Source organism: Aquarana catesbeiana, linkage group LG12 (assembly GCF_042186555.1).
Source record: "Aquarana catesbeiana isolate 2022-GZ linkage group LG12, ASM4218655v1, whole genome shotgun sequence".
Classification (NCBI taxonomy): domain Eukaryota; kingdom Metazoa; phylum Chordata; class Amphibia; order Anura; family Ranidae; genus Aquarana; species Aquarana catesbeiana.
In genome coordinates this window covers 177,020-247,296 of record NC_133335.1, presented here as the reverse complement: position 1 = coordinate 247,296, position 70,277 = coordinate 177,020, and the positions used below count along the sequence as shown (strand labels likewise).

The 70,277-nt window shown below is 53.8% G+C and overlaps 1 protein-coding gene across 1 annotated transcript; it reads left to right on the top strand.

Moving 5' to 3' along the window:
* Positions 1–39,969: 39,969 nt before the first annotated feature.
* Positions 39,970–64,956, top strand: LOC141113776 (actin-related protein 2/3 complex subunit 1A-B-like). The gene is made up of 10 exons (XM_073607058.1): positions 39,970–40,201; positions 42,449–42,525; positions 42,616–42,720; positions 47,230–47,452; positions 47,851–47,958; positions 50,761–50,967; positions 51,293–51,368; positions 51,526–51,719; positions 63,513–63,603; positions 63,673–64,956. Exons 2-10 carry the CDS (start codon positions 42,462–42,464, stop codon positions 63,676–63,678), a joined length of 1,074 nt encoding a protein of 357 aa, XP_073463159.1. The 5' UTR covers positions 39,970–40,201; positions 42,449–42,461; the 3' UTR covers positions 63,679–64,956.
* The last annotated feature ends 5,321 nt before the right edge of the window (positions 64,957–70,277 follow it).

Genomic DNA, 70,277 nt, shown 5'->3' with positions numbered 1-70,277 from the left:
CCTTCACATCACATCCCTCAGTCTTCTCCCCCTTCACATCACATCCCTCAGTCTCCTCCCCCCCTCACATCACATCCCTCAGACTCCTCCCCCTTCACATCACATCCCTGAGACTCCTCCCCCTTCACATCACATCCCTCAGTCTCCTCCCCTTCACATCACATCCCTCAGTCTCCTCCCCCTTCACATCCCTCAGTCTCCTCCCCCCTCACATCACATCCCTCAGTCTCCTCTCCCTTCACATCACATCCCTCAGTCTCCTCCCCCTTCACATCACATCCCTCAGTCTCCTCCCCCTTCACATCACATCCCTCAGTCTCCTCCCCCTTCACATCACATCCCTCAGTCTCCTCCCCCTTCACATCACATCCCTCAGTCTCCTCCCCTTCACATCCCTCAGTCTCCTCACCCTTCACATCACATTCCTCAGTCTCCTCCCCCTTCACATCATATCCCTCATTCTCCTCCCCCTTCACATCACATCCCTCAGTCTCCTCCCCCTTCACATCACATCCCTCAGACTCCTCCCCCTTCACATCACATCCCTCAGTCTCCTCCCCCTTCACATCACATCCCTCAGTCTCCTCCCCCTTCACATCACATCCCTCAGTCTCCTCCACTTCACATCACATCCCTCAGTCTCCTCCCCCTTCACATCATATCCCTCAGTCTCCTCCCCCTTCACATCACATCCCTCAGACTCCTCCCCCCTCACATCACATCCCTCAGTCTCCTCCCCCTTCACATCCCTCAGTCTCCTCCCCTTCACATCACATCCCTCAGTCTCCTCCCCCTTCACATCATATCCCTCAGACTCCTCCCCCTTCACATCACATCCCTCAGTCTCCTCCCCTTCACATCCCTCAGTCTCCTCCCCTTCACATCACATCCCTCAGTCTCCTCCCCCTTCACATCACATCCCTCAGTCTCCTCCCCCTTCACATCACATCCCTCAGTCTCCTCCCCCTTCACATCACATCCCTCAGTCTCCTCCCCCTTCACATCATATCCCTCAGTCTCCTCCCCCTTCACATCACATCCCTCAGTCTCCTCCCCCTTCACATCACATCCCTCAGTCTCCTCCCCCTTCACATCACATCCCTCAGACTCCTCCCCCTTCACATCACATCCCTCAGTCTCCTCCCCCTTCACATCACATTCCTCAGTCTCCTCCCACTTCACATCACATCCCTCAGTCTCCTTCCCCTTCACATCACATTCCTCATTCTCCTCCCCCTTCACATCACATCCCTCAGTCTCCTCCCCCTTCACATTCCTCAATCTCCTCCCCCTTCACATCACATCCCTCAGTCTCCTCCCCCTTCACATCACATCCCTCAGTCTCCTCCCCCCTCACATCACATCCCTCAGACTCCTCCCCCTTCACATCACATCCCTCAGACTCCTCCCCCTTCACATCACATCCCTCAGTCTCCTCCCCCTTCACATCACATCCCTCAGTCTCCTCCCCCCTCACATCACATCCCTCAGTCTCCTCCCCCCTCACATCACATCTCTCAGACTCCTCCCCCTTCACATCACATCCCTCAGACTCCTCCCCCTTCACATCACATCCCTCAGTCTCCTCCCCTTCACATCACATCCCTCAGTCTCCTCCCCCTTCACATCCCTCAGTCTCCTCCCCCCTCACATCACATCCCTCAGTCTCCTCCCCCTTCACATCACATCCCTCAGTCTCCTCCCCCTTCACATCACATCCCTCAGTCTCCTCCCCCTTCACATGACATCCCTCAGTCTCCTCCCCTTCACATCCCTCAGTCTCCTCCCCCTTCACATCACATTCCTCAGTCTCCTCCCCCTTCACATCACATCCCTCAGTCTCCTCCCCCTCACATCACATCCCTCAGTCTCCTCCCCTTCACATCCCTCAGTCTCCTCCCCCTCACATCACATCCCTCAGTCTCCTCCCCCTTCACATCCCTCAGTCTCCTCCCCCTTCACATCCCTCAGTCTCCTCCCCCTTCACATCACATCCCTCAGTCTCCTCCCCCTTCACATCACATTCCTCATTCTCCTCCCCCTTCACATCACATCCCTCATTCTCCTCCCCCTTCACATCACATCCCTCAGTCTCCTCCCCCTTCACATCACATCCCTCAGTCTCCTCCCCCTTCACATTCCTCAATCTCCTCCCCCTTCACATCACATCCCTCAGTCTCCTCCCCCTTCACATCACATCCCTCAGTCTCCTCCCCCTTCACATCACATCCCTCAATGTCCTCCCCCTCACATCACATCCCTCAGTCTCCTCCCCTTCACATCACATCCCTCAGTCTCCTCCCCCTTCACATCACATCCCTCAGTCTCCTCCCCCCTCACATCACATCCCTCAGTCTCCTCCCCCTTCACATCACATCCCGCAGACTCCTCCCCATTCACATCACATCCCTCAGACTCCTCCCCCTTCACATCACATCCCTCAGTCTCCTCCCCCTCACATCACATCCCTCAGTCTCCTCCCCTTCACATCCCTCAGTCTCCTCCCCCTCACATCACATCCCTCAGTCTCCTCCCCCTTCACATCCCTCAGTCTCCTCCCCCTTCACATCCCTCATTCTCCTCCCCCTTCACATCACATCCCTCAGTCTCCTCCCCCTCACATCACATCCCTCAGTCTCCTCCCCCTTCACATCACGTCCCTCAGTCTCCTCCCCCTCACATCACATCCCTCAGTCTCCTCCCCTTCACATCACATCCCTCAGTCTCCTCCCCCTTCACATCATATCCCTCAGTCTCCTCCCCCTTCACATCACATCCCTCAGTCTCCTCCCCCTCACATCACATCCCTCAGACTCCTCCCCCTTCACATCACATCCCTCAGTCTCCTCCCCCTTCACATCACATCCCTCAGTCTCCTCCCCCTTCACATCCCTCAGTCTCCTCCCCCTTCACATCCCTCAGTCTCCTCCCCCTTCACATCACATCCCTCAGTCTCCTCCCCCTTCACATCACATCCCTCAGTCTCCTCCCCCTTCACATCCCTCAGTCTCCTCCCCCTTCACATCACATCCCTCAGACTCCTCCCCCTTCACATCACATTCCTCAGTCTCCTCCCCCCTCACATCACATCCCTCAGTCTCCTCCCCCTTCACATCACATCCCTCAGTCTCCTCCCCCTTCACATCACATCCCTCAGTCTCCTCCCCTTCACATCACATCCCTCAGTCTCCTCCCCTTTCACATCCCTCAGTCTCCTCCCCCTTCACATCACATCCCTCAGACTCCTCCCCCTTCACGTCACATCCCTCAGTCTCCTCCCCCCTCACATCACATCCCTCAGTCTCCTCCCCCTTCACATCACATTCCTCAGTCTCCTCCCACTTCACATCACATCCCTCAGTCTCCTCCCCCTTCACATTCCTCAATCTCCTCCCCCTTCACATCACATCCCTCAGTCTTCTCCCCCTTCACATCACATCCCTCAGTCTCCTCCCCCCCTCACATCACATCCCTCAGACTCCTCCCCCTTCACATCACATCCCTGAGACTCCTCCCCCTTCACATCACATCCCTCAGTCTCCTCCCCTTCACATCACATCCCTCAGTCTCCTCCCCCTTCACATCCCTCAGTCTCCTCCCCCCTCACATCACATCCCTCAGTCTCCTCTCCCTTCACATCACATCCCTCAGTCTCCTCCCCCTTCACATCACATCCCTCAGTCTCCTCCCCCTTCACATCACATCCCTCAGTCTCCTCCCCCTTCACATCACATCCCTCAGTCTCCTCCCCCTTCACATCACATCCCTCAGTCTCCTCCCCTTCACATCCCTCAGTCTCCTCACCCTTCACATCACATTCCTCAGTCTCCTCCCCCTTCACATCATATCCCTCATTCTCCTCCCCCTTCACATCACATCCCTCAGTCTCCTCCCCCTTCACATCACATCCCTCAGACTCCTCCCCCTTCACATCACATCCCTCAGTCTCCTCCCCCTTCACATCACATCCCTCAGTCTCCTCCCCCTTCACATCACATCCCTCAGTCTCCTCCCCCTTCACATCACATCCCTCAGTCTCCTCCCCCTTCACATCATATCCCTCAGTCTCCTCCCCCTTCACATCACATCCCTCAGACTCCTCCCCCCTCACATCACATCCCTCAGTCTCCTCCCCCTTCACATCCCTCAGTCTCCTCCCCTTCACATCACATCCCTCAGTCTCCTCCCCCTTCACATCATATCCCTCAGACTCCTCCCCCTTCACATCATATCCCTCAGTCTCCTCCCCTTCACATCCCTCAGTCTCCTCCCCTTCACATCACATCCCTCAGTCTCCTCCCCCTTCACATCACATCCCTCAGTCTCCTCCCCCTTCACATCACATCCCTCAGTCTCCTCCCCCTTCACATCACATCCTTCAGTCTCCTCCCCCTTCACATCATATCCCTCAGTCTCCTCCCCCTTCACATCACATCCCTCAGTCTCCTCCCCCTTCACATCACATTCCTCATTCTCCTCCCCCTTCACATCACATCCCTCAGTCTCCTCCCCCTTCACATTCCTCAATCTCCTCCCCCTTCACATCACATCCCTCAGTCTCCTCCCCCTTCACATCACATCCCTCAGTCTCCTCCCCCCTCACATCACATCCCTCAGACTCCTCCCCCTTCACATCACATCCCTCAGACTCCTCCCCCTTCACATCACATCCCTCAGTCTCCTCCCCCTTCACATCACATCCCTCAGTCTCCTCCCCCCTCACATCACATCCCTCAGTCTCCTCCCCCTTCACATCATATCCCTCAGTCTCCTCCCCCTTCACATCACATCCCTCAGTCTCCTCCCCCTTCACATCACATCCCTCAGTCTCCTCCCCTTCACATCACATCCCTCAGTTTCCTCCCCCTTCACATCACATCCCTCAGTCTCCTCCCCCTTCACATCACATCCCTCAGTCTCCTCCCCCTTCACATCACATCCCTCAGTCTCCTCCCCCTTCACATCACATCCCTCAGTCTCCTCCCCTTCACATCCCTCAGTCTCCTCCCCCTTCACATCACATTCCTCAGTCTCCTCCCCCTTCACATCATATCCCTCATTCTCCTCCCCCTTCACATCACATCCCTCAGTCTCCTCCCCCTTCACATCACATCCCTCAGTCTCCTCCCCCTTCACATCACATCCCTCAGTCTCCTCCCCCTCACATCACATCCCTCAGTCTCCTCCCCCTTCACATCACATCCCTCAGTCTCCTCCCCCTTCACATCACATCCCTCAGTCTCCTCTCCCTTACATCACATCCCTCAGTCTCCTCCCCCTCACATCACATCCCTCAGTCTCCTCCCCCTTCACATCATATCCCTCAGTCTCCTCCCCCTTCACATCACATCCCTCAGACTCCTCCCCCCTCACATCACATCCCTCAGTCTCCTCCCCCTTCACATCCCTCAGTCTCCTCCCCTTCACATCACATCCCTCAGTCTCCTCCCCCTTCACATCATATCCCTCAGACTCCTCCCCCTTCACATCACATCCCTCAGTCTCCTCCCCTTCACATCCCTCAGTCTCCTCCCCCTTCACATCACATCCCTCAGTCTCCTCCCCCTTCACATCACATCCCTCAGTCTCCTCCCCCTTCACATCACATCCCTCAGTCTCCTCCCCCTCACATCACATCCCTCAGTCTCCTCCCCCTTCACATCACATCCCTCAGTCTCCTCCCCCTTCACATCACATCCCTCAGTCTCCTCTCCCTTACATCACATCCCTCAGTCTCCTCCCCCTCACATCACATCCCTCAGTCTCCTCCCCCTTCACATCATATCCCTCAGTCTCCTCCCCCTTCACATCACATCCCTCAGACTCCTCCCCCCTCACATCACATCCCTCAGTCTCCTCCCCCTTCACATCCCTCAGTCTCCTCCCCTTCACATCACATCCCTCAGTCTCCTCCCCCTTCACATCATATCCCTCAGACTCCTCCCCCTTCACATCACATCCCTCAGTCTCCTCCCCTTCACATCCCTCAGTCTCCTCCCCCTTCACATCACATCCCTCAGTCTCCTCCCACTTCACATCACATCCCTCAGTCTCCTCCCCCTTCACATCACATCCCTCAGTCTCCTCCCCCTTCACATCACATCCCTCAGTCTCCTCCCCTTCACATCATATCCCTCAGTCTCCTCCCCCTTCACATCACATCCCTCAGTCTCCTCCCCCTTCACATCACATCCCTCAGTCTCCTCCCCCTTCACATCACATCCCTCAGACTCCTCCCCCTTCACATCACATCCCTCAGTCTCCTCCCCCTTCACATCACATTCCTCAGTCTCCTCCCACTTCACATCACATCCCTCAGTCTCCTCCCCCTTCACATCACATTCCTCATTCTCCTCCCCCTTCACATCACATCCCTCAGTCTCCTCCCCCTTCACATTCCTCAATCTCCTCCCCCTTCACATCACATCCCTCAGTCTCCTCCCCCTTCACATCACATCCCTCAGTCTCCTCCCCCCTCACATCACATCCCTCAGACTCCTCCCCCTTCACATCACATCCCTCAGACTCCTCCCCCTTCACATCACATCCCTCAGTCTCCTCCCCCTTCACATCACATCCCTCAGTCTCCTCCCCTTCACATCACATCCCTCAGTTTCCTCCCCCTTCACATCACATCCCTCAGTCTCCTCCCCCTGCACATCACATCCCTCAGTCTCCTCCCCCTTCACATCACATCCCTCAGTCTCCTCCCCTTCACATCCCTCAGTCTCCTCCCCCTTCACATCACATTCCTCAGTCTCCTCCCCCTTCACATCATATCCCTCATTCTCCTCCCCCTTCACATCACATCCCTCAGTCTCCTCCCCCTTCACATCACATCCCTCAGTCTCCTCCCCCTTCACATCACATCCCTCAGTCTCCTCCCCCTCACATCACATCCCTCAGTCTCCTCCCCCTTCACATCACATCCCTCAATGTCCTCCCCCTCACATCACATCCCTCAGTCTCCTCCCCTTCACATCACATCCCTCAATGTCCTCCCCCTCACATCACATCCCTCAATGTCCTCCCCCTCACATCACATCCCTCAGTCTCCTCCCCCTTCACATCACATCCCTCAGTCTCCTCCCCCCTCACATCACATCCCTCAGTCTCCTCCCCCTTCACATCACATCCCTCAGACTCCTCCCCATTCACATCACATCCCTCAGACTCCTCCCCCTTCACATCACATCCCTCAGACTCCTCCCCCTCACATCACATCCCTCAGCCTCCTCCCCTTCACATCCCTCAGTCTCCTCCCCCTCACATCACATCCCTCAGTCTCCTCCCCCTTCACATCCCTCAGTCTCCTCCCCCTTCACAACCCTCAGTCTCCTCCCCCTTCACATCCCTCAGTCTCCTCCCCCTTCACATCACATCCCTCAGTCTCCTCCCCCTTCACATCACATCCCTCAGTCTCCTCCCCCTTCACATCACATCCCTCAGTCTCCTCCCCCTTCACATCATATCCCTCAGTCTCCTCCCCCTTCACATCACATCCCTCAGTCTCCTCCCCCTCACATCACATCCCTCAGTCTCCTCCCCTTCACATCACATCCCTCAGACTCCTCCCCCTTCACATCACATCCCTCAGTCTCCTCCCCCTTCACATCCCTCAGTCTCCTCCCCCTTCACATCACATCCCTCAGTCTCCTCCCCCTTCACATCACATCCCTCAGTCTCCTCCCCCTTCACATCACATCCCTCAGTCTCCTCCCCCTCACATCACATCCCTCAGTCTCCTCCCCCTTCACATCACATCCCTCAGTCTCCTCCCCCTTCACATCACATCCCTCAGTCTCCTCCCCCTTCACATCACATCCCTCAGTCTCCTCCCCCTTCACATCCCTCAGACTCCTCCCCCTTCACATCCCTCAGTCTCCTCCCCCTTCACATCATATCCCTCAGTCTCCTCCCCCTTCACATCACATCCCTCAGACTCCTCCCCCTTCACATCACATCCCTCAGTCTCCTCCCCCTTCACATCACATCCCTCAGTCTCCTCCCCCTTCACATCACATCCCTCAGTCTCCTCCCCCTTCACATCACACCCCTCAGTCTCCTCCCCCTTCACATCCCTCAGACTCCTCCCCCTTCACATCCCTCAGTCTCCTCCCCCTTCACATCATATCCCTCAGTCTCCTCCCCCTTCACATCACATCCCTCAGTCTCCTCCCCCTCACATCACATCCCTCAGACTCCTCCCCCTTCACATCCCTCAGTCTCCTCCCCCTCACATCACATCCCTCAGTCTCCTCCCCCTTCACATCACATCCCTCAGTCTCCTCCCCCTCACATCACATCCCTCAGACTCCTCCCCCTTCACATCACATCCCTCAGACTCCTCCCCCTTCATATCACATCCCTCAGTCTCCTCCCCATTTACATCACATCCCTCAGTCTCCTCCCCCTTCACATCATATCCCTCAGACTCCTCCCCCTTCACATCACATCCCTCAGTTTCCTCCCCTTCACATCCCTCAGTCTCCTCCCCCTTCACATCACATCCCTCAGACTCCTCCCCCTTCACATCACATCCCTCAGTCTCTTCCCCCTTCACATCCCTCAGTCTCCTCCCCCTTCACATCACATCCCTCAGACTCCACCCCCTTCACATCACATCCCTCAGTCTCCTCCCCCTTCACATCACATCCCTCAGTCTCCTCCCCATTCACATCACATCCCTCAGACTCCTCCCCCTTCACATCACATCCCTCAGACTCCTCCCCCTCACATCACATCCCTCAGCCTCCTCCCCTTCACATCCCTCAGTCTCCTCCCCCTCACATCACATCCCTCAGTCTCCTCCCCCTTCACATCCCTCAGTCTCCTCCCCCTTCACATCCCTCAGTCTCCTCCCCTTCACATCACATCCCTCAGTCTCCTCCCCCTTCACATCACATCCCTCAGTCTCCTCCCCCTTCACAACCCTCAGTCTCCTCCCCCTTCACATCCCTCAGTCTCCTCCCCCTTCACATCACATCCCTCAGTCTCCTCCCCCTTCACATCACATCCCTCAGTCTCCTCCCCCTTCACATCACATCCCTCAGTCTCCTCCCCCTTCACATCATATCCCTCAGTCTCCTCCCCCTTCACATCACATCCCTCAGTCCCCCTTCACATCACATCCCTCAGTCTCCTCCCCCTTCACATCCCTCAGTCTCCTCCCCCTTCACATCACATCCCTCAGTCTCCTCCCCCTTCACATCACATCCCTCAGTCTCCTCCCCCTTCACATCACATCCCTCAGTCTCCTCCCCCTCACATCACATCCCTCAGTCTCCTCCCCCTTCACATCACATCCCTCAGTCTCCTCCCCCTTCACATCACATCCCTCAGTCTCCTCCCCCTTCACATCACATCCCTCAGTCTCCTCCCCTTCACATCCCTCAGACTCCTCCCCCTTCACATCCCTCAGTCTCCTCCCCCTTCACATCATATCCCTCAGTCTCCTCCCCCTTCACATCACATCCCTCAGACTCCTCCCCCTTCACATCACATCCCTCAGTCTCCTCCCCCTTCACAACACATCCCTCAGTCTCCTCCCCCTTCACATCACATCCCTCAGTCTCCTCCCCCTTCACATCACATCCCTCAGTCTCCTCCCCCTTCACATCCCTCAGACTCCTCCCCCTTCACATCCCTCAGTCTCCTCCCCCTTCACATCATATCCCTCAGTCTCCTCCCCCTTCACATCACATCCCTCAGTCTCCTCCCCCTCACATCACATCCCTCAGACTCCTCCCCCTTCACATCCCTCAGTCTCCTCCCCCTCACATCACATCCCTCAGTCTCCTCCCCCTTCACATCACATCCCTCAGTCTCCTCCCCCTCACATCACATCCCTCAGACTCCTCCCCCTTCACATCACATCCCTCAGACTCCTCCCCCTTCACATCACATCCCTCAGTCTCCTCCCCATTTACATCACATCCCTCAGTCTCCTCCCCCTTCACATCATATCCCTCAGACTCCTCCCCCTTCACATCACATCCCTCAGTTTCCTCCCCTTCACATCCCTCAGTCTCCTCCCCCTTCACATCACATCCCTCAGACTCCTCCCCCTTCACATCACATCCCTCAGTCTCCTCCCCCTTCACATCCCTCAGTCTCCTCCCCCTTCACATCACATCCCTCAGACTCCTCCCCTTCACATCACATCCCTCAGTCTCCTCCCCCTTCACATCACATCCCTCAGTCTCCTCCCACTTCACATCACATCCCTCAGTCTCCTCCCCCTTCACATCACATCCCTCAGTCTCCTTCCCCTTCACATCCCTCAGTCTCCTCCCCCTTCACATCACATCCCTCAGTCTCCTCCCCCTTCACATCACATCCCTCAGTCTCCTCCCCCTTCACATCACATCCCTCAGTCTCCTCCCCCTTCACATCCCTCAGACTCCTCCCCCTTCACATCCCTCAGTCTCCTCCCCCTTCACATCATATCCCTCAGTCTCCTCCCCCTTCACATCACATCCCTCAGACTCCTCCCCCTTCACATCACATCCCTCAGTCTCCTCCCCCTTCACATCACATCCCTCAGACTCCTCCCCCTTCACATCACATCCCTCAGTCTCCTCCCCCTTCACATCACATCCCTCAGTCTCCTCCCCCCTCACATCACATCCCTCAGTCTCCTCCCCCTTCACATCACATCCCTCAGTCTCCTCCCCCTTCACATCACATCCCTCAGACTCCTCCCCCTTCACATCACATCCCTCAGACTCCTCCCCCTTCACATCACATCCCTCAGTCTCCTCCCCCCTCACATCACATCCCTCAGTCTCCTCCCCCTTCACATCACATCCCTCAGTCTCCTCCCCCTTCACATCACATCCCTCAGTCTCCTCCCCCTTCACATCACATCCCTCAGACTCCTCCCCCTTCACATCACATCCCTCAGTCTCCTGCCCCTTCACATCACATCCCTCAGACTCCTGCCCCCTCACATCACATCCCTCAGTCTCCTCCCCCTTCACATCACATCCCTCAGTCTCCTTCCCCTTCACATCACATCCCTCAGTCTCCTCCCCCTTCACATCCCTCAGTCTCCTCCCCCTCACATCACATCCCTCAGACTCCTCCCCCTTCACATCACATCCCTCAGTCTCCTCCCCCTTCACATCACATCCCTCAGACTCCTCCCCCTTCACATCACATCCCTCAGTCTCCTCCCCCTTCACATCACATCCCTCAGTCTCCTCCCCCTTCACATCATATCCCTCAGACTCCTCCCCCTTCACATCACATCCCTCAGTCTCCTCCCCTTCACATCCCTCAGTCTCCTCCCCCTTCACATCACATCCCTCAGACTCCTCCCCCTTCACATCACATCCCTCAGTCTCCTCCCCCTTCACATCCCTCAGTCTCCTCCCCCTCACATCACATCCCTCAGTCTCCTCCCCCTCACATCACATCCCTCAGTCTCCTCCCCCTCACATCACATCCCTCAGTCTCCTCCCCCTCACATCACATCCCTCAGACTCCTCCCCCTCACATCACATCCCTCAGTCTCCTCCCCCTTCACATCACATCCCTCAGTCTCCTCCCACTTCACATCACATCCCTCAGTCTCCTCCCCCTTCACATCATATCCCTCAGTCTCCTCCCTTCACATCCCTCAGTCTCCTCCCCCTTCACATCACATCCCTCAGTCTCCTCCCCCTTCACATCACATCCCTCAGTCTCCTCCCCCTTCACATCACATCCCTCAGTCTCCTCCCCCTTCACATCACGTCCCTCAGACTCCTCCCCCTTCACATCATATCCCTCAGTCTCCTCCCTTCACATCCCTCAGTCTCCTCCCCCTTCACATCACATCCCTCAGTCTCCTCCCCCTTCACATCACGTCCCTCAGACTCCTCCCCCTTCACATCATATCCCTCAGTCTCCTCCCTTCACATCCCTCAGTCTCCTCTCCCTTCACATCACATCCCTCAGACTCCTCCCCCTTCACATCACATCCCTCAGTCTCCTCCCCCTTCACATCACATCCCTCAGACTCCTCCCCCTTCACATCACATCCCTCAGACTCCTCCCCCTTCACATCACATCCCTCAGACTCCTCCCCCTTCACATCACATCCCTCAGTCTCCTCCCCCTTCACATCACATCCCTCAGTCTCCTCCCCCTTCACGTCACATCCCTCAGTCTCCTCCCCCTTCACATCATATCCCTCAGTCTCTTCCCCTTCACATCACATCCCTCAGTCTCCTCCCCCTTCACGTCACATCCTTCAGTCTCCTCCCCCTTCACATCATATCCCTCAGTCTCCTTCCCCTTCACATCACATCCCTCAGACTCCTCCCCCTTCACATCCCTCAGTCTCCTCCCCCTTCACATCACATCCCTCAGTCTCCTCCCCCTTCACATCACATCCCTCAGACTCCTCCCCCTTCACATCACATCCCTCAGTCTCCTCCCCCTTCACATCACAACCCTCAGACTCCTCCCCCTTCACATCCCTCAGTCTCCTCCCCCTTCACATCATATCCCTCAGTCTCCTCCCCCTTCACATCACATCCCTCAGACTCCTCCCCCTTCACATCACATCCCTCAGTCTCCTCCCCCTTCACATCACATCCCGCAGACTCCTCCCCCTTCACATCACATCCCTCAGTCTCCTCCCCCTTCACATCCCTCATTCTCCTCCCCCTTTACATCACATCCCTCAGACTCCTCCCCCTTCACATCACATCCCTCAGTCTCCTCCCCCTTCACATCACATCCCTCAGTCTCCTCCCCCTTCACATCATATCCCTCAGTCTCCTCCCCCTTCACATCCCTCAGTCTCCTCCCCCTTCACATCACATCCCTCAGTCTCCTCCCCCTTCACATCACATCCCTCAGACTCCTCCCCCTTCACATCATATCCCTCAGTCTCCTCCCCCTTCACATTACATCCCTCAGTCTCCTCCCCCTTCACATCCCTCAGTCTCCTCCCCCTTCACATCACATCCCTCAGACTCCTCCCCCTTCACATCACATCCCTCAGTCTCCTCCCCCTTCACATCACATCCCTCAGTCTCCTCCCCTTCACATCACATCCCTCAGTCTCCTCCCCCTTCACATCACATCCCTCAGTCTCCTCCCCTTCACATCCCTCAGTCTCCTCCCCCTTCACATCACATCCCTCAGTCTCCTCCCCCTTCACATCACATCCCTCAGACTCCTCCCCCTTCACATCCCTCAGTCTCCTCCCCTTCACATCCCTCAGTCTCCTCCCCCTTCACATCACATCCCTCAGTCTCCTCCCCCTTCACATCACATCCCTCAGTCTCCTCCCCCTCACATCACATCCCTCAGTCTCCTCCCCTTCACATCACATCCCTCAGTCTCCTCCCCCTTCACATCACATCCCTCAGACTCCTCCCCCTTCACATCACATCCCTCAGACTCCTCCCCCTTCACATCCCTCAGTCTCCTCCCCTTCACATCCCTCAGTCTCCTCCCCCTTCACATCACATCCCTCAGTCTCCTCCCCCTTCACATCACATCCCTCAGACTCCTCCCCCTTCACATCCCTCAGTCTCCTCCCCTTCACATCACATCCCTCATTCTCCTCCCCCTTCACATCACATCCCTCAGTCTCCTCCCCTTCACATCACATCCCTCAGACTCCTCCCCCCTCACATCACATCCCTCAGTCTCCTCCCTTTCACATCACATCCCTCAGTCTCCTCCCCCTCACATCACATCCCTCAGTCTCCTCCCCCTTCACATCACATCCCTCAGACTCCTCCCCCTTCACATCACATCCCTCAGACTCCTCCCCCTTCACATCACATCCCTCATTCTCCTCCCCCTTCACATCACATCCCTCCGTCTCCTCCCCCTTCACATCACATCCCTCAGACTCCTCCCCCTTCACATCACATCCCTCAGACTCCTCCCCCTTCACATCACATCCCTCAGACTCCTCCCCCTTCACATCACATCCCTCAGTCTCCTCCCCCCTCACATCACATCCCTCAGTCTCCTCCCCCCTCACATCACATCCCTCAGTCTCCTCCCCCTCACATCACATCCCTCAGTCTCCTCCCCCTTCACATCACATCCCTCAGACTCCTCCCCCTTCACATCACATCCCTCAGTCTCCTCCCCTTCACATCCCTCAGTCTCCTCCCCCTCACATCACATCCCTCAGTCTCCTTCCCCTCACATCACATCCCTCAGTCTCCTCCCCCTTCACATCACATCCCTCAGACTCCTCCCCCTTCACATCACATCCCTCAGACTCCTCCCCCTTCACATCACATCCCTCAGTCTCCTCCCCTTCACATCCCTCAGTCTCCTCCCCCTCACATCACATCCCTCAGTCTCCTCCCCTTCACATCCCTCAGTCTCCTCCCCCTCACATCACATCCCTCAGTCTCCTCCCCCTTCACATCCCTCAGTCTCCTCCCCTTCACATCCCTCAGTCTCCTCCCCCTTCACATCACATCCCTCAGTCTCCTCCCCCTTCACATCACATCCCTCAGTCTCCTCCCCCTTCACATCACATCCCTCAGTCTCCTCCCCCTTCACATCATATCCCTCAGTCTCCTCCCCCTTCACATCACATCCCTCAGTCTCCTCCCCCTTCACATCACATCTCTCAGACTCCTCCCCCCTCACATCACATCCCTCAGTCTCCTCCCCCTTCACATCCCTCAGTCTCCTCCCCTTCACATCACATCCCTCAGACTCCTCCCCCTTCACATCACATCCCTCAGTCTCCTCCCCCTTCACATCACATCCCTCAGTCTCCTCCCCCCTCACATCACATCCCTCAGTCTCCTCCCCCTTCACATCCCTCAGTCTCCTCCCCTTCACATCACATCCCTCAGACTCCTCCCCCTTCACATCACATCCCTCAGTCTCCTCCCCCTTCACATCCCTCAGTCTCCTCCCCCTTCACATCACATCCCTCAGTCTCCTCCCCCTCACATCACATCCCTCAGTCTCCTCCCCCTCACATCACATCCCTCAGTCTCCTCCCCCTTCACATCATATCCCTCAGTCTCCTCCCCCTTCACATCACATCCCTCAGACTCCTCCCCCTTCACATCACATTCCTCAGTCTCCTCCCCTTCACATCACATCCCTCAGTCTCCTCCCCCTTCACATCACATCCCTCAGACTCCTCCCCCTTCACATCATATCCCTCAGTCTCCTCCCCCTTCACATCACATCCCTCAGTCTCCTCCCCCTTCACATCACATCCCTCAGTCTCCTCCCCCTTCACATCACATCCCTCAGTCTCCTCCCCTTCACATCCCTCAGTCTCCTCCCCCTTCACATCACATCCCTCAGTCTCCTCCCCCTTCACATCATATCCCTCATTCTCCTCCCCCTTCACATCACATCCCTCAGTCTCCTCCCCCTTCACATCACATCCCTCATTCTCCTCCCCCTTCACATCACATCCCTCAGTCTCCTCCCCCTTCACATCACATCCCTCAGTCTCCTCCCCCTTCACATCACATCCCTCAGTCTCCTCCCCCTTCACATCACATCCCTCAGTCTCCTCCCCCTCACATCACATCCCTCAGTCTCCTCCCCCTTCACATCACATCCCTCAGTCTCCTCCCCCTCACATCACATCCCTCAGTCTCCTCCCCTTCACATCACATCCCTCAGTCTCCTCCCAATTCACATCACATCCCTCAGTCTCCTCCCCCCTCACATCACATCCCTCAGTCTCCTCCCCCTTCACATCACATCCCTCCGTCTCCTCCCCCTTCACATCACATCCCTCAGACTACTCCCCCTTCACATCACATCCCTCAGTCTCCTCCCCCTTCACGTCACATCCCTCAGACTCCTCCCCCTTCACATCACATCCCTCAGACTCCTCCCCCTTCACATCACATCCCTCAGTCTCCTCCCCCCTCACATCACATCCCTCAGTCTCCTCCCCCCTCACATTACATCCCTCAGTCTCCTCCCCCTCACATCACATCCCTCAGACTCCTCCCCTTCACATCACATCCCTCAGTCTCCTCCCCCTTCACATCACATCCCTCAGACTCCTCCCCTTCACATCACATCCCTCAGTCTCCTCCCCCTTCACATCACATCCCTCAGTCTCCTCCCCTTCACATCCCTCAGTCTCCTCCCCCTTCACATCACATCCATCAGTCTCCTCCCCCTTCACATCCCTCAGTCTCCTCCCCCTTCACATCCCTCAGACTCCTCCCCCTTCACATCACATCCCTCAGTCTCCTCCCCCTTCACATCACATCCCTCAGTCTCCTCCCCCTTCACATCCCTCAGTCTCCTCCCCCTTCACATCCCTCAGTCTCCTCCCCTTCACATCACATCCCTCAGTCTCCTCCCCCTTCACATCACATCCCTCAGTCTCCTCCCCCTTCACATCACATCCCTCAGTCTCCTCCCCCTTCACATCACATCCCTCAGTCTCCTCCCCCTTCACATCACATCCCTCAGTCTCCTCCCCCTTCACATCACATCCCTCAGTCTCCTCCCCCTTCACATCATATCCCTCAGTCTCCTCCCCCTTCACATCACATCCCTCAGTCTCCTCCCCCTTCACATCACATCCCTCATACTCCTCCCCCTTCACATCACATCCCTCAGTCTCCTCCCCCTTCACATCCCTCAGTCTCCTCCCCCTTCACATCACATCCCTCAGTCTCCTCCCCTTCACATCACATCCCTCAGTCTCCTCCCCCTTCACATCACATCCCTCAGTCTCCTCCCCCTTCACATCACATCCCTCAGTCTCCTCCCCCTTCACATCACATCCCTCAGTCTCCTCCCCCTTCACATCACATCCCTCAGTCTCCTCCCCCTTCACATCATATCCCTCAGTCTCCTCCCCCTTCACATCACATCCCTCAGACTCCTCCCCCTTCACATCACATCCCTCAGTCTCCTCCCCCTTCACATCACATCCCTCAGTCTCCTCCCCCTTCACATCCCTAAGTCTCCTCCCCCTTCACATCCCTCAGTCTCCTCCCCCTTCACATCTCTCAGTCTCCTCCCCCTTCACATCCCTCAGACTCCTCCCCTTCACATCACATCCCTCAGTCTCCTCCCCCTTCACATCACATCCCTCAGTCTCCTCCCCCTTCACATCCCTCAGTCTCCTCCCCCTTCACATCCCTCAGTCTCCTCCCCCTTCACATCACATCCCTCAGACTCCTCCCCTTTCACATCACATCCATCAGTCTCCTCCCCCTTCACATTCCTCAGTCTCCTCCCACTTCACATCACATCCCTCAGTCTCCTCCCCCTTCACATCACATCCCTCAGTCTCCTCCCCCTTCACATCACATTCCTCAGTCTCCTCCCCCTTCACATTCCTCAATCTCCTCCCCCTTCACATCACATCCCTCAGTCTCCTCCCCCTTCACATCACATCCCTCAGTCTCCTCCCCCCTCACATCACATCTCTCAGACTCCTCCCCCTTCACATCACATCCCTCAGACTCCTCCCCCTTCACATCACATCCCTCAGTCTCCTCCCCTTCACATCACATTCCTCAGTCTCCTCCCCCTTCACATCCCTCAGTCTCCTCCCCCCTCACATCACATCCCTCAGTCTCCTCCCCCTTCACATCACATCCCTCAGTCTCCTCCCCCTTCACATCACATCCCTCAGTCTCCTCCCCCTTCACATGACATCCCTCAGTCTCCTCCCCTTCACATCCCTCAGTCTCCTCCCCCTTCACATCACATTCCTCAGTCTCCTCCCCCTTCACATCACATCCCTCAGTCTCCTCCCCCTCACATCACATCCCTCAGTCTCCTCCCCTTCACATCCCTCAGTCTCCTCCCCCTCACATCACATCCCTCAGTCTCCTCCCCCTTCACATCCCTCAGTCTCCTCCCCCTTCACATCCCTCAGTCTCCTCCCCCTTCACATCACATCCCTCAGTCTCCTCCCCCTTCACATCACATTCCTCATTCTCCTCCCCCTTAACATCACATCCCTCATTCTCCTCCCCCTTCACATCACATCCCTCAGTCTCCTCCCCCTTCACATCACATCCCTCAGTCTCCTCCCCCTTCACATTCCTCAATCTCCTCCCCCTTCACATCACATCCCTCAGTCTCCTCCCCCTTCACATCACATCCCTCAGTCTCCTCCCCCTTCACATCACATCCCTCAATGTCCTCCCCCTCACATCACATCCCTCAGTCTCCTCCCCTTCACATCACATCCCTCAGTCTCCTCCCCCTTCACATCACATCCCTCAGTCTCCTCCCCCCTCACATCACATCCCTCAGTCTCCTCCCCCTTCACATCACATCCCGCAGACTCCTCCCCATTCACATCACATCCCTCAGACTCCTCCCCCTTCACATCACATCCCTCAGTCTCCTCCCCCTCACATCACATCCCTCAGTCTCCTCCCCTTCACATCCCTCAGTCTCCTCCCCCTCACATCACATCCCTCAGTCTCCTCCCCCTTCACATCCCTCAGTCTCCTCCCCCTTCACATCCCTCATTCTCCTCCCCCTTCACATCACATCCCTCAGTCTCCTTCCCCTTCACATCACATCCCTCAGTCTCCTCCCCCTCACATCACATCCCTCAGTCTCCTCCCCCTTCACATCACGTCCCTCAGTCTCCTCCCCCTCACATCACATCCCTCAGTCTCCTCCCCTTCACATCACATCCCTCAGTCTCCTCCCCCTTCACATCATATCCCTCAGTCTCCTCCCCCTTCACATCACATCCCTCAGTCTCCTCCCCCTCACATCACATCCCTCAGACTCCTCCCCCTTCACATCACATCCCTCAGTCTCCTCCCCCTTCACATCACATCCCTCAGTCTCCTCCCCCTTCACATCCCTCAGTCTCCTCCCCCTTCACATCCCTCAGTCTCCTCCCCCTTCACATCACATCCCTCAGTCTCCTCCCCCTTCACATCACATCCCTCAGTCTCCTCCCCCTTCACATCCCTCAGTCTCCTCCCCCTTCACATCACATCCCTCAGACTCTTCCCCCTTCACATCACATTCCTCAGTCTCCTCCCCCCTCACATCACATCCCTCAGTCTCCTCCCCCTTCACATCACATCCCTCAGTCTCCTCCCCCTTCACATCCCTCAGTCTCCTCCCCCTTCACATCACATCCCTCAGACTCCTCCCCTTTCACATCACATCCATCAGTCTCCTCCCCCTTCACATTCCTCAGTCTCCTCCCACTTCACATCACATCCCTCAGTCTCCTCCCCCTTCACATCACATCCCTCAGTCTCCTCCCCCTTCACATCACATTCCTCAGTCTCCTCCCCCTTCACATTCCTCAATCTCCTCCCCCTTCACATCACATCCCTCAGTCTCCTCCCCCTTCACATCACATCCCTCAGTCTCCTCCCCCCTCACATCACATCTCTCAGACTCCTCCCCCTTCACATCACATCCCTCAGACTCCTCCCCCTTCACATCACATCCCTCAGTCTCCTCCCCTTCACATCACATTCCTCAGTCTCCTCCCCCTTCACATCCCTCAGTCTCCTCCCCCCTCACATCACATCCCTCAGTCTCCTCCCCCTTCACATCACATCCCTCAGTCTCCTCCCCCTTCACATCACATCCCTCAGTCTCCTCCCCCTTCACATGACATCCCTCAGTCTCCTCCCCTTCACATCCCTCAGTCTCCTCCCCCTTCACATCACATTCCTCAGTCTCCTCCCCCTTCACATCACATCCCTCAGTCTCCTCCCCCTCACATCACATCCCTCAGTCTCCTCCCCTTCACATCCCTCAGTCTCCTCCCCCTCACATCACATCCCTCAGTCTCCTCCCCCTTCACATCCCTCAGTCTCCTCCCCCTTCACATCCCTCAGTCTCCTCCCCCTTCACATCACATCCCTCAGTCTCCTCCCCCTTCACATCACATTCCTCATTCTCCTCCCCCTTAACATCACATCCCTCATTCTCCTCCCCCTTCACATCACATCCCTCAGTCTCCTCCCCCTTCACATCACATCCCTCAGTCTCCTCCCCCTTCACATTCCTCAATCTCCTCCCCCTTCACATCACATCCCTCAGTCTCCTCCCCCTTCACATCACATCCCTCAGTCTCCTCCCCCTTCACATCACATCCCTCAATGTCCTCCCCCTCACATCACATCCCTCAGTCTCCTCCCCTTCACATCACATCCCTCAGTCTCCTCCCCCTTCACATCACATCCCTCAGTCTCCTCCCCCCTCACATCACATCCCTCAGTCTCCTCCCCCTTCACATCACATCCCGCAGACTCCTCCCCATTCACATCACATCCCTCAGACTCCTCCCCCTTCACATCACATCCCTCAGTCTCCTCCCCCTCACATCACATCCCTCAGTCTCCTCCCCTTCACATCCCTCAGTCTCCTCCCCCTCACATCACATCCCTCAGTCTCCTCCCCCTTCACATCCCTCAGTCTCCTCCCCCTTCACATCCCTCATTCTCCTCCCCCTTCACATCACATCCCTCAGTCTCCTTCCCCTTCACATCACATCCCTCAGTCTCCTCCCCCTCACATCACATCCCTCAGTCTCCTCCCCCTTCACATCACGTCCCTCAGTCTCCTCCCCCTCACATCACATCCCTCAGTCTCCTCCCCTTCACATCACATCCCTCAGTCTCCTCCCCCTTCACATCATATCCCTCAGTCTCCTCCCCCTTCACATCACATCCCTCAGTCTCCTCCCCCTTCACATCCCTCAGTCTCCTCCCCCTTCACATCACATCCCTCAGACTCCTCCCCTTCACATCACATCCCTCAGACTCCTCCCCCTTCACATCACATCCCTCAGTCTCCTCCCCCTTCACATCACATCCCTCAGTCTCCTCCCCCTTCACATCCCTCAGTCTCCTCCCCCTTCACATCCCTCAGTCTCCTCCCCCTTCACATCACATCCCTCAGTCTCCTCCCCCTTCACATCACATCCCTCAGTCTCCTCCCCCTTCACATCCCTCAGTCTCCTCCCCCTTCACATCACATCCCTCAGACTCTTCCCCCTTCACATCACATTCCTCAGTCTCCTCCCCCCTCACATCACATCCCTCAGTCTCCTCCCCCTTCACATCACATCCCTCAGTCTCCTCCCCCTTCACATCACATCCCTCAGTCTCCTCCCCTTCACATCACATCCCTCAGTCTCCTCCCCCTTCACATCCCTCAGTCTCCTCCCCCTTCACATCACATCCCTCAGACTCCTCCCCCTTCACGTCACATCCCTCAGTCTCCTCCCCCCTCACATCACATCCCTCAGTCTCCTCCCCCTTCACATCACATTCCTCAGTCTCCTCCCACTTCACATCACATCCCTCAGTCTCCTCCCCCTTCACATTCCTCAATCTCCTCCCCCTTCACATCACATCCCTCAGTCTCCTCCCCCTTCACATCACATCCCTCAGTCTCCTCCCCCCCTCACATCACATCCCTCAGACTCCTCCCCCTTCACATCACATCCCTGAGACTCCTCCCCCTTCACATCACATCCCTCAGTCTCCTCCCCTTCACATCACATCCCTCAGTCTCCTCCCCCTTCACATCCCTCAGTCTCCTCCCCCCTCACATCACATCCCTCAGTCTCCTCTCCCTTCACATCACATCCCTCAGTCTCCTCCCCCTTCACATCACATCCCTCAGTCTCCTCCCCCTTCACATCACATCCCTCAGTCTCCTCCCCCTTCACATCACATCCCTCAGTCTCCTCCCCCTTCACATCACATCCCTCAGTCTCCTCCCCTTCACATCCCTCAGTCTCCTCCCCCTTCACATCACATTCCTCAGTCTCCTCCCCCTTCACATCATATCCCTCATTCTCCTCCCCCTTCACATCACATCCCTCAGTCTCCTCCCCCTTCACATCACATCCCTCAGACTCCTCCCCCTTCACATCACATCCCTCAGTCTCCTCCCCCTTCACATCACATCCCTCAGTCTCCTCCCCCTTCACATCACATCCCTCAGTCTCCTCCCACTTCACATCACATCCCTCAGTCTCCTCCCCCTTCACATCATATCCCTCAGTCTCCTCCCCCTTCACATCACATCCCTCAGACTCCTCCCCCCTCACATCACATCCCTCAGTCTCCTCCCCCTTCACATCCCTCAGTCTCCTCCCCTTCACATCACATCCCTCAGTCTCCTCCCCCTTCACATCATATCCCTCAGACTCCTCCCCCTTCACATCACATCCCTCAGTCTCCTCCCCTTCACATCCCTCAGTCTCCTCCCCTTCACATCACATCCCTCAGTCTCCTCCCCCTTCACATCACATCCCTCAGTCTCCTCCCCCTTCACATCACATCCCTCAGTCTCCTCCCCATTCACATCACATCCTTCAGTCTCCTCCCCCTTCACATCATATCCCTCAGTCTCCTCCCCCTTCACATCACATCCCTCAGTCTCCTCCCCCTTCACATCACATCCCTCAGTCTCCTCCCCCTTCACATCACATCCCTCAGACTCCTCCCCCTTCACATCACATCCCTCAGTCTCCTCCCCCTTCACATCACATTCCTCAGTCTCCTCCCACTTCACATCACATCCCTCAGTCTCCTTCCCCTTCACATCACATTCCTCATTCTCCTCCCCCTTCACATCACATCCCTCAGTCTCCTCCCCCTTCACATTCCTCAATCTCCTCCCCCTTCACATCACATCCCTCAGTCTCCTCCCCCTTCACATCACATCCCTCAGTCTCCTCCCCCCTCACATCACATCCCTCAGACTCCTCCCCCTTCACATCACATCCCTCAGACTCCTCCCCCTTCACATCACATCCCTCAGTCTCCTCCCCCTTCACATCACATCCCTCAGTCTCCTCCCCCCTCACATCACATCCCTCAGTCTCCTCCCCCTTCACATCATATCCCTCAGTCTCCTCCCCCTTCACATCACATCCCTCAGTCTCCTCCCCCTTCACATCACATCCCTCAGTCTCCTCCCCTTCACATCACATCCCTCAGTTTCCTCCCCCTTCACATCACATCCCTCAGTCTCCTCCCCCTTCACATCACATCCCTCAGTCTCCTCCCCCTTCACATCACATCCCTCAGTCTCCTCCCCCTTCACATCACATCCCTCAGTCTCCTCCCCTTCACATCCCTCAGTCTCCTCCCCCTTCACATCACATTCCTCAGTCTCCTCCCCCTTCACATCATATCCCTCATTCTCCTCCCCCTTCACATCACATCCCTCAGTCTCCTCCCCCTTCACATCACATCCCTCAGTCTCCTCCCCCTTCACATCACATCCCTCAGTCTCCTCCCCCTCACATCACATCCCTCAGTCTCCTCCCCCTTCACATCACATCCCTCAGTCTCCTCCCCCTTCACATCACATCCCTCAGTCTCCTCTCCCTTACATCACATCCCTCAGTCTCCTCCCCCTCACATCACATCCCTCAGTCTCCTCCCCCTTCACATCATATCCCTCAGTCTCCTCCCCCTTCACATCACATCCCTCAGACTCCTCCCCCCTCACATCACATCCCTCAGTCTCCTCCCCCTTCACATCCCTCAGTCTCCTCCCCTTCACATCACATCCCTCAGTCTCCTCCCCCTTCACATCATATCCCTCAGACTCCTCCCCCTTCACATCACATCCCTCAGTCTCCTCCCCTTCACATCCCTCAGTCTCCTCCCCCTTCACATCACATCCCTCAGTCTCCTCCCACTTCACATCACATCCCTCAGTCTCCTCCCCCTTCACATCACATCCCTCAGTCTCCTCCCCCTTCACATCACATCCCTCAGTCTCCTCCCCTTCACATCATATCCCTCAGTCTCCTCCCCCTTCACATCACATCCCTCAGTCTCCTCCCCCTTCACATCACATCTCTCAGTCTCCTCCCCCTTCACATCACATCCCTCAGACTCCTCCCCCTTCACATCACATCCCTCAGTCTCCTCCCCCTTCACATCACATTCCTCAGTCTCCTCCCACTTCACATCACATCCCTCAGTCTCCTCCCCTTCACATCACATTCCTCATTCTCCTCCCCCTTCACATCACATCCCTCAGTCTCCTCCCCCTTCACATTCCTCAATCTCCTCCCCCTTCACATCACATCCCTCAGTCTCCTCCCCCTTCACATCACATCCCTCAGTCTCCTCCCCCCTCACATCACATCCCTCAGACTCCTCCCCCTTCACATCACATCCCTCAGACTCCTCCCCCTTCACATCACATCCCTCAGTCTCCTCCCCCTTCACATCACATCCCTCAGTCTCCTCCCCTTCACATCACATCCCTCAGTTTCCTCCCCCTTCACATCACATCCCTCAGTCTCCTCCCCCTTCACATCACATCCCTCAGTCTCCTCCCCCTTCACATCACATCCCTCAGTCTCCTCCCCTTCACATCCCTCAGTCTCCTCCCCCTTCACATCACATTCCTCAGTCTCCTCCCCCTTCACATCATATCCCTCATTCTCCTCCCCCTTCACATCACATCCCTCAGTCTCCTCCCCCTTCACATCACATCCCTCAGTCTCCTCCCCCTTCACATCACATCCCTCAGTCTCCTCCCCCTCACATCACATCCCTCAGTCTCCTCCCCCTTCACATCACATCCCTCAATGTCCTCCCCCTCACATCACATCCCTCAGTCTCCTCCCCTTCACATCACATCCCTCAGTCTCCTCCCCCTTCACATCACATCCCTCAGTCTCCTCCCCCCTCACATCACATCCCTCAGTCTCCTCCCCCTTCACATCACATCCCTCAGACTCCTCCCCATTCACATCACATCCCTCAGACTCCTCCCCCTTCACATCACATCCCTCAGTCTCCTCCCCCTCACATCACATCCCTCAGCCTCCTCCCCTTCACATCCCTCAGTCTCCTCCCCCTCACATCACATCCCTCAGTCTCCTCCCCCTTCACATCCCTCAGTCTCCTCCCCCTTCACATCCCTCAGTCTCCTCCCCTTCACATCACATCCCTCAGTCTCCTCCCCCTTCACATCACATCCCCCAGTCTCCTCCCCCTTCACAACCCTCAGTGTCCTCCCCCTTCACATCCCTCAGTCTCCTCCCCCTTCACATCACATCCCTCAGTCTCCTCCCCCTTCACATCACATCCCTCAGTCTCCTCCCCCTTCACATCACATCCCTCAGTCTCCTCCCCCTTCACATCATATCCCTCAGTCTCCTCCCCCTTCACATCACATCCCTCAGTCCCCCTTCACATCACATCCCTCAGTCTCCTCCCCCTTCACATCCCTCAGTCTCCTCCCCCTTCACATCACATCCCTCAGTCTCCTCCCCCTTCACATCACATCCCTCAGTCTCCTCCCCCTTCACATCACATCCCTCAGTCTCCTCCCCCTTCACATCACATCCCTCAGTCTCCTCCCCCCTCACATCACATCCCTCAGTCTCCTCCCACTTCACATCACATCCCTCAGTCTCCTCCCCCTTCACATCACATCCCTCAGACTCCTCCCCCTTCACATCACATCCCTCAGTCTCCTCCCCTTCACATCACATTCCTCAGTCTCCTCCCACTTCACATCACATCCCTCAGTCTCCTTCCCCTTCACATCACATTCCTCATTCTCCTCCCCCTTCACATCACATCCCTCAGTCTCCTCCCCCTTCACATTCCTCAATCTCCTCCCCCTTCACATCACATCCCTCAGTCTCCTCCCCCTTCACATCACATCCCTCAGTCTCCTCCCCCCTCACATCACATCCCTCAGACTCCTCCCCCTTCACATCACATCCCTCAGACTCCTCCCCCTTCACATCACATCCCTCAGTCTCCTCCCCCTTCACATCACATCCCTCAGACTCCTCCCCCTTCACATCACATCCCTCAGTCTCCTCCCCTTCACATCCCTCAGTCTCCTCCCCTTCACATCACATCCCTCAGTCTCCTCCCCCTTCACATCACATCCCTCAGTCTCCTCCCCCTTCACATCACATCCCTCAGTCTCCTCCCCCTTCACATCACATCCTTCAGTCTCCTCCCCCTTCACATCATATCCCTCAGTCTCCTCCCCCTTCACATCACATCCCTCAGTCTCCTCCCCCTTCACATCACATCCCTCAGTCTCCTCCCCCTTCACATCACATCCCTCAGACTCCTCCCCCTTCACATCACATCCCTCAGTCTCCTCCCCCTTCACATCACATTCCTCAGTCTCCTCCCACTTCACATCACATCCCTCAGTCTCCTTCCCCTTCACATCACATTCCTCATTCTCCTCCCCCTTCACATCACATCCCTCAGTCTCCTCCCCCTTCACATTCCTCAATCTCCTCCCCCTTCACATCACATCCCTCAGTCTCCTCCCCCTTCACATCACATCCCTCAGTCTCCTCCCCCCTCACATCACATCCCTCAGACTCCTCCCCCTTCACATCACATCCCTCAGACTCCTCCCCCTTCACATCACATCCCTCAGTCTCCTCCCCCTTCACATCACATCCCTCAGTCTCCTCCCCCCTCACATCACATCCCTCAGTCTCCTCCCCCTTCACATCATATCCCTCAGTCTCCTCCCCCTTCACATCACATCCCTCAGTCTCCTCCCCCTTCACATCACATCCCTCAGTCTCCTCCCCTTCACATCACATCCCTCAGTTTCCTCCCCCTTCACATCACATCCCTCAGTCTCCTCCCCCTTCACATCACATCCCTCAGTCTCCTCCCCCTTCACATCACATCCCTCAGTCTCCTCCCCCTTCACATCACATCCCTCAGTCTCCTCCCCTTCACATCCCTCAGTCTCCTCCCCCTTCACATCACATTCCTCAGTCTCCTCCCCCTTCACATCATATCCCTCATTCTCCTCCCCCTTCACATCACATCCCTCAGTCTCCTCCCCCTTCACATCACATCCCTCAGTCTCCTCCCCCTTCACATCACATCCCTCAGTCTCCTCCCCCTCACATCACATCCCTCAGTCTCCTCCCCCTTCACATCACATCCCTCAGTCTCCTCCCCCTTCACATCACATCCCTCAGTCTCCTCTCCCTTACATCACATCCCTCAGTCTCCTCCCCCTCACATCACATCCCTCAGTCTCCTCCCCCTTCACATCATATCCCTCAGTCTCCTCCCCCTTCACATCACATCCCTCAGACTCCTCCCCCCTCACATCACATCCCTCAGTCTCCTCCCCCTTCACATCCCTCAGTCTCCTCCCCTTCACATCACATCCCTCAGTCTCCTCCCCCTTCACATCATATCCCTCAGACTCCTCCCCTTCACATCACATCCCTCAGTCTCCTCCCCTTCACATCCCTCAGTCTCCTCCCCCTTCACATCACATCCCTCAGTCTCCTCCCACTTCACATCACATCCCTCAGTCTCCTCCCCCTTCACATCACATCCCTCAGTCTCCTCCCCCTTCACATCACATCCCTCAGTCTCCTCCCCTTCACATCATATCCCTCAGTCTCCTCCCCCTTCACATCACATCCCTCAGTCTCCTCCCCCTTCACATCACATCCCTCAGTCTCCTCCCCCTTCACATCACATCCCTCAGACTCCTCCCCCTTCACATCACATCCCTCAGTCTCCTCCCCCTTCACATCACATTCCTCAGTCTCCTCCCACTTCACATCACATCCCTCAGTCTCCTCCCCCTTCACATCACATTCCTCATTCTCCTCCCCCTTCACATCACATCCCTCAGTCTCCTCCCCTTCACATCCCTCAGTCTCCTCCCCCTTCACATCACATTCCTCAGTCTCCTCCCCCTTCACATCATATCCCTCATTCTCCTCCCCCTTCACATCACATCCCTCAGTCTCCTCCCCCTTCACATCACATCCCTCAGTCTCATCCCCCTTCACATCACATCCCTCAGTCTCCTCCCCCTCACATCACATCCCTCAGTCTCCTCCCCCTTCACATCACATCCCTCAATGTCCTCCCCCTCACATCACATCCCTCAGTCTCCTCCCCTTCACATCACATCCCTCAGTCTCCTCCCCCTTCACATCACATCCCTCAGTCTCCTCCCCCCTCACATCACATCCCTCAGTCTCCTCCCCCTTCACATCACATCCCTCAGACTCCTCCCCATTCACATCACATACCTCAGACTCCTCCCCCTTCACACCACATCCCTCAGTCTCCTCCCCCTCACATCACATCCCTCAGTCTCCTCCCCCCTCACATCACATCCCTCAGACTCCTCCCCCTTCACATCATATCCCTCAGTCTCCTCCCCTTCACATCCCTCAGTCTCCTCCCCCTCACATCACATCCCTCAGTCTCCTCCCCCTTCACATCCCTCAGTCTCCTCCCCCTTCACATCCCTCAGTCTCCTCCCCTTCACATCACATCCCTCAGTCTCCTCCCCCTTCACAACCCTCAGTCTCCTCCCCCTTCACATCCCTCAGTCTCCTCCCCCTTCACATCACATCCCTCAGTCTCCTCCCCCTTCACATCACATCCCTCAGTCTCCTCCCCCTTCACATCACATCCCTCAGTCTCCTCCCCCTTCACATCATATCCCTCAGTCTCCTCCCCCTTCACATCACATCCCTCAGTCCCCCTTCACATCACATCCCTCAGTCTCCTCCCCCTTCACATCCCTCAGTCTCCTCCCCCTTCACATCACATCCCTCAGTCTCCTCCCCCTTCACATCACATCCCTCAGTCTCCTCCCCCTTCACATCACATCCCTCAGTCTCCTCCCCCTTCACATCACATCCCTCAGTCTCCTCCCCCCTCACATCACATCCCTCAGTCTCCTCCCCCTTCACATCACATCCCTCAGTCTCCTCCCCCTTCACATCACATCCCTCAGACTCCTCCCCCTTCACATCACATCCCTCAGTCTCCTCCCCCTTCACATCACATTCCTCAGTCTCCTCCCACTTCACATCACATCCCTCAGTCTCCTTCCCCTTCACATCACATTCCTCATTCTCCTCCCCCTTCACATCACATCCCTCAGTCTCCTCCCCCTTCACATTCCTCAATCTCCTCCCCCTTCACATCACATCCCTCAGTCTCCTCCCCCTTCACATCACATCCCTCAGTCTCCTCCCCCCTCACATCACATCCCTCAGACTCCTCCCCCTTCACATCACATCCCTCAGACTCCTCCCCCTTCACATCACATCCCTCAGTCTCCTCCCCCTTCACATCACATCCCTCAGTCTCCTCCCCCCTCACATCACATCCCTCAGTCTCCTCCCCCTTCACATCATATCCCTCAGTCTCCTCCCCCTTCACATCACATCCCTCAGTCTCCTCCCCCTTCACATCACATCCCTCAGTCTCCTCCCCTTCACATCACATCCCTCAGTTTCCTCCCCCTTCACATCACATCCCTCAGTCTCCTCCCCCTTCACATCACATCCCTCAGTCTCCTCCCCCTTCACATCACATCCCTCAGTCTCCTCCCCCTTCACATCACATCCCTCAGTCTCCTCCCCTTCACATCCCTCAGTCTCCTCCCCCTTCACATCACATTCCTCAGTCTCCTCCCCCTTCACATCATATCCCTCATTCTCCTCCCCCTTCACATCACATCCCTCAGTCTCCTCCCCCTTCACATCACATCCCTCAGTCTCCTCCCCCTTCACATCACATCCCTCAGTCTCCTCCCCCTCACATCACATCCCTCAGTCTCCTCCCCCTTCACATCACATCCCTCAGTCTCCTCCCCCTTCACATCACATCCCTCAGTCTCCTCTCCCTTACATCACATCCCTCAGTCTCCTCCCCCTTCACATCACATCCCTCAGTCTCCTCCCCCTTCACATCACATCCCTCAGTCTCCTCCCCCTTCACATCACATCCCTCAGTCTCCTCTCCCTTACATCACATCCCTCAGTCTCCTCCCCCTCACATCACATCCCTCAGTCTCCTCCCCCTTCACATCATATCCCTCAGTCTCCTCCCCCTTCACATCACATCCCTCAGACTCCTCCCCCCTCACATCACATCCCTCAGTCTCCTCCCCCTTCACATCCCTCAGTCTCCTCCCCTTCACATCACATCCCTCAGTCTCCTCCCCCTTCACATCATATCCCTCAGACTCCTCCCCCTTCACATCACATCCCTCAGTCTCCTCCCCTTCACATCCCTCAGTCTCCTCCCCCTTCACATCACATCCCTCAGTCTCCTCCCACTTCACATCACATCCCTCAGTCTCCTCCCCCTTCACATCACATCCCTCAGTCTCCTCCCCCTTCACATCACATCCCTCAGTCTCCTCCCCTTCACATCATATCCCTCAGTCTCCTCCCCCTTCACATCACATCCCTCAGTCTCCTCCCCCTTCACATCACATCCCTCAGTCTCCTCCCCCTTCACATCACATCCCTCAGACTCCTCCCCCTTCACATCACATCCCTCAGTCTCCTCCCCCTTCACATCACATTCCTCAGTCTCCTCCCACTTCACATCACATCCCTCAGTCTCCTCCCCCTTCACATCACATTCCTCATTCTCCTCCCCCTTCACATCACATCCCTCAGTCTCCTCCCCCTTCACATTCCTCAATCTCCTCCCCCTTCACATCACATCCCTCAGTCTCCTCCCCCTTCACATCACATCCCTCAGTCTCCTCCCCCCTCACATCACATCCCTCAGACTCCTCCCCCTTCACATCACATCCCTCAGACTCCTCCCCCTTCACATCACATCCCTCAGTCTCCTCCCCCTTCACATCACATCCCTCAGTCTCCTCCCCATCACATCACATCCCTCAGTTTCCTCCCCCTTCACATCACATCCCTCAGTCTCCTCCCCCTTCACATCACATCCCTCAGTCTCCTCCCCCTTCACATCACATCCCTCAGTCTCCTCCCCTTCACATCCCTCAGTCTCCTCCCCCTTCACATCACATTCCTCAGTCTCCTCCCCCTTCACATCATATCCCTCATTCTCCTCCCCCTTCACATCACATCCCTCAGTCTCCTCCCCCTTCACATCACATCCCTCAGTCTCCTCCCCCTTCACATCACATCCCTCAGTCTCCTCCCCCTCACATCACATCCCTCAGTCTCCTCCCCCTTCACATCACATCCCTCAATGTCCTCCCCCTCACATCACATCCCTCAGTCTCCTCCCCTTCACATCACATCCCTCAGTCTCCTCCCCCTTCACATCACATCCCTCAGTCTCCTCCCCCCTCACATCACACCCCTCAGTCTCCTCCCCCTTCACATCACATCCCTCAGACTCCTCCCCATTCACATCACATCCCTCAGACTCCTCCCCCTTCACATCACATCCCTCAGTCTCCTCCCCCTCACATCACATCCCTCAGCCTCCTCCCCTTCACATCCCTCAGTCTCCTCCCCCTCACATCACATCCCTCAGTCTCCTCCCCCTTCACATCCCTCAGTCTCCTCCCCCTTCACATCCCTCAGTCTCCTCCCCTTCACATCACATCCCTCAGTCTCCTCCCCCTTCACATCACATCCCTCAGTCTCCTCCCCCTTCACAACCCTCAGTCTCCTCCCCCTTCACATCCCTCAGTCTCCTCCCCCTTCACATCACATCCCTCAGTCTCCTCCCCCTTCACATCACATCCCTCAGTCTCCTCCCCCTTCACATCACATCCCTCAGTCTCCTCCCCCTTCACATCATATCCCTCAGTCTCCTCCCCCTTCACATCACATCCCTCAGTCCCCCTTCACATCACATCCCTCAGTCTCCTCCCCCTTCACATCCCTCAGTCTCCTCCCCCTTCACATCACATCCCTCAGTCTCCTCCCCCTTCACATCACATCCCTCAGTCTCCTCCCCCTTCACATCACATCCCTCAGTCTCCTCCCCCTTCACATCACATCCCTCAGTCTCCTCCCCCTTCACATCACATCCCTCAGTCTCCTCCCCCTTCACATCACATCCCTCAGTCTCCTCCCCCTTCACATCACATCCCTCAGTCTCCTCCCCCTTCACATCATATCCCTCAGTCTCCTCCCCCTTCACATCACATCCCTCAGACTCCTCCCCCTTCACATCACATCCCTCAGTCTCCTCCCCTTCACATCACATTCCTCAGTCTCCTCCCCCTTCACATCCCTCAGTCTCCTCCCCCCTCACATCACATCCCTCAGTCTCCTCCCCCTTCACATCACATCCCTCAGTCTCCTCCCCCTTCACATCACATCCCTCAGTCTCCTCCCCCTTCACATCACATCCCTCAGTCTCCTCCCCCTTCACATCACATCCCTCAGTCTCCTCCCCTTCACATCCCTCAGTCTCCTCCCCCTTCACATCACATTCCTCAGTCTCCTCCCCCTTCACATCATATCCCTCATTCTCCTCCCCCTTCACATCACATCCCTCAGTCTCCTCCCCCTTCACGTCACATCCCTCAGACTCCTCCCCCTTCACATCACATCCCTCAGTCTCCTCCCCCTCACATCACATCCCTCAGTCTCCTCCCCCTTCACATCACATCCCTCAGTCTCCTCCCCTTCACATCCCTCAGTCTCCTCCCCCTTCACATCACATTCCTCAGTCTCCTCCCCCTTCACATCATATCCCTCATTCTCCTCCCCCTTCACATCACATCCCTCAGTCTCCTCCCCCTTCACATCACATCCCTCAGTCTCCTCCCCCTTCACATCACATCCCTCAGTCTCCTCCCCCTCACATCACATCCCTCAGTCTCCTCCCCCTTCACATCACATCCCTCAGTCTCCTCCCCCTTCACATCACATCCCTCAGTCTCCTCTCCCTTACATCACATCCCTCAGTCTCCTCCCCCTTCACATCACATCCCTCAGTCTCCTCCCCCTTCACATCACATCCCTCAGTCTCCTCTCCCTTACATCACATCCCTCAGTCTCCTCCCCCTCACATCACATCCCTCAGTCTCCTCCCCCTTCACATCACATCCCTCAGTCTCCTCCCCCTTCACATCACATCCCTCAGTCTCCTCCCCCTTCACATCACATCCCTCAGTCTCCTCTCCCTTACATCACATCCCTCAGTCTCCTCCCCCTCACATCACATCCCTCAGTCTCCTCCCCCTTCACATCATATCCCTCAGTCTCCTCCCCCTTCACATCACATCCCTCAGACTCCTCCCCCTCACATCACATCCCTCAGTCTCCTCCCCCTTCACATCCCTCAGTCTCCTCCCCTTCACATCACATCCCTCAGTCTCCTCCCCCTTCACATCATATCCCTCAGACTCCTCCCCCTTCACATCACATCCCTCAGTCTCCTCCCCTTCACATCCCTCTGTCTCCTCCCCCTTCACATCACATCCCTCAGTCTCCTCCCACTTCACATCACATCCCTCAGTCTCCTCCCCCTTCACATCACATCCCTCAGTCTCCTCCCCCTTCACATCACATCCCTCAGTCTCCTCCCCTTCACATCATATCCCTCAGTCTCCTCCCCCTTCACATCACATCCCTCAGTCTCCTCCCCCTTCACATCACATCCCTCAGTCTCCTCCCCCTTCACATCACATCCCTCAGACTCCTCCCCCTTCACATCACATCCCTCAGTCTCCTCCCCCTTCACATCACATTCCTCAGTCTCCTCCCACTTCACATCACATCCCTCAGTCTCCTCCCCCTTCACATCACATTCCTCATTCTCCTCCCCCTTCACATCACATCCCTCAGTCTCCTCCCCCTTCACATTCCTCAATCTCCTCCCCCTTCACATCACATCCCTCAGTCTCCTCCCCCTTCACATCACATCCCTCAGTCTCCTCCCCCCTCACATCACATCCCTCAGACTCCTCCCCCTTCACATCACATCCCTCAGACTCCTCCCCCTTCACATCACATCCCTCAGTCTCCTCCCCCTTCACATCACATCCCTCAGTCTCCTCCCCTTCACATCACATCCCTCAGTTTCCTCCCCCTTCACATCACATCCCTCAGTCTCCTCCCCCTTCACATCACATCCCTCAGTCTCCTCCCCCTTCACATCACATCCCTCAGTCTCCTCCCCTTCACATCCCTCAGTCTCCTCCCCCTTCACATCACATTCCTCAGTCTCCTCCCCCTTCACATCATATCCCTCATTCTCCTCCCCCTTCACATCACATCCCTCAGTCTCCTCCCCCTTCACATCACATCCCTCAGTCTCCTCCCCCTTCACATCACATCCCTCAGTCTCCTCCCCCTCACATCACATCCCTCAGTCTCCTCCCCCTTCACATCACATCCCTCAATGTCCTCCCCCTCACATCACATCCCTCAGTCTCCTCCCCTTCACATCACATCCCTCAGTCTCCTCCCCCTTCACATCACATCCCTCAGTCTCCTCCCCCCTCACATCACACCCCTCAGTCTCCTCCCCCTTCACATCACATCCCTCAGACTCCTCCCCATTCACATCACATCCCTCAGACTCCTCCCCCTTCACATCACATCCCTCAGTCTCCTCCCCCTCACATCACATCCCTCAGCCTCCTCCCCTTCACATCCCTCAGTCTCCTCCCCCTCACATCACATCCCTCAGTCTCCTCCCCCTTCACATCCCTCAGTCTCCTCCCCCTTCACATCCCTCAGTCTCCTCCCCTTCACATCACATCCCTCAGTCTCCTCCCCCTTCACATCACATCCCTCAGTCTCCTCCCCCTTCACAACCCTCAGTCTCCTCCCCCTTCACATCCCTCAGTCTCCTCCCCCTTCACATCACATCCCTCAGTCTCCTCCCCCTTCACATCACATCCCTCAGTCTCCTCCCCCTTCACATCACATCCCTCAGTCTCCTCCCCCTTCACATCATATCCCTCAGTCTCCTCCCCCTTCACATCACATCCCTCAGTCCCCCTTCACATCACATCCCTCAGTCTCCTCCCCCTTCACATCCCTCAGTCTCCTCCCCCTTCACATCACATCCCTCAGTCTCCTCCCCCTTCACATCACATCCCTCAGTCTCCTCCCCCTTCACATCACATCCCTCAGTCTCCTCCCCCTTCACATCACATCCCTCAGTCTCCTCCCCCTTCACATCACATCCCTCAGTCTCCTCCCCCTTCACATCACATCCCTCAGTCTCCTCCCCCTTCACATCACATCCCTCAGTCTCCTCCCCCTTCACATCACATCCCTCAGTCTCCTCCCCCTTCACATCATATCCCTCAGTCTCCTCCCCCTTCACATCACATCCCTCAGACTCCTCCCCCTTCACATCACATCCCTCAGTCTCCTCCCCTTCACATCACATTCCTCAGTCTCCTCCCACTTCACATCACATCCTTCAGTCTCCTCCCCCTTCACATCACATTCCTCATTCTCCTCCCCCTTCACATCACATCCCTTATTCTCCTCCCCCTTCACATCACTTCCCTCAGTCTCCTCCCCCTTCACATCACATCCCTCAGTCTCCTCCCCCTTCACATCACATCCCTCAGTCTCCTCCCCCTTCACATTCCTCAATCTCCTCCCCCTTCACATCACATCCCTCAGTCTCCTCCCCCTTCACATCACATCCCTCAGTCTCCTCCCCCCTCACATCACATCCCTCAGACTCCTCCCCCTTCACGTCACATCCCTCAGACTCCTCCCCCTTCACATCACATCCCTCAGTCTCCTCCCCTTCACATCACATCCCTCAGTCTCCTCCCCCCTCACATCACATCCCTCAGTCTCCTCCCCCTTCACATCACATCCCTCAGTCTCCTCCCCCTTCACATCACATCCCTCAGTCTCCTCCCCCTTCACATCACATCCCTCAGTCTCCTCCCCTTCACATCCCTCAGTCTCCTCCCCCTTCACATCACATTCCTCAGTCTCCTCCCCCTTCACATCATATCCCTCATTCTCCTCCCCCTTCACATCACATCCCTCAGTCTCCTCCCCCTTCACATCACATCCCTCAGTCTCCTCCCCCTTCACATCACATCCCTCAGTCTCCTCCCCCTCACATCACATCCCTCAGTCTCCTCCCCCTTCACATCACATCCCTCAGTCTCCTCCCCCCTCACATCACATCCCTCAGTCTCCTCCCCCTTCACATCACATCCCTCAGACTCCTCCCCCTTCACATCACATCCCTCAGACTCCTCCCCCTTCACATCACATCCCTCAGTCTCCTCCCCCTTCACATCACATCCCTCAGTCTCCTCCCCCTTCACATCCCTCAGTCTCCTCCCCCTTCACATCCCTCAGTCTCCTCCCCCTTCACATCACATCCCTCAGTCTCCTCCCCCTTCACATCACATCCCTCAGTCTCCTCCCCCTTCACATCCCTCAGTCTCCTCCCCCTTCACATCACATCCCTCAGACTCCTCCCCCTTCACATCACATCCCTCAGTCTCCTCCCCCTTCACATCACATTCCTCAGTCTCCTCCCACTTCACATCACATCCCTCAGTCTCCTCCCCCTTCACATCACATCCCTCAGTCTCCTCCTCCTTCACATCACATCCCTCAGTCTCCTCCCCCTTCACATTCCTCAATCTCCTCCCCCTTCACATCACATCCCTCAGTCTCCTCCCCCTTCACATCACATCCCTCAGTCTCCTCCCCCCTCACATCACATCCCTCAGACTCATCCCCCTTCACATCACATCCCTCAGTCTCCTCCCCCTTCACATCACATCCCTCAGTCTCCTCCCCCTTCACATCCCTCAGTCTCCTCCCCCCTCACATCACATCCCTCAGACTCCTCCCCCTTCACATCACATCCCTCAGTCTCCTCCCCTTCACATCACATCCCTCAGTCTCCTCCCCCTTCACATCCCTCAGTCTCCTCCCCCCTCACATCACATCCCTCAGTCTCCTCCCCCTTCACATCACATCCCTCAGTCTCCTCCCCCTTCACATCACATCCCTCAGTCTCCTCCCCCTTCACATCACATCCCTCAGTCTCCTCCCCCTTCACATCACATCCCTCAGTCTCCTCCCCTTCACATCCCTCAGTCTCCTCCCCCTTCACATCACATTCCTCAGTCTCCTCCCCCTTCACATCATATCCCTCATTCTCCTCCCCCTTCACATCACATCCCTCAGTCTCCTCCCCCTTCACATCACATCCCTCAGTCTCCTCCCCCTTCACATCACATCCCTCAGTCTCCTCCCCCTCACATCACATCCCTCAGTCTTCTCCCCCTTCACATCACATCCCTCAGTCTCCTCCCCTTCACATCACATCCCTCAGTCTCCTCCCCCTTCACATCCCTCAGTCTCTTCACATCACATCCCTCAGACTCCTCCCCCTTCACATCACATCCCTCATTCTCCTCCCCCCTCACATCACATCCCTCAGTCTCCTCCCCCTTCACATCACATTCCTCAGTCTCCTCCCTCTTCACATCACATCCCTCAGTCTCCTCCCCCTTCACATTCCTCAATCTCCTCCCCCTTCACATCACATCCCTCAGTCTCCTCCCCCTTCACATCACATCCCTCAGTCTCCTCCCCCCCTCACATCACATCCCTCAGACTCCTCCCCCTTCACATCACATCCCTCAGACTCCTCCCCCTTCACATCACATCCCTCAGTCTCCTCCCCTTCACATCACATCCCTCAGTCTCCTCCCCCTTCACATCCCTCAGTCTTCTCCCCCCTCACATCACATCCCTCAGTCTCCTCTCCCTTCACATCACATCCCTCAGTCTCCTCCCCCTTCACATCACATCCCTCAGTCTCCTCCCCCTTCACATCACATCCCTCAGTCTCCTCCCCCTTCACATCACATCCCTCAGTCTCCTCCCCCTTCACATCACATCCCTCAGTCTCCTCCCCTTCACATCCCTCAGTCTCCTCCCCCTTCACATCACATTCCTCAGTCTCCTCCCCCTTCACATCATATCCCTCATTCTCCTCCCCTTCACATCACATCCCTCAGTCTCCTCCCCCTTCACATCACATCCCTCAGACTCCTCCCCCTTCACATCACATCCCTCAGTCTCCTCCCCCTTCACATCATATCCCTCAGACTCCTCCCCCTTCACATCACATCCCTCAGTCTCCTCCCCCTTCACATCACATCCCTCAGACTCCTCCCCCTTCACATCACATCCCTCAGTCTCCTCCCTCTTCACATCATATCCCTCAGTCTCCTCCCCTTCACATCACATCCCTCAGACTCCTCCCCCTTCACATCACATTCCTCATTCTCCTCCCCCTTCACATCACATCCCTCAGTCTCCTCCCCCTTCACATCACATCCCTCAGTCTCCTCCCCCTTCACATCACATTCCTCAGTCTCCTTACCCTCACATCACATCCCTCAGTCTCCTCCCCCTTCACATCACATCCCTCAGTCTCCTCCCCCTTCACATCACATCCCTCAGTCTCCTCCCCCTCACATCACATCCCTCAGTCTCCTCCCCCTTCACATCACATCCCTCAGTCTCCTCCCCCTTCACATCACATCCCTCAGTCTCCTCCCCCTTCACATCACATCCCTCAGTCTCCTCCTCCTTCACATCACATCCCTCAGTCTCCTCCCCTTCACATCCCTCAGTCTCCTCCCCCTTCACATCATATCCCTCAGTCTCCTCCCCCTTTACATCACATCCCTCAGACTCCTCCCCCTTCACATCACATCCCTCAGTCTCCTCCCCCTTCACATCATATCCCTCAGTCTCCTCCCCCTTTACATCACATTCCTCGGACAAGTGTCAAAAAATGAAAAAATGACAGCAGACAGTTTTTGACAATTTCTTTTTTTTTAATGTAAAAAGTGTCCTGCGATGTCCATCCATCTTCAATTACGGCGCAGATGGACCTGAAAATTAAAAAAAAAAAAAAAGCTCCGCCTCCATTGGAGGCCTCCTGCCAACTGCTGTCTTTTCATGGTGACAGCTGTTATATAGGCAAGGGCGGGGCCACCCAGTGACAAAACCGCGTGACCCAGTCCCTTCTGACATCATGTGTTGTCATGTGATGTCAAAGGGGATGGGGTCACCCATTTATGTCACCGGTTGGCCCCGCACTTGTCTATATAACAGCTGTCACTGTCACAGCAGTCGGGCTGACGCCTCGCATTGAGGCGGAGCTTCTGTGGGGTTTTTTTGTTTTGTTATCTTTTTTCGAGTCTATCGGCACCGTGATTGAAGATGGATGGACATCGTGGGACAGTTTTTTTAGTTTTATTTTTTAACAAAGGAATTGTCTGAATGAAAGGATTGTCTTGTAGACCCCCACAGCCACCGGGCAAGGGTTGTGGGGATGAGGCCCTTGTCCCCATCAACATAGGGACCCCAAAGTGTGCTCAGATAAGGGTCTAGTATGGATTTTGGGGGGGAACCCCACGCCATTTGTTTTTATTTTGGCGCAGAGTTCCCCTTAATACACATACCAGACCCGCAGGGCCTGCTAATGAACTGGGGGGGACCCCATGCCTTTTTTTTCTTCCATATTGCCAGGACCCGACAAATCATTAATAGCCGCAAGTAGTTTTAAATGACTTTTATTCCTTTGAAATGTCATTTTGCTGTCAGACTGTTCTAAACACGGGAAACACGCGCTACTTTACAGGCATACTATAGACACCCCCAGGTACGAAATTTAAAGGGATATTACACTTTTATTGTTTCACTTTAAGCATTATTAAAATCACTGCTCCCGAAAAAACGGCCATTTTTAAAACTTTTTTTTGCATTGATCCATGTCCCCTGGGGCAGGACCCGGCCCCCCAAACACTCCCCTGGGGCAGGACCCAGGCCCCCAAACACTCCCCTAGGGCAGGACCCGGGCCCCCAAACACTCCCCTGGGCCAGGACCCGGTTCCCCAAACACTCCCCTGGGGCAGGATCCGGGCCCCCAAACACTCCCCTAGGGCAGGACCCGGGCCCCCAAACACTCCCCTGGGCCAGGACCCGGTTCCCCAAACACTCCCCTGGGGCAGGACCCGGGTCCCCAAACACTCCCCTGGGGCAGGACCCGGGTCCCCAAACACTCCCCTGGGGCAGGACCCGGGTCCCCAAACTCTTTTTAGGACAACAACTTGTATATTAGCCTTTAAAACGAGCACTTTTGATTTTTCATGTTCAAGTCCCATAGACTTCAATGGGGTTTACAAGTTCTTCTGCAAACCGAACCAGGGGGTGGGGGCGGGGTGAGGGGGGGGGGTTGGCTCATCCCTTCTGGGGGTAACTCGGATCCATCGGTCTCGTGTTCCAGGACTTAGGAAGCGATATCCTGCGGAGTCCGGGACTTTCCATCACACGTCTTTTCTGGGATTGTCTAGCAATCGGATTTCTTCACCTTGGCCCCTCCCATTCAGCATACCTATGCTCAGGTGAGCGCCCGAGGGAACATGAAATACCTGAAGGTCTCCACCCTGAGCCGAGCCACTGAGACCGCAACTCCCCAACATAGAGCACCAGGTGAGAGAACTCCATATCATACTATTCAAAGATCTGCAGAGCATCGCTCCCTCCCATCCCCCTCCTGACAGATCCATATATTCTGCAGAGCATCGCTCCCTCCCATCCCCCTCCTGACAGATCCATATATTCTGCAGAGCATCGCTCCCTCCCATCCCCCTCCTGACAGATCCATATATTCTGCAGAGCATCGCTCCCTCCCATCCCCCTCCTGACAGATCCATATATTCTGCAGAGCATCGCTCCCTCCCATCCCCCTCCTGACAGATCCATATATTCTGCAGAGCATCGCTCTCTCCCATCCCCCTCCTGACAGATCCATATATTCTGCAGAGCATCGCTCCCTCCCATCCCCCTCCTGACAGATCCATATATTCTGCAGAGCATCGCTCCCTCCCATCCCCCTCCTGACAGATCCATATATTCTGCAGAGCATCGCTCCCTCCCATCCCCCTCCTGACAGATCCATATATTCTGCAGAGCATCGCTCCCTCCCATCCCCCTCCTGACAGATCCATATATTCTGCAGAGCATCGCTGCCTCCCATCCCCCACCTGACAGATTCATATGTTCTGCAGAGCATCACTCCCTCCCATCCCCCTCCTGACAGATCCATATATTCTGCAGAGCATCGCTCCCTCCCACCCCCCTCCTGACAGATCCATATATTCTGCAGAGCATCGCTCCCTCCCATCCCCCTCCTGACAGATCCATATATTCTGCAGAGCATCGCTCCCTCCCATCCCCCCTCCTGACAGATCCACATTGATATATTCTGCAGAACATCGCTCCCTCCCCTCCCAACAGATCCATATTGATATATTCTGCAGAACATCGATCCCTCCCATCCCCCTCCTAAAAGATCCATATTAATATATTCTGTTGTGGTGTATCGGGTAATGTACACACCGTTGGTGTATGTTGGTCAGTAGTGTTGAGGAACGTTCCTCAGACGTGTGGATCTGGAATGATGGGGACACGCCCTTGGGGTGTTGAGTAATGTACACACCGTTGGTGTATGTTGGTCAGTAGTGTTGAGGAACGTTCCTCAGACGTGTGGATCTGGAATGATGGGGACACGCCCTTGGGGTGTTGAGTAATGTACACACCGTTGGTGTATGTTGGTCAGTAGTGTTGAGGAACGTTCCTCAGACGTGTGGATCTGGAATGATGGGGACACGCCCTTGGGGCGTCGGGTAATGTACACGCCGTTGGTGCATGTTGAGGAACGTTCCTCAGACGTGTGGATCTGGAATGATGGGGACACCCCCCCTGGGGTGTCGGGTAATGTACACGCCGTTGGTGCATGTTGAGGAACGTTCCTCAGACGTGTGGATCTGGAATGATGGGGACACGCCCTTGGGGCGTTGGGTAATGTACACACCGTTGGTGTATGTTGGTCAGTAGTGTTGAGGAACGTTCCTCAGACGTGTGGATCTGGAATGATGGGGACACCCCCCCTGGGGTGTCGGGTAATGTACACGCCGTTGGTGCATGTTGAGGAACGTTCCTCAGACGTGTGGATCTGGAATGATGGGGACACGCCCTTGGGGTGTTGAGTAATGTACACGCCATTGGTGTATGTTGGTCAGTAGTGTTGAGGAACGTTCCTCAGACGTGTGGATCTGGAATGATGGGGACACCCCCCCGGGGTGTCGGGTAATGTACACGCTGTTGGTGCATGTTGAGGAACGTTCCTCAGACGTGTGGATCTGGAATGATGGGGACACGCCCTTGGGGTGTTGGGTAATGTACACACCGTTGGTGTATGTTGGTCAGTAGTGTTGAGGAACGTTCCTCAGACGTGTGGATCTGGAATGATGGGGACACGCCCTTGGGGTGTTGGGTAATGTACACACCGTTGGTGTATGTTGGTCAGTAGTGTTGAGGAACGTTCCTCAGACGTGTGGATCTGGAATGATGGGGACACGCCCTTGGGGTGTTGGGTAATGTACACACCGTTGGTGTATGTTGGTCAGTAGTGTTGAGGAACGTTCCTCAGAAGTGTGGATCTGGAATGATGGGGATTCCATACTGTTCAGTGTGGATTCCCATTCAGTAGTCGGGCAGGGTTGGACTTGTTGTCAGTATTGAGGCGTGATCAGGACATGACAGGAATGTTGTAGATCTCCCAGAATCCTCCATTCTCAGTGTTTTCTGATCTTGTCTCTGATATGTGCGGTCACAGATGCAGAGCTGATGAAATCCGTGGAGAGGACAGACATTAATGGTTGTCTTTTATTGCAGTGACAGAAGAACCATGTCCCTGTACAGCTTTGGGACAGATCCCATATCTTGTCACTCGTGGAATAAAGATCGCACACGTATGTAGAGATTGGCGTGTCTGTTGTGTGTTGCTGTCATTGTGATCGCATGTTTCTGTTGAACATTATCTCTGCCTCCTCCTTGTATAGAGATTGCCATCAGTCCCAATGATCACACCGTCCAGATATACCAGAAGGTCAACAATGAGTGGCGTAGGATCCATGAACTGACTGAGCACAACGGGCGAATCACAGGTGAGGAGGAGCAGAACACTGGATAGAATCATAGAACAGCCAATCAGATTGCAGCTTTCATCTTTGTAAGTAATGGATTGGTGAGCCTTGTCTGGCTAATCTGCGGAGAATGGTACCGCTGATGATTGGCCAAGTTCCTGACTTGTGTGGTGATCCATGGATGATGGTCTGAGGGATGATGCCTTGTTTAGGGATGTCCATGTCAGACAGAACTGTGTTTAAAGTTCATTAAAGTTGCCCACACAGGAGTTCTTCTCCAGTAAATATAGATAACAAACAATGCCAAGCCACCTGGCTCCTAAGTCTCTAAGTACCTTGCTCCCCAGACCCTCTCCTGGTCACCAAATAGGGTTCTCCACCCCCCTGGGTTTGCTCACTCTCTCAGAGACTTCCAGCCTTCCTCCTGAACCCGCTAGACACATAGGCCTGCGCAGAAGGTGTGCCAGGTGTGCCTGGGCACACCCTAATCACCTTGTGTGCTGTGGATGCCCCCTGTTTAGACCCGAGATATTTTACCAAAGCCCCCTTACTGGGGCTCCAAAAAAAAAAAAATGGAAAAAACGAATTAAAAAATAAAATTGTTAAAAATAATAGTAAAAAAAAATACATATGTTAAAAGAAAAAACTAAAAAAAAATTAAAACATTAAAATAAATAATGAAATAATAAAAATAAAAACTACTGACACCTACCTGTGCCCTGGTGACATTGTGCACGGCTCTTCTGACACCGGCAGTATATATATATATATACACCCTATGTCTGGACACCTCAGCCTCCCAGACCCACATAACCATCCCAACCTTCCCAGTCCTTTGGGAAAGAAGTCCCCCTGACAGGAACGACCCGCTCTCCTGACAGGGGGTGCAGTCTCTGACAGGAACGACCCGCTCTCCTGACAGGGGGTGCAGACTCTGACAGGAACGACCCGCTCTCCTGACAGGGGGTGCAGACACTGACAGGAATGACCCGCTCTCCTGACAGGGGGTGCAGACACTGACAGGAACGACCCGCTCTCCTGACAGGGGGTGCAGACACTGACAGGAACGACCCGCTCTCCTGACAGGGGGTGCAGACACTGACAGGAATGACCCGCTCTCCTGACAGGGGGTGCAGACACTGACAGGAACGACCCGCTCTCCTGACAGGGGGTGCAGACACTGACAGGAACGACCCGCTCTCCTGACAGGGGGTGCAGACACTGACAGGAACGACCCGCTCTCCTGACAGGGGGTGCAGACACTGACAGGAACGACCCGCTCTCCTGACAGGGGGTGCAGTCTCTGACAGGAACGTCCCGCTCTCCTGACAGGGGGTGCAGTCTCTGACAGGAACGACCCGCTCTCCTGACAGGGGGTGCAGTCTCTGACAGGAACGTCCCGCTCTCCTGACAGGGGGTGCAGTCTCTGACAGGAACGACCCGCTCTCCTGACAGGGGGTGCAGTCTCTGACAGGAACGACCCGCTCTCCTGACAGGGGGTGCAGACTCTGACAGGAACGACCCGCTCTCCTGACAGGGGGTGCAGTCTCTGACAGGAACGACCCGCTCTCCTGACAGGGGGTGCAGACTCTGACAGGAACGACCCGCTCTCCTGACAGGGGGTGCAGACTCTGACAGGAACGACCCGCTCTCCTGACAGGGGGTGCAGTCTCTGACAGGAACGACCCGCTCTCCTGACAGGGGGTGCAGTCTCTGACAGGAACGACCCGCTCTCCTGACAGGGGGTGCAGTCTCTGACAGGAACGACCCGCTCTCCTGACAGGGGGTGCAGTCTCTGACAGGAACGACCCGCTCTCCTGACAGGGGGTGCAGACTCTGACAGGAACGACCCGCTCTCCTGACAGGGGGTGCAGACTCTGACAGGAACGACCCGCTCTCCTGACAGGGGGTGCAGTCTCTGACAGGAACGACCCGCTCTCCTGACAGGGGGTGCAGTCTCTGACAGGAACGACCCGCTCTCCTGACAGGGGGTGCAGTCTCTGACAGGAACGACCCGCTCTCCTGACAGGGGGTGCAGTCTCTGACAGGAACGACCCGCTCTGCTGACAGGGGGTGCAGTCTCTGACAGGAACGACCCGCTCTCCTGACAGGGGGTGCAGACTCTGACAGGAACGACCCGCTCTCCTGACAGGGGGTGCAGTCTCTGACTAGAACGACCCGCTCTCCTGACAGGGGGTGCAGACACTGACAGGAACGACCCGCTCTCCTGACAGGGGGTGCAGTCTCTGACAGGAACGACCCGCTCTCCTGACAGGGGGTGCAGTCTCTGACGGGAACGACCCGCTCTCCTGACAGGGGGTACAGTCTCTAACAGGAACGACCCGCTCTCCTGACAGGGGGTGCAGTCTCTAACAGGAACGACCCGCTCTCCTGACAGGGGGTGCAGTCTCTGACAGGAACGACCCGCTCTCCTGACAGGGGGTGCAGTCTCTGACGGGAACGACCCGCTCTCCTGACAGGGGGTGCAGTCTCTAACAGGAACGTCCCGCTCTCCTGACAGGGGGTGCAGTCTCTAACAGGAACGACCCGCTCTCCTGACAGGGGGTGCAGACACTGACAGGAACGACCCGCTCTCCTGACAGGGGGTGCAGTCTCTGACGGGAACGACCCGCTCTCCTGACAGGGGGTGCAGACTCTGACAGGAACGACCCGCTCTCCTGACAGGGGGTGCAGACTCTGACAGGAACGACCCGCTCTCCTGACAGGGGGTGCAGTCTCTGACAGGAACGTCCCGCTCTCCTGACAGGGGGTGCAGTCTCTGACGGGAACGACCCGCTCTCCTGACAGGGGGTGCAGTCTCTGACAGGAACGACCCGCTCTCCTGACAGGGGGTGCAGTCTCTGACGGGAACGACCCGCTCTCCTGACAGGGGGTGCAGACTCTGACAGGAACGACCCGCTCTCCTGACAGGGGGTGCAGACTCTGACAGGAACGACCCGCTCTCCTGACAGGGGGTGCAGACTCTGACAGGAACGACCCGCTCTCCTGACAGGGGGTGCAGTCTCTGACAGGAACGACCCGCTCTCCTGACAGGGGGTGCAGACTCTGACAGGAACGACCCGCTCTCCTGACAGGGGGTGCAGACTCTGACAGGAACGACCCGCTCTCCTGACAGGGGGTGCAGTCTCTGACAGGAACGACCCGCTCTCCTGACAGGGGGTGCAGACTCTGACAGGAACGACCCGCTCTCCTGACAGGGGGTGCAGACTCTGACAGGAACGACCCGCTCTCCTGACAGGGGGTGCAGACTCTGACAGGAACGACCCGCTCTCCTGACAGGGGGTGCAGTCTCTAACAGGAACGTCCCGCTCTCCTGACAGGGGGTGCAGACTCTGACAGGAACGACCCGCTCTCCTGACAGGGGGTGCAGTCTCTAACAGGAACGACCCGCTCTCCTGACAGGGGGTGCAGTCTCTGACAGGAACGACCCGCTCTCCTGACAGGGGGTGCAGACTCTGACAGGAACGACCCGCTCTCCTGACAGGGGGTGCAGACTCTGACAGGAACGACCCGCTCTCCTGACAGGGGGTGCAGTCTCTGACAGGAACGACCCGCTCTCCTGACAGGGGGTGCAGTCTCTGACGGGAACGACCCGCTCTCCTGACAGGGGGTGCAGTCTCTGACAGGAACGACCCGCTCTCCTGACAGGGGGTGCAGTCTCTGACAGGAACGACCCGCTCTCCTGACAGGGGGTGCAGTCTCTGACAGGAACGACCCGCTCTCCTGACAGGGGGTGCAGACTCTGACAGGAACGACCCGCTCTCCTGACAGGGGGTGCAGTCTCTGACAGGAACGACCCGCTCTCCTGACAGGGGGTGCAGTCTCTGACAGGAACGACCCGCTCTCCTGACAGGGGGTGCAGAATCTGACAGGAACGACCCGCTCTCCTGACAGGGGGTGCAGACTCTGACTAGAACGACCCGCTCTCCTGACAGGGGGTGCAGTCTCTGACAGGAACGACCCGCTCTCCTGACAGGGGGTGCAGACTCTGACTAGAACGACCCGCTCTCCTGACAGGGGGTGCAGACTCTGACAGGAACGACCCGCTCCCCTGACAGGGGGTGCAGTCTCTGACTAGAACGACCCGCTCTCCTGACAGGGGGTGCAGTCTCTGACAGGAACGACCCGCTCTCCTGACAGGGGGTGCAGTCTCTGACAGGAACGACCCGCTCTCCTGACAGGGGGTGCAGTCTCTGACAGGAACGACCCGCTCTCCTGACAGGGGGTGCAGTCTCTGACAGGAACGACCCGCTCTCCTGACAGGGGGTGCAGTCTCTGACAGGAACGACCCGCTCTCCTGACAGGGGGTGCAGTCTCTGACAGGAACGACCCGCTCTCCTGACAGGGGGTGCAGTCTCTGACAGGAACGACCCGCTCTCCTGACAGGGGGTGCAGTCTCTGACAGGAACGACCCGCTCTCCTGACAGGGGGTGCAGTGTCATTATATATTGGGGTCTGTCAGATAAGACCACAGTCTCCAGCCCTCATCATACCTTCTATGTGTTGCAGGAATAGATTGGGCTACAAACTCGGAGCGAATCGTGACCTGCGCCGTGGACAGGAATGCTTATGTCTGGACTCTGCGTGATGGAGCGTGGAAGCCCACCTTGGTTCTGCTACGTATAAACCGCGCTGCCACTTGTGTGAAGTGGTCTCCCCAGGAGAACAAGATTGCGGTGGGCAGCGGCTCACAGACCATTTCCATCTGTTACTTTGAGAAGGAGAATGATTGGTGAGTTATTGCAGGTGTAGAGGGCTGGTGGGGCCAGAAGAAGGATGAACTATTACCCCTGTGGGGCACATGGCTCTCTCTATAGACTTGAAGACACATGGACCCCAGGTAGCCAGGCCCATGGTCACTGACCCCCCACACAGGTCATGTCCCAATTTCCAGCTAGCAATGAGGTCATCCTTTATTGGGGTAGTGGAGGGTAAGAATGGTTCACGTTGAGGGGCAGGTTTGATGGAAGCTGGAGATCAGATGTACTGCTTCCTGCCGTCATGTGATCTGGTCATGTGACAAAACAATGCATATAGCAGGACTGCGTTATATCCTCATTTCTAAACAGCAAGTGATGGTCTGCAGGCATCATTCTTATCATTTTCATGACTGTACTCATATACCAACAGGTGGATCAGCAAACACATCAAGAAGTCCATCCGTTCCACCATCCTAAGCCTGGCCTGGCACCCCAACAATGTTCTGCTAGCAGCCGGTGGATGTGACTTCCAGTGCAGGTATAAGCTAAGCCACGGGGCCCCCATCAGCATAGAAACCCTTGTGGGTGGGTGAAGTGGGGGACATTGGTATTGGGTGAATGAAGTGGGGGACATTGGTATTGGGCGGATGAGGTGGGGGACATTGGTATTGGGCGGGTGAGGTGGGGGACATTGGTATTGGGTGGGTGAGGTGGGGGACATTGGTATTGGGTGGGTGAGGTGGGGGACATTGGTATTGGGCGGGTGAGGTGGGGGACATTGGTATTGGGCGGGTGAGGTGGGGGACATTGGTATTGGGCGGGTGAGGTGGGGGACATTGGTATTAGGTGGATGAGGTGGGGGACATTGGTATTGGGTGGATGAGGTGGGGGACATTGGTATTGGGTAGATGAGGTGGGGAACATTGGTATTGGGTGGTTGAGGTTGGGGACATTGGTATTGGGTGGATGAGGTGGGGGACATTGGTATTGGGTGGATGAGGTGGGGGACATTGGTATTGGGTGGTTGAGGTTGGGGACATTGGTATTAGGTGGATGAGGTGGGGGACATTGGTATCAGGTGGATGAGGTGGGGAACATTGGTATTGGGTGGATGAGGTGGGGGACATTGGTATTGGGTGGATGAGGTGGGGGACATTGGTATTGGGCGGATGAGGTGCGGGACATTGGTATTGGGCGGATGAGGTGGGGGACATTGGTATTAGGTGGATGAGGTGGGGGACATTGGTATTAGGTGGATGAGGTGGGGGACATTGGTATCAGGTGGATGAGGTGGGGACATCGATATCGGGTGGATGAGGTGGGGGACATTGGTATTGGTTGGAGGAGGTAGAGGACATTGGTATTGGGTGGATGAGGTGGGGGACATTGGTATTAGGTGGGTGAGGTGGGGGACATTGGTATTAGGTGGGTGAGGTGGGGGACATTGGTATTAGGTGGATGAGGTGGGGGACATTGGTATCAGGTGGATGAGGTGGGGAACATTGGTATTGGGTGGTTGAGGTGGGGGACATTGGTATTGGGTGGTTGAGGTTGGGGACATTGGTATTAGGTGGATGAGGTGGGGGACATTGGTATTAGGTGGATGAGGTGGGGGACATTGGTATCAGGTGGATGAGGTGGGGAACATTGGTATTGGGTGGTTGAGGTGGGGGACATTGGTATTGGGTGGTTGAGGTTGGGGACATTGGTATTGGGTGGATGAGGTGGGGGACATTGGTATTGGGTGGGTGAGGTGGGGGACATTGGTATTGGGTGGGTGAGGTGGGGGACATTGGTATGGGGTGGGTGAGGTGGGGGACATTGGTATTGGGTGGGTGAGGTGGGGGACATTGGTATTGGGTGGGTGAGGTGGGGGACATTGGTATTGGGTGGATGAGGTGGGGGACATTGGTATTGGGTGGGTGAGGTGGGGGACATTGGTATGGGGTGGGTGAGGTGGGGGACATTGGTATTGGGTGGGTGAGGTGGGGGACATTGGTATCGGGTGGATGAGGTGGTGGACATTGGTATTGGGTGGATGAGGTGGGGGACATCGGTATCAGGTGGATGAGGTGGGGACATCGATATTGGGTGGATGAGGTGGGGGACATTGGTATTGGTTGGAGGAGGTAGAGGACATTGGTATTGGGTGGATGAGGTGGGGGACATTGGTATTAGGTGGATGAGGTGGGGGACATTGGTATTAGGTGGATGAGGTGGGGGACATTGGTATTGGACGGATGAGGTGGGGGACATTGGTATTGGGTGGATGAGGTGGGGGACATCGGTATCAGGTGGATGAGGTGGGGGACATCGATATCGGGTGGATGAGGTGGGGGACATTGGTATTGGTTGGAGGAGGTAGAGGACATTGGTATTGGGTGGATGAGGTGGTGGACATTGGTATTGGACGGATGAGGTGGGGGACATTGGTATTGGGTGGATGAGGTGGGGGACATTGGTATTGGGTGGATGAGGTGGGGGACATCGATATCGGGTGGATGAGGTGGGGGACATCGATATCGGGTGGATGAGGTGGGGGACATTGGTATTGGTTGGAGGAGGTAGAGGACATTGGTATTGGGTGGATGAGGTGGGGGACATTGGTATTAGGTGGATGAGGTGGGGGACATTGGTATTAGGTGGATGAGGTGGGGGACATTGGTATTAGGTGGATGAGGTGGGGGACATTGGTATTAGGTGGATGAGGTGGTGGACATTGGTATTGGGTGGTTGAGGTGGGGAACATTGGTATTGGGTGGATGAGGTGGGGGACATTAATATCAGGTGGATAAGGTGGGGGACATTGGTATTGGGTGGATAAGGTGGGGGACATTAATATCAGGTGGATAAGGTGGGGGACATTGGTATTAGGTGGATGAGGTGGGGGACATTGGTATTGGGTGGATGAGGTGGGGGACATTAATATCAGGTGGATAAGGTGGGGGACATTAATATCAGGTGGATAAGGTGGGGGACATTGGTATTGGGTGGATGAGGTGGGGGACATTAATATCAGGTGGATAAGGTGGGGGACATTGGTATTGGGTGGATGAGGTGGGGGACATTAATATCAGGTGGATGAGGTGGGGGACATTAATATTAGGTGGATGAGGTGGGGGACATTGGTATTGGGTGGATAAGGTGGGGGACATTAATATCAGGTGGATAAGGTGGGGGACATTAATATCAGGTGGATAAGGTGGGGGACATTAATATCAGGTGGATGAGGTGGGGGACATTGGTATTGGGTGGATGAAATGTACCAAGACATTAATGTAATAGGAAAGATTTCCGTGTGATGTTGTTTGTGTTGATGGCCTGCAATGGTTTCTTTCAGAGTTTTCTCAGCATATGTGAAGGAGATTGAAGACAAGCCCAGCCCAACACTTTGGGGGACAAAGATGCCATTTGGGGAGCTTCTGTTTGAGAGAGGTAAAAGCGGAGGCTGGGTGCACAGTGTATGCTTCTCACCCAGTGGTCAGTATCTGGCCTGGGTGGATCACAACAGTTGTGTCAACGTGGCCGACTCAACCCAAGACAAAACGTAAGTAATCATAAACATATAAGATCTATCGCTGTTTTACATTTGTGTGCCTGTCTCATACCATACCTCCTGGACAATGTTTCCTGAGATGTCCTCATACACCCCTCAGGTGGAGTGCCCTACCTGCACTACACTCTGCCCTGAGAACCCATATTCTGTTCATAGCCTTTTGCTTCCATCCAAGGTTTTCTCAATGTTCAGAGAGAACAACTTCCCCCATGAACACAATTTGTATATATCTATTGGAGTGTCAGCTTTGGCGCCGAGCCCAGGAAGAGGATGTGACACCACCTGTTCACTGCCTTTCCTGTCTTCTCTATTACAGAGTCACTGAGCTGCGGACAGACAAGCTTCCCTTCCTGTCACTTCTATTTGTGAATGAGACCCGGCTGGTGGCTGCGGTAAGATGATCCCTCCCGGCTGATGGAGGTTCTATTTTCATTGCTGGCCCTCCGGCATAGCTCTGATCTTATAATCACCAGACAAGGAATATATGGGACAGGAAGTCTCCTTTTTGGGGTAACCCTAATAACATTCCACCATCTTTGCTTCCACCAGGGCCATGACTGCACCCCCTATCTGTTCTCCTACTCGGGGCCTGGAGACATCCAGATAGTCAGCAGGATTGGTGCTCAGAAGCAGACCTCCAAGGCTGCTATGTCCGCCATGCAGCATTTCCGCAATTTAGACAAGAAGGCCACTCAAGAGGACGATGGCTCCGACACCGACACCCTGCACCAAAACAGCATCAGGTGAGAACAGCCAATTATCTGCAGGGAACACAGTGACAGGATTGCTGATTGGTGCTGCAGGCAACGCTTTTGTTTTCGAGAGTTGAAAAGTTCACAAACTTCTTCAAAATGTCCAAAACCTAACAAGTCTCCTGAATTCTACCGCTCTCCCGGAACCTAACTCTTCCCTTCAATCTAACACCTCAACACCCCAACACTTATCTCCCGAATTCTACCGCTCTCCAGGAACCTAACTCTTCCTTTCGATCTAACACCTCAACACCCCAAAACCCCAACACTTATCTCCCGAATTCTACCGCTCTCCAGGAACCTAACTCTTCCCTTCAATCTAACACCCCAAAACCCCAACACTTATCTCCCGAATTCTACCGCTCTCCCAGAACCTAACTCTTCCCTTCAATCTAACACCTCAACACCCCAAAACCCCAACACTTATCTCCCGAATTCTACCGCTCTCCCGGAACCTAACTCTTCCCTTCAATCTAACACCTCAACACCCCAAAACCCCAACACTTATCTCCCGAATTCTACCGCTCTCCCAGAACCTAACTCTTCTCTTTAATCTAACACCTCAACACCCCAAAACCCCAACACTTATCTCCCGATTCTACCACTCTCCCAGAACCTAACTCTTCCCTTAGATCTAACACCTCAACACCCCAAAACCCCAACACTTATCTCCTGAATTCTATCGCTCTCCCAGAACCTAACTCTTCCCTTCGATCTAACACCTCAACACCCCAAAACCCCAACACTTATCTTCTGAATTCTACCGCTCTCCAGGAACCTAACTCTTCCCTTCAATCTAACACCTCAACACCCCAAAACTCATCCCACTATCACCCAACCCTTACTAACTCCTCTCCCCAACACTCATCCCACTATCACCCAACCCTTACTAACTCCTCTCCTCCAACACTCATTCCACTATCACCTAACCCTTACTAACTCCTCTCCCCCAACACTCATCCCACTATCACCCAACCCTTACTAACTCCTCTCCTCCAACACTCATCCTACTATCACCTAACCCTTACTAATTCCTCTCCCCCAACACTCATCCCACTATCACCCAACCCTTACTAACTCCTCTCCTTCAACACTCATCCCACTATCACCTAACCCTTAATAACTCCTCTCCCCCAACACTCATCCCACTATAACCTAACCCTTACTAACTCCTCTCCCCCAACACTCATCCCACTATCACCTAACCCTTACTAACTCATCTCCTTCAACACCCATCCCACTATCACCTAACCCTTACTAACTCCTCTCCTCCAACACCCATCCCACTATCACCTAACCCTTACTAACTCCTCTCCTCCAACACTCATCCCACTATCACCCAACCCTTACTAACTCCTCTCCCCCAACACTCATTCCACTATCACCTAACCCTTACTAACTCATCTCCCTCAACACCCATCCCACTATCACCCAACCCTTACTAACTCCTCAACCCCAACACTCATCCCACTATCACCCAACCCTTACTAACTCCTCTCCCCCAACACTCATCCCACTATCACCTAACCCTTACTAACTCCTCTCCCTCAACACTCATACCACTATCACCCAACCCTTACTAACTCCTCTCCTCCAACACCTATCCCACTATCACCCAACCCTTACTAACTCCTCTCCCCCAACACTCATCCCACTATCACCTAACCCTTACTAACTCCTCACCCCCAACACTCATCCCACTATCACGCAACCCTTACTAACTCCTCTCCTCCAACACTCATCCCACTATCACCTAACCCTTACTAACTCCTCTCCTCCAACACCCATCCCACTATCACCTAACCCTTACTAACTCCTCTCCCTCAACACTCATCCCACTATCACCTAACCCTTACTAACTCCTCTCCCCCAACACTCATCCCACTATCACGCAACCCTTACTAACTCCTCTCCTCCAACACTCATCCCACTATCACCTAACCCTTACTAACTCCTCTCCTCCAACACCTATCCCACTATCACCCAACCCTTACTAACTCCTCTCCCCCAACACCCATCCCACTATCACCTAACCCTTACTAACTCCTCTCCTCCAACACTCATCCCACTATCATCTAACCCTTACTAACTCCTCTCCCCCACCACTCATCCCACTATCACCTAACCCTTACTAACTCCTCTCCTCCACCACTCATCCCACTATCACCTAACCCTTACTAACTCCTCTCCTCCAACACCTATCCCACTATCACCCAACCCTTACTAACTCCTCTCCCCCAACACTCATCCCACTATCACCTAACCCTTACTAACTCCTCTCCTCCAACACTCATCCCACTATCACCTAACCCTTACTAACTCCTCTCCTCCAACACCTATCCCACTATCACCCAACCCTTACTAACTCCTCTCCCCCAACACTCATCCCACTATCACCCAACCCTTACTAACTCCTCTCCCCCAACACTCATCCCACTATCACCTAACCCTTACTAACTCCTCTCCTCCAACACTCATCCCACTATCATCTAACCCTTACTAACTCCTCTCCCCCACCACTCATCCCACTATCACCTAACCCTTACTAACTCCTCTCCTCCAACACTCATCCCACTATCACCCAACCCTTACTAACTCCTCTCCTCCAACACTCATCCCACTATCACCTAACCCTTACTAACTCCTCTCCCCCAACACCCATCCCACTGTCACCTAACCCTTACTAACTCCTCTCCTCCACCACTCATCCCACAATCACCCAGCCCTTACTAACTCCTCACCCCCAACACTCATCCCACTATCACCTAACCCTTAGTAACTCCTCTCCTCCACCACTCATCCCACTATCACCTAACCCTTACTAACTCCTCTCCTCCAACACTCATCCCACTATCATCTAACCCTTACTAACTCCTCTCCCCCACCACTCATCCCACTATCACCTAACCCTTACTAACTCCTCTCCCCCAACACTCATTCCACTATCACCTAACCCTTACTAACTCCTCTCCTCCAACACTCATCCCACTATCATCTAACCCTTACTAACTCCTCTCCCCCACCACTCATCCCACTATCACCTAACCCTTACTAACTCCTCTCCCCCACCACTCATCCCACTATCACCTAACCCTTACTAACTCCTCTCCCCCAACACTCATTCCACTATCACCTAACCCTTACTAACTCCTCTCCCCCAACACCCATCCCACAATCACCCAGCCCTTACTAACTCCTCTCCCCACCACTCATCCCACTATCATCTAACCCTTACTAACTCCTCTCCCCCAACACTCATCCCACTATCACCCAACCCGTACTAACTCCTCTCCTCCAACACTCATCCCACTATCATCTAACCCTTACTAACTCCTCTCCTCCAACACTCATCCCACTATCATCTAACCCTTACTAACTCCTCTCCTCCAACACTCATCCCACTATCACCTAACCCTTACTAACTCCTCTCCCCCAACAGTCATCCCACTATCACCTAACCCTTACTAACTCCTCTCCTCCAACACACATCCCACAATCACCCAGCCCTTACTAACTCCTCTCCCCACCACACATCCCAATATCACCCAACCCTTACTAACTCCTCTCCCCCAACACTCATCCCACTATTACCTAACCCTTACTAACTCCTCTCCCCCAACACTCATCCCACTATCACCCAACCCTTACTAACTCCTCTCCTCCAACACCCATCCCACTATCACCTAACCCTTACTAACTCCTCACCCCCAACACTCATCCCACTATCACCTACCCCTTACTAACTCCTCTCCTCCAACACCCATCCCACTATCACCCAACCCTTACTAACTCCTCTCCTCCAACACCCATCCCACTATCACCTAACCCTTACTAACTCTTCACCCCCAACACCCATCCCACTATCACCTAACCCTTACTAACTCCTCTCCCTCAACATCCATCCCACTATCACCTAACCCTTACTAACTCCTCTCCTCCAACACTCATCCCACTATCACCCAACCCTTACTAACTCCTCACCCCCAACACCCATCCCACTATCACCTAACCCTTACTAACTCCTCTCCCTCAACATCCATCCCACTATCACCTAACCCTTACTAACTCCTCTCCTCCAACACTCATCCCACTATCACCCAACCCTTACTAACTCCTCACCCCCAACACCCATCCCACTATCACCTAACCCTTACTAACTCCTCTCCCTCAACATCCATCCCACTATCACCTAACCCTTACTAACTCCTCTCCTCCAACACTCATCCCACTATCACCCAACCCTTACTAACTCCTCACCCCCAACACCCATCCCACTATCACCTAACCCTTACTAACTCCTCTCCCCACCACTCATCCCAATATCACCTAACCCTTACTAATTCCTCTCCCTCAACACTCATCCCGCTATCACCTAACCCTTACTAACTCCTCACCCCCAACACTCATCCCACTATCACCTAACCCTTACTAACTCCTCTCCCCCAACACCCATCCCACTATCACCTAACCCTTACTAACTCCTCTCCCCCAACACTCATCCCACTATTACCTAACCCTTATTAACTCCTCTCCCCACCACTCATCCCAATATCACCTAACCCTTACTAACTCCTCTCCCTCAACACTCATCCCACTATTACCTAACCCTTACTAACTCCTCTCCCCCAACACTCATCCCACTATCACCTAACCCTTACTAACTCCTCTCCTCCAACACTCATCCCACTATCACCCAACCCTTACTAACTCCTCTCCCTCAACACTCATCCCACTATCACCTAACCCTTACTAACTCCTCTCCTTCAACACCCATCCCACTATCACCTAACCCTTACTAACTCCTCTCCCCCAACACTCATCCCACTATCACCTAACCCTTACTAACTCCTCTCCCCCAACACTGATCTCACTATTACCTAACCCTTACTAACTCCTCTCCCCCAACACTCATCCCACTATCACCTAACCCTTACTAACTCCTCTCCTCCAACACCCATCCCACTATCACCTAACCCTTACTAACTCCTCTCCTCCAACACTCATCCCACTATCACCCAACCCTTACTAACTCCTCACCCCCAACACTCATCCCACTATCACCTAACCCTTACTAACTCCTCTCCCCCAACACTCATCCCACTATCACCCAACCCTTACTAACTCCTCTCCCTCAACACTCATCCCACTATCACCTAACCCTTACTAACTCCTCTCCCTCAACACTCATCCCACTATCACCCAACCCTTACTAACTCCTCACCCCCAACACTCATCCCACTATCACCTAACCCTTACTAACTCCTCTCCCTCAACACCCATCCCACTATCACCTAACCCTTACTAACTCCTCTCCCTCAACACTCATCCCACTATCACCTAACCCTTACTAACTCCTCACCCCCAACACTCATCCCACTATCACCTAACCCTTACTAACTCCTCTCCCTCAACACCCATCCCACTATCACCTAACCCTTACTAACTCCTCTCCCTCAACACTCATCCCACTATCACCTAACCCTTACTAACTCCTCTCCCTCAACACCCATCCCACTATCACCTAACCCTTACTAACTCCTCTCCCCCAACACCCATCCCACTATCACCTAACCTTTACTAACTCCTCTCCCTCAACACTCATCCCACTATCACCTAACCCTTACTAACTCCTCTCCCCCAACACTCATCCCACTATCACCTAACCCTTACTAACTCCTCTCCCCCAACACTCATCCCACTATCACCTAACCCTTACTAACTCCTCACCCCCAACACTCATCCCACTATCACCTAACCCTTACTAACTCCTCTCCCTCAACACCCATCCCACTATCACCTAACCCTTACTAACTCCTCTCCCTCAACACTCATCCCACTATCACCTAACCCTTACTAACTCCTCACCCCCAACACCCATCCCACTATCACCTAACCCTTACTAACTCCTCTCCCTCAACACTCATCCCACTATCACCTAACCCTTACTAACTCCTCTCCCTCAACACCCATCCCACTATCACCTAACCCTTACTAACTCCTCTCCCTCAACACCCATCCCACTATCACCTAACCTTTACTAACTCCTCTCCCTCAACACCCATCCCACTATCACCTAACCCTTACTAATTCCTCTCCCCCAACACTCATCCCACTATCACCCAACCCTTACTAACTCCTCTCCTTCAACACTCATCCCACTATCACCTAACCCTTAATAACTCCTCTCCCCCAACACTCATCCCACTATAACCTAACCCTTACTAACTCCTCTCCCCCAACACTCATCCCACTATCACCTAACCCTTACTAACTCATCTCCCTCAACACCCATCCCACTATCACCTAACCCTTACTAACTCCTCTCCTCCAACACCCATCCCACTATCACCTAACCCTTACTAACTCCTCTCCTCCAACACTCATCCCACTATCACCCAACCCTTACTAACTCCTCTCCCCCAACACTCATTCCACTATCACCTAACCCTTACTAACTCATCTCCCTCAACACCCATCCCACTATCACCCAACCCTTACTAACTCCTCAACCCCAACACTCATCCCACTATCACCCAACCCTTACTAACTCCTCTCCCCCAACACTCATCCCACTATCACCTAACCCTTACTAACTCCTCTCCCTCAACACTCATACCACTATCACCCAACCCTTACTAACTCCTCTCCTCCAACACCTATCCCACTATCACCCAACCCTTACTAACTCCTCTCCCCCAACACTCATCCCACTATCACCTAACCCTTACTAACTCCTCACCCCCAACACTCATCCCACTATCACGCAACCCTTACTAACTCCTCTCCTCCAACACTCATCCCACTATCACCTAACCCTTACTAACTCCTCTCCTCCAACACCCATCCCACTATCACCTAACCCTTACTAACTCCTCTCCCTCAACACTCATCCCACTATCACCTAACCCTTACTAACTCCTCTCCCCCAACACTCATCCCACTATCACGCAACCCTTACTAACTCCTCTCCTCCAACACTCATCCCACTATCACCTAACCCTTACTAACTCCTCTCCTCCAACACCTATCCCACTATCACCCAACCCTTACTAACTCCTCTCCCCCAACACCCATCCCACTATCACCTAACCCTTACTAACTCCTCTCCTCCAACACTCATCCCACTATCATCTAACCCTTACTAACTCCTCTCCCCCACCACTCATCCCACTATCACCTAACCCTTACTAACTCCTCTCCTCCACCACTCATCCCACTATCACCTAACCCTTACTAACTCCTCTCCTCCAACACCTATCCCACTATCACCCAACCCTTACTAACTCCTCTCCCCCAACACTCATCCCACTATCACCTAACCCTTACTAACTCCTCTCCTCCAACACTCATCCCACTATCACCTAACCCTTACTAACTCCTCTCCTCCAACACCTATCCCACTATCACCCAACCCTTACTAACTCCTCTCCCCCAACACTCATCCCACTATCACCCAACCCTTACTAACTCCTCTCCCCCAACACTCATCCCACTATCACCTAACCCTTACTAACTCCTCTCCTCCAACACTCATCCCACTATCATCTAACCCTTACTAACTCCTCTCCCCCACCACTCATCCCACTATCACCTAACCCTTACTAACTCCTCTCCTCCAACACTCATCCCACTATCACCCAACCCTTACTAACTCCTCTCCTCCAACACTCATCCCACTATCACCTAACCCTTACTAACTCCTCTCCCCCAACACCCATCCCACTGTCACCTAACCCTTACTAACTCCTCTCCTCCACCACTCATCCCACAATCACCCAGCCCTTACTAACTCCTCACCCCCAACACTCATCCCACTATCACCTAACCCTTAGTAACTCCTCTCCTCCACCACTCATCCCACTATCACCTAACCCTTACTAACTCCTCTCCTCCAACACTCATCCCACTATCATCTAACCCTTACTAACTCCTCTCCCCCACCACTCATCCCACTATCACCTAACCCTTACTAACTCCTCTCCCCCAACACTCATTCCACTATCACCTAACCCTTACTAACTCCTCTCCTCCAACACTCATCCCACTATCATCTAACCCTTACTAACTCCTCTCCCCCACCACTCATCCCACTATCACCTAACCCTTACTAACTCCTCTCCCCCACCACTCATCCCACTATCACCTAACCCTTACTAACTCCTCTCCCCCAACACTCATTCCACTATCACCTAACCCTTACTAACTCCTCTCCCCCAACACCCATCCCACAATCACCCAGCCCTTACTAACTCCTCTCCCCACCACTCATCCCACTATCATCTAACCCTTACTAACTCCTCTCCCCCAACACTCATCCCACTATCACCCAACCCGTACTAACTCCTCTCCTCCAACACTCATCCCACTATCATCTAACCCTTACTAACTCCTCTCCTCCAACACTCATCCCACTATCATCTAACCCTTACTAACTCCTCTCCTCCAACACTCATCCCACTATCACCTAACCCTTACTAACTCCTCTCCCCCAACAGTCATCCCACTATCACCTAACCCTTACTAACTCCTCTCCTCCAACACACATCCCACAATCACCCAGCCCTTACTAACTCCTCTCCCCACCACACATCCCAATATCACCCAACCCTTACTAACTCCTCTCCCCCAACACTCATCCCACTATTACCTAACCCTTACTAACTCCTCTCCCCCAACACTCATCCCACTATCACCCAACCCTTACTAACTCCTCTCCTCCAACACCCATCCCACTATCACCTAACCCTTACTAACTCCTCACCCCCAACACTCATCCCACTATCACCTACCCCTTACTAACTCCTCTCCTCCAACACCCATCCCACTATCACCCAACCCTTACTAACTCCTCTCCTCCAACACCCATCCCACTATCACCTAACCCTTACTAACTCCTCACCCCCAACACCCATCCCACTATCACCTAACCCTTACTAACTCCTCTCCCTCAACATCCATCCCACTATCACCTAACCCTTACTAACTCCTCTCCTCCAACACTCATCCCACTATCACCCAACCCTTACTAACTCCTCACCCCCAACACCCATCCCACTATCACCTAACCCTTACTAACTCCTCTCCCTCAACATCCATCCCACTATCACCTAACCCTTACTAACTCCTCTCCTCCAACACTCATCCCACTATCACCCAACCCTTACTAACTCCTCACCCCCAACACCCATCCCACTATCACCTAACCCTTACTAACTCCTCTCCCTCAACATCCATCCCACTATCACCTAACCCTTACTAACTCCTCTCCTCCAACACTCATCCCACTATCACCCAACCCTTACTAACTCCTCACCCCCAACACCCATCCCACTATCACCTAACCCTTACTAACTCCTCTCCCCACCACTCATCCCAATATCACCTAACCCTTACTAATTCCTCTCCCTCAACACTCATCCCGCTATCACCTAACCCTTACTAACTCCTCACCCCCAACACTCATCCCACTATCACCTAACCCTTACTAACTCCTCTCCCCCAACACCCATCCCACTATCACCTAACCCTTACTAACTCCTCTCCCCCAACACTCATCCCACTATTACCTAACCCTTATTAACTCCTCTCCCCACCACTCATCCCAATATCACCTAACCCTTACTAACTCCTCTCCCTCAACACTCATCCCACTATTACCTAACCCTTACTAACTCCTCTCCCCCAACACTCATCCCACTATCACCTAACCCTTACTAACTCCTCTCCTCCAACACTCATCCCACTATCACCCAACCCTTACTAACTCCTCTCCCTCAACACTCATCCCACTATCACCTAACCCTTACTAACTCCTCTCCTTCAACACCCATCCCACTATCACCTAACCCTTACTAACTCCTCTCCCCCAACACTCATCCCACTATCACCTAACCCTTACTAACTCCTCTCCCCCAACACTGATCTCACTATTACCTAACCCTTACTAACTCCTCTCCCCCAACACTCATCCCACTATCACCTAACCCTTACTAACTCCTCTCCTCCAACACCCATCCCACTATCACCTAACCCTTACTAACTCCTCTCCTCCAACACTCATCCCACTATCACCCAACCCTTACTAACTCCTCACCCCCAACACTCATCCCACTATCACCTAACCCTTACTAACTCCTCTCCCCCAACACTCATCCCACTATCACCCAACCCTTACTAACTCCTCTCCCTCAACACTCATCCCACTATCACCTAACCCTTACTAACTCCTCTCCCTCAACACTCATCCCACTATCACCCAACCCTTACTAACTCCTCACCCCCAACACTCATCCCACTATCACCTAACCCTTACTAACTCCTCTCCCTCAACACCCATCCCACTATCACCTAACCCTTACTAACTCCTCTCCCTCAACACTCATCCCACTATCACCTAACCCTTACTAACTCCTCACCCCCAACACTCATCCCACTATCACCTAACCCTTACTAACTCCTCTCCCTCAACACCCATCCCACTATCACCTAACCCTTACTAACTCCTCTCCCTCAACACTCATCCCACTATCACCTAACCCTTACTAACTCCTCTCCCTCAACACCCATCCCACTATCACCTAACCCTTACTAACTCCTCTCCCCCAACACCCATCCCACTATCACCTAACCTTTACTAACTCCTCTCCCTCAACACTCATCCCACTATCACCTAACCCTTACTAACTCCTCTCCCCCAACACTCATCCCACTATCACCTAACCCTTACTAACTCCTCTCCCCCAACACTCATCCCACTATCACCTAACCCTTACTAACTCCTCACCCCCAACACTCATCCCACTATCACCTAACCCTTACTAACTCCTCTCCCTCAACACCCATCCCACTATCACCTAACCCTTACTAACTCCTCTCCCTCAACACTCATCCCACTATCACCTAACCCTTACTAACTCCTCACCCCCAACACCCATCCCACTATCACCTAACCCTTACTAACTCCTCTCCCTCAACACTCATCCCACTATCACCTAACCCTTACTAACTCCTCTCCCTCAACACCCATCCCACTATCACCTAACCCTTACTAACTCCTCTCCCCCAACACCCATCCCACTATCACCTAACCTTTACTAACTCCTCTCCCTCAACACTCATCCCACTATCACCTAACCCTTACTAACTCCTCTCCCCCAACACTCATCCCACTATCACCTAACCCTTACTAACTCCTCTCCCCCAACACTCATCCCACTATCACCTAACCCTTACTAACTCCTCACCCCCAACACTCATCCCACTATCACCTAACCCTTACTAACTCCTCTCCCTCAACACCCATCCCACTATCACCTAACCCTTACTAACTCCTCTCCCTCAACACTCATCCCACTATCACCTAACCCTTACTAACTCCTCACCCCCAACACCCATCCCACTATCACCTAACCCTTACTAACTCCTCTCCCTCAACACTCATCCCACTATCACCTAACCCTTACTAACTCCTCTCCCTCAACACCCATCCCACTATCACCTAACCCTTACTAACTCCTCTCCCTCAACACCCATCCCACTATCACCTAACCTTTACTAACTCCTCTCCCTCAACACTCATCCCACTATCACCTAACCCTTACTAACTCCTCTCCTCCAACACTCATCCCGCTATCACCTAACCCTTACTATCCCTCCAGCCCTAACTCCTCAATGGAGTGACCCCTCTTGTATGTCCTCCATGTCCTGGCAAAAGAAGCTCTTGAACCCATATGTGGGGTAGAGAGAGATTGTTGTATGGGTTGTCACTCTGCTGTCTTTCTGCAGCCAGCTCCTGGCCCTTGACCGAGAAGGGGACGGCGATTTCTCCTTCAGCAGCAGTGGAATGGATGGATCTCTCGTGATTTGGGCCATGAAGGTGAGTGTGAGTGTCTGGTACTTTGGGGGTTAATAGACAGAGCAGCTGAAGGTCTTTCTTGTGTTTCAGACGTGAGCGCCCTCCAGCTCGCCCCGGGGTCAGTCTGAGGTCCTCCAGCAGCCACCACCTGACACCCTGGAGTGGACACAGAATGTCACACGGATTGTTGGCAACAAGAAACTTCCGGAAGGTTCACATGTATACAAGTGACAGGGCCGCGTCATATCCCAAGTAGTCCCAGCATGGCCTGATATGTGACATCCTGGAGAATGGGGCCTGAAATGTGACATCCTGGAGAACGGGGCCTGAAATGTGACATCCTGGAGAACGGGGCCTGAAATGTGACATCCTGGAGAACGGGGCCTGAAATGTGACATCCTGGAGAACGGGGCCTGAAATGTGACATCCTGGAGAACGCGGCCTGAAATGTGACATCCTGGAGAACGGGGCCTGAAATGTGACATCCTGGAGAACGCGGCCTGAAATGTGACATCCTGGAGAACGCGGCCTGAAATGTGACATCCTGGAGAACGCGGCCTGAAATGTGACATCCTGGAGAACGGGGCCTGAAATGTGACATCCTGGAGAACGGGGCCTGAAATGTGACATCCTGGAGAACGCGGCCTGAAATGTGACATCCTGGAGAACGGGGCCTGAAATGTGACATCCTGGAGAACGCGGCCTGAAATGTGACATTCTGGAGAACGGGGCCTGAAATGTGACTTCCTGGAGAACGGGGCCTGAAATGTGACATCCTGGACAACGGGGCCTGAAATGTGACATTCTGGAGAACGGGGCCTGAAATGTGACATCCTGGAGAACGGGGCCTGAAATGTGACATCCTGGAGAACGGGGCCTGAAATGTGACATCCTGGAGAACGGGGCCTGAAATGTGACATCCTGGAGAACGCGGCCTGAAATGTGACATTCTGGAGAACGCGGCCTGAAATGTGACATTCTGGAGAACGGGGCCTGAAATGTGACATCCTGGAGAACGGGGCCTGAAATGTGACATCCTGGAGAACGCGGCCTGAAATGTGACATCCTGGAGAACGCGGCCTGAAATGTGACATTCTGGAGAACGGGGCCTGAAATGTGACATCCTGGAGAACGGGGCCTGAAACGTGACTTCCTGGAGAACGGGGCCTGAAATGTGACATTCTGGAGAACGGGGCCTGAAATGTGACATCCTGGAGAACGGGGCCTGAAATTTGACATTCTGGAGAACGGGGCCTGAAATGTGACATTCTGGGGAACGGGGCCTGAAATGTGACATTCTGGGGAACGGGGCCTGAAATGTGACATTCTGTGTAATGACGAAGCCAAGAGATTACAGCCTGACCAACCTCTTCACTGGTGTCCTCTTTATTCATCAGGCCTCATATTACATGTTGTACCCCAAATTCTGCCCTATCCTCTACAACACTGTACCCTGAATTTTTTCCTATCCTCTACAGTGTACCCCAAACTCTGCCCTATCCTGTACACTGAATTTTGTCCTAGTCTCCACACTACCCCAAATTCTGTCCTAGCCTCTACACTGTACCCCAAACTCTGCTGTATCCTCTATACTGTAACCTAAACTTTCTGTTCACTGTACCCCAGAATACCTTAATATTGTACCATATCTTCAACAAGTCACCCATTCAGTAAATAATCCACAATAGGAACAATGAGGAGTTTGTGTCATTGAGTATCATGTCAGGACCTGGTGACCAGTATATGACCAGAGTTTTGTGTCAGGACCCGGTGACCAGTATATGACCAGAGTCTTGTGTCAGGATCTGGTGACCAGTATATGACCAGAGTCTCATGTCAGGATCTGGTGACCAGTATATGACCAGAGTCTCATGTCAGGATCTGGTGACCAGTATATGACCAGAGTCTTGTGTCAGGACCCGATGACCAGTATATGACCAGAGTCTCATGTCAGGACCTGGTGACCAGTATACAGTATGATTGATTTGTGAACAGAGAGCAAGGAATAGGGGTAATTGGAGGGTCTGTAGGGCCCAGCTACGTACTCCTTATTCCAGCGGCCAACTATACTGGACTGCCAGGTTTTACCATAGCAATAACCATAAAAAGTTTATGGAGAGAATTGGGGGATATCTGGGTTAGAAAAGAAAAGGGTTCCAAGGTTTGGCTGAGGGTTGGGTTGGGGTTCTAAGCTTTGGTTAAGGGTTGGGTTGCTGTCCTAAGCTTTGGCTGGGGTTCCATGCTTTGGCGGAGGCTTGGGTTGGGGTTCAAAATTTTGGCAGGAGGTTGGGGTTCCAAGCCTTGACTGAGGATTAGGTTGGAGTTCCAAAATTGGTTTGGGGATCCAAGCTTTGGCTGGGGATTGGGTTGGAGTCCCAAGCTTTGGCTGGGGATTGGGTTGGAGTCCCAAGCTTTGACTGGGGATTGGGTTGGAGTCCCAAGCTTTGACTGGGGATTGGGTTGGAGTCCTAAGCTTTGGCTGGGGATTGGGTTGGAGTTCTAAGCTTTGGCTGGGGATTGGGTTGGAGTCCTAAGCTTTGGCTGGGGATTGGGTTGGAGGTTCCAAGCTTTGACTGGGGATTGGGTTGGAGTTCCAAGCTTTGACTGGGGATTGGGTTGGAGTTCTAAGCTTTGGCTGGGGATTGGGTTGGAGTCCTAAGCTTTGGCTGGGATTGGGTTGGAGTTCCAAGCTTTGGCTGGGGATTGGGTTGGAGTTCCAAGCTGCGGGTTGGGGATTGGGTTGGAGTCCCAAGCTTTGGCTGGGGATTGGGTTGGAGTTCCAAGCTTTGACTGGGGATTGGGTTGGAGTTCTAAGCTTTGGCTGGGGATTGGGTTGGAGTTCTAAGCTTTGACTGAGGATTGGGTTGGAGTTCCAAGCTTTGACTGAGGATTGGGTTGGAGTTCCAAGCTGCGGGTTGGGGATTGGGTTGGAGTTCCAAGCTTTGACTGAGGATTGGGTTGGAGTTCCAAGCTGCGGGTTGGAGATCCTGTGACTGAACAGATGGTGTGTTCCCAGGAATGTAGTTCTAGGTTATATTTATAGTGATTTATACATTATACAGATCACTGGGGAAGTGGGCAGAGTAAGGAATACAAAGATGGAGTGTCCTGGAGCTCCAATCCCATATGATGATGGCAGCCCCGGCATTGCTGAACTTCTCCTGACTAAATTTTACATTTGTCAGACGTGATCACAGAGACATCACCATTGATGGAAATGGTCCATCAGATCCCCTGGGTTACATATAGTTACATAGTTACATAGTAGGTGAGGTTGAAAAAAGACACAAGTCCATCAAGTCCAACCTCTATGTGTGATTATGTGTCAGTATTACATTATATATCCCTGTATATTGCGGTCATTCAGGTGATTATCTAATAGTTTCTTGAAGCTATCAATGCTCCCCGCTGAGACCACCGCCTGTGGAAGGGAATTCCACATCCTTGCCGCTCTTACAGTAAAGAACCCTCTACGTAGTTTAAGGTTAAACCTCTTTTCTTCTAATTGTAATGAGTGGCCACGAGTCTTATTAAACTCTCTTCTGCGAAAAAGTTTTATCCCTATTGTGGGGTCACCAGTCTGGTATTTGTAAATTGTGGGGTCACCAGGTCCGGTATTTGTATATTGTGGGGTCACCAGTCCAGGTATTTATATATTGTGGGGTCACCAGTGCGGTATTTATATATTGTGGGGTCACCAGTCCGGTATTTATATATTTGGTGGGGTCACCAGTGCGGTATTTATATATTGTGGGGTCACCAGTCCGGTATTTATATATTGTGGGGTCACCAGTCCGGTATTTATATATTGTGGGGTCACCAGTCCGGTATTTGTAAATTGTGGGGTCACCAGTCTGGTTATTTATATATTGTGGGGTCACCAGTCCGGTATTTATATATTGTGGGGTCACCAGTCCGGTATTTATATATTGTGGGGTCACCAGTCCGGTATTTGTATATTGTGGGGTCACCAGTCCGGCTATTTATATATTGTGGGGTCACCAGTACAGTATTTGTATATTGTGGGGTCACCAGTCTGGTATTTGTATATTGTGGGGTCACCAGTCCGGTATTTATATATTGTGGGGTCACCAGTCCGGTATTTATATATTGTGGGGTCACCAGTCCGGTATTTATACAATGAAATCATATCCCCTCTCAAGCGTCTCTTCTCCAGAGAGAAATAAGTTCAGAGCTCACAACCTTTCCTCATAACTAAGATCCTCCAGACCCTTTATTAGCTCTGTTGCCCTTCTTTGTAGTCGCTCCATTTCCAGTACATCCCTCCTGGGTTATAGTGCCATCTACAGGTAAAGGGTGCTAAATGCAGGTAAACCAGCAACCAAGAGACAGTTCCATATAATAACCTAACCTTACAGATCGAAAAAGGTGGCCGACTTCTCTGTGACAGACCCAACCAGGACCGAGGCTTCTGGAGAGGACCAGGAACAAGCCTCCTACCCACTGATGATGGTCCCTGGAGAGAGCAGATCTCTAATGATGGAGAACAACGTGATGAACGCCGAGAACGAGGCTTGGATGACTTCTCTGAATGAGGACAATAAACCTTCCCGATGTCATATAGAGATCATATCATACATTGAGATATCACCACGATCGTCATATAGAGATCATACATGAGATATCACCACGATCGTCATATAGAGATCATACATGAGATATCACCACGATCGTCATATAGAGATCATATCATACATGAGATATCACCACGATCGTCATATAGAGATCATATCATACATGAGATATCACCACGAATCGTCATATAGAGATCATACATGAGATATCACCACGATCGTCATATAGAGATCATATCATACATGAGATATCACCACGATCGTCATATAGAGATCATACATGAGATATCACCACGATCGTCATATAGAGATCATATCATACATGAGATATCACCACGATCGTCATATAGAGATCATATCATACATGAGATATCACCACGATCGTCATATAGAGATCATACATGAGATATCACCACGATCCTCATATAGAGATCATACATGAGATATCACCACGATCGTCATATAGAGATCATACATGAGATATCACCACGATCGTCATATAGAGATCATACAATGAGATATCACCACGATCGTCATATAGAGATCATACATGAGATATCACCACGATCGTCATATAGAGATCATATCATACATGAGATATCACCACGATCGTCATATAGAGATCATACATGAGATATCACCACGATCGTCATATAGAGATCATACATGAGATATCACCACGATCGTCATATAGAGATCATACATGAGATATCACCACGATCGTCATATAGAGATCATATCATACATGAGATATCACCACGATCGTCATATAGAGATCATACATGAGATATCACCACGATCGTCATATAGAGATCATACATGAGATATCACCACGATCGTCATATAGAGGATCATACATGAGATATCACCACGATCGTCATATAGAGATCATACATGAGATATCACCACGATCGTCATATAGAGATCATACATGAGATATCACCACGATCGTCATATAGAGATCATATCATACATGAGATATCACCACGATCGTCATATAGAGATCATACATGAGATATCACCACGATCGTCATATAGAGATCATATCATACATGAGATATCACCACGATCGTCATATAGAGATCATACATGAGATATCACCACGATCGTCATATAGAGATCATACATGAGATATCACCACGATCGTCATATAGAGATCATATCATACATGAGATATCACCACGATCGTCATATAGAGATCATACATGAGATATCACCACGATCGTCATATAGAGATCATACATGAGATATCACCACGATCGTCATATAGAGATCATACATGAGATATCACCACGATCCTCATATAGAGATCATACATGAGATATCACCACGATCGTCATATAGAGATCACATCATACATGAGATATCACCACGATCGTCATATAGAGATCATACATGAGATATCACCACGATCGTCATATAGAGATCATATCATACATGAGATATCACCACGATCGTCATATAGAGATCATATCATACATGAGATATCACCACGATCGTCATATAGAGATCATACATGAGATATCACCACGATCGTCATATAGAGATCATACATGAGATATCACCACGATCGTCATATAGAGATCATATCATACATGAGATATCACCACGATCCCTCATATAGAGATCATACATGAGATATCACCACGATCGTCATATAAGAGATCATATCATACATGAGATATCACCACGATCGTCATATAGAGATCATACATGAGATATCACCACGATCCTCATATAGAGATCATACATGAGATATCACCACGATCGTCATATAGAGATCATATCATACATGAGAGGATATTTATAAATTTGGGGGCGGGACATAGAAGGACACGCCCACCATTTCATTCTAAGGATGTTCCGCCACCATATGACGTCATCACTCCTATTCCTCTCCATACAGTACGAGGGGGCGGGGCTGTACAGAGCGCTGGGCGGGGCGGTAAAGAGCGGTGGGCGGAGCGGTGGGGAGCGGTGGGAGGGGCGGTGGGGGAGCGATGGGCGGGGACTCGTACAGCGATGGTGACAACGTGTGCAGTGATCACCAATCAGATGTCACGCCGGAGCTCCGCCCTCCAATCAGCGTTCAGCCAGCTG

Bases quoted from the DNA above. Each gene is read 5' to 3' on its own strand.
- LOC141113776 (XM_073607058.1), top strand. From the start codon at position 42,462: ATGTCCCTGTACAGCTTTGGGACAGATCCCATATCTTGTCACTCGTGG. The intron at 47,959-50,760 runs GTATAAGCTAAG...GGTTTCTTTCAG, and splicing joins GGATGTGACTTCCAGTGCAG to AGTTTTCTCAGCATATGTGA. The intron at 51,369-51,525 runs GTAAGATGATCC...TGCTTCCACCAG, and splicing joins AGACCCGGCTGGTGGCTGCG to GGCCATGACTGCACCCCCTA.